The sequence below is a fragment of the Rhipicephalus sanguineus genome, chromosome 4 (assembly GCF_013339695.2).
Source record: "Rhipicephalus sanguineus isolate Rsan-2018 chromosome 4, BIME_Rsan_1.4, whole genome shotgun sequence".
Classification (NCBI taxonomy): Eukaryota; Metazoa; Arthropoda; class Arachnida; order Ixodida; family Ixodidae; genus Rhipicephalus; species Rhipicephalus sanguineus.
Window position 1 is genome coordinate 106,764,621 of NC_051179.1, and position 71,049 is coordinate 106,835,669.

The 71,049-nt window shown below is 45.6% G+C and overlaps 4 protein-coding genes and 2 long non-coding RNA genes across 6 annotated transcripts; 2 read left to right on the top strand and 4 right to left on the bottom strand.

The window, feature by feature from the left end:
- Nucleotides 1-7,857: 7,857 nt before the first annotated feature.
- LOC125758273 (uncharacterized) lies at nt 7,858-19,793 on the bottom strand. The gene is made up of 5 exons (XM_049415298.1): nt 19,353-19,793; nt 14,994-15,221; nt 10,061-10,068; nt 9,483-9,663; nt 7,858-7,982 (listed from the first exon to the last, which is right to left on the bottom strand). Exons 1-5 carry the CDS (start codon nt 19,543-19,545, stop codon nt 7,858-7,860), a joined length of 735 nt encoding a protein of 244 aa, XP_049271255.1. The 5' UTR covers nt 19,546-19,793.
- An 11,878-nt stretch (nt 19,794-31,671) lies between these two features.
- Nucleotides 31,672-33,050, bottom strand: LOC119390528 (uncharacterized). The gene is made up of 3 exons (XR_007415831.1): nt 32,964-33,050; nt 32,076-32,209; nt 31,672-31,928 (listed from the first exon to the last, which is right to left on the bottom strand). It is a non-coding gene; the product is annotated as an uncharacterized LOC119390528 (long non-coding RNA).
- Nucleotides 33,051-33,053: 3 nt separating this feature from the next.
- LOC119391484 (uncharacterized) lies at nt 33,054-34,649 on the top strand. Its single transcript, XM_049415299.1, has 4 exons — nt 33,054-33,389; nt 33,482-33,754; nt 34,112-34,398; nt 34,644-34,649. The coding sequence occupies exons 1-4, from the start codon at nt 33,161-33,163 to the stop codon at nt 34,647-34,649; spliced, it is 795 nt and encodes a 264-aa protein (XP_049271256.1). The 5' UTR covers nt 33,054-33,160.
- A 133-nt stretch (nt 34,650-34,782) lies between these two features.
- Nucleotides 34,783-39,604, bottom strand: LOC125758274 (uncharacterized). Its single transcript, XM_049415300.1, has 2 exons — nt 38,165-39,604; nt 34,783-34,912 (listed from the first exon to the last, which is right to left on the bottom strand). Exons 1-2 carry the CDS (start codon nt 39,580-39,582, stop codon nt 34,783-34,785), a joined length of 1,548 nt encoding a protein of 515 aa, XP_049271257.1. The 5' UTR covers nt 39,583-39,604.
- Nucleotides 39,605-45,128: 5,524 nt separating this feature from the next.
- Nucleotides 45,129-47,918, top strand: LOC125758090 (uncharacterized). Its single transcript, XM_049414855.1, has 3 exons — nt 45,129-46,217; nt 46,768-46,885; nt 47,271-47,918. The coding sequence occupies exons 1-3, from the start codon at nt 46,119-46,121 to the stop codon at nt 47,426-47,428; spliced, it is 375 nt and encodes a 124-aa protein (XP_049270812.1). The 5' UTR covers nt 45,129-46,118; the 3' UTR covers nt 47,429-47,918.
- A 1,693-nt stretch (nt 47,919-49,611) lies between these two features.
- Nucleotides 49,612-50,231, bottom strand: LOC125758091 (uncharacterized). Its single transcript, XR_007415832.1, has 2 exons — nt 50,194-50,231; nt 49,612-49,879 (listed from the first exon to the last, which is right to left on the bottom strand). It is a non-coding gene; the product is annotated as an uncharacterized LOC125758091 (long non-coding RNA).
- Between the last annotated feature and the right edge of the window lie 20,818 nt (nt 50,232-71,049).

Below are 71,049 nucleotides of genomic sequence, written 5' to 3' on the forward strand. Positions count from 1 at the left end.
GCAGCCTTTAGCTTCAAAGGACAAAAGACATAGCTCAGTTTTTGCAACCTAAATCTGTGGACCATCATTAAAGGTATCACATATAGCTTGATCTCCGCAAGCATTTTATAATTCAACTACTGTTCAGAAAAATAAGTTCAAGTTTTCTGACGATGATATAGTGTTGTTGGCTACACACATATAAACTTGCCTCCGATGTGTGGAATTTGTTTACCAGGGGTGCGTAATTCTGGTGAAATTTGTCATCGTACAATGGAGTGGATTGCGATAAATGGAAATAAAGGATGTCTTTAGTACAAGAAGGAACTAATGCGCGATATTTGTGTTTTTGTATGTGTACAGAAGCTGTGCATAGCAACGCGCGGACTCGTAATGCGACCGAAGAGGACATAAAAGCATGCACTATGGTGTGGATGAGGAATGCAAAGGCACGCAAGTGCGTCATTCATGTTTTTACATTTTCTTGTGTGCTGCGTTTAGTCTACCCTAAAAGGAAGATTTATTTAATTGTACAGTAATTAATAAATTGGTAAACCTCGATATGCACTTATGGTATTATAACTAGAGGTGTGTGAATACTTTCCATATTCGAAGCATATGCTATTTAAAACACGCATATTCAGATTTCCCCTAAAATTTGGCCACCTCTTAGAACGCACCTAAAGAGGGGGATATTTGGACAAGCTCAAGTATTTCAACGTGTGATGATTTACGAATGCTACGCATGCTCATTTTTCAATCAAAACATTGCTAATATGTGCCTATTAGCTTACACTGTACTCAGGCACGTAGGCAAGGGGGGGGGGATCATAGCCACCCCCCCCCCTCCTAAAAAAATTCGTCCAGCCTTCCATATTCCCGGGCAACATTTTTTTTTCTTTTTGCCATGGAAAGACTTTCTTTAGAACAATTAGGCCTTGGGCCCTCCCCGAAAAAAAAATCCTGGCTACGTGCCCAACTGTATTACACTATTGCTGCATACTACCGTTCATTGCATATTGGTGCTGTGTTCTCTGCAGTCTGCTGCATTTTATTTTAATCGCTGAGAAATACACATGATGTGGGCAAGACTGCTGTGTTTCGTTTTGTTCCGGCAACAGGGGCGGTTCCTTTTTCACCGAAATTTATTCTACATCTCACGTACAGTACTCGCGGATTGATATAGGACAATTTAGGGCTAAGTAATGCACATACTTTTGTTGCTGCAGACTTCACTTTGGGTCACATCGGCGTAATTTCGACTCCAACGCGTAGATCAGAGCCAACGTTATCTTTAGAGACCAGATTCGTCACGACATGACGTGGTTATCTTGAAAAATTGCGCATACAAGTCGTTATACGAAAAATTTTTATGTCGCGTTTGAATCCGTGACGACTGACCACAGACCATGTTCTAAGAAAGAGAAAATAGACAACCACCTGTTTATAGCACGAAGCCACAAGGAAATCCAGACGGATTTCTCAGAAAGAAAGCCTCTTGGTCACCGAAAAATTCGTCTTGGCCCGGATCATTCTATAAGAAGATGCAACAAAGTAGGTGTCAAGAATGTCTCATCAGCAATGTTGAGGTGCTTGAAAAAGAAATGGTAATATGCGAGCATTGCACTGCAACACTTATAGAGTGATCACCTTGAGAAAATGTCAAGCAGTTAATATTTTGGCATGATAATTTGTGATTACTAGTGCACTACCAAAACTACTTTCATTGTGGTGCAGCCTAATCAGCTGCAGTTTTATTGATTTGTTCAAAATAGTTAAGAAAGCTATTGTTACTTCTCATTGGCAACTTTTTAATGATGCGCGCATAGCTGAAGACTAAAGGGTGGAGTGACGGCATTAGGAATTTGAATCAAATGGAATCTGCTAGCGCAGGACAGAGTGGGTTGAAGATCATTTGGAGAGGCTTTCGTCCTGCAATTAGCATAAAAAGTCGCCCGCATCTTCCCACGGGGGGAACTCGAGTAAATGCGTCGCAGAGTGGTGGGGGTATCGCGTTAATGTTGCGTAATTGGGTATGGTTTGGGAATGCTTATTTGTTGCACGATGCGCACACCAAGTACCAGAGCTGGGCAGTATCGAAGATACATGTATCTTAGATACTATCTTAGATACTCTTCGGGTATTTGGTATCTGTATCGCGATACGTCTCGCAAAGCGAGTATCTGTATCTGTATTTCCGATACATTCAAGAATGTATCGTGTATCTTAAGATACAAGATACTGCTATCGCAACACCACCGTGCGACACAATTATCGCTGGCTAACTGCGCTTCTCAAGGTGGTACTGGCGCCACTAAGCCACCTGGATAAAACTAAGGGCAGCGACATAATTTTAGTTTCCTGCCAGAGTCCTCTAGTGAGGGCAGGCGATAAGGTCAGCGCGTCCCTGTTGGTGGAGCAAAGTCACGTGGCAGCGCTCGCGCAGTCTCGACATAAACAAACGCGCGAACGTCTACGGCCAGCTCACGTAGGTTTTGTTTTCCCGATTGTTTTTTTTTCTTTTTAGTTGTGTCAGTTCCATGACACTTGCTCTTAGCCACGGTCCTGCGCCGCTCACTCCCATGAGTGCCGCGTCTGTTACGCAAATCGTTATGCCGCTTTCGTGTCGTTATTGAAGAATCTCTTGCGTGGTGCTTCACTCAGAAATCTGAAGCATGCAAGAACAACGCTACCTTGCGTTTCATGGCTTGCACACACCAGCGATTTGAAGGACCTCGTGGACGTAAGTTTGCCTTACATGCGACGACATCGACTATTTTTATATGTAAATAAGGTTCTGAGAACTGCAGCTCCACCGATAGCGATATTCGATCTAATAGAGCAAGGCTTTACCTCACAAAATATATCTCGGTGTACCGTATCTTTTTTCTTCCTGCTGTCTATATATACAAATAGCCTTTTAAATCATAATTTTCTCGTTAACACAAATGCTTCCTAAGCTGTCCTTTTTCATTCCATACACTACCTAGGTCTCTTTATTGTTTTATCCGGTGTGGTCGCTGCAATACATCTTTTGTAACGTGCTGCCAAAATAAGCCCTCTGCTTTTTTGTTGCTTTTATTTGTCTGCGTTATTTCTGCTACCGTTTATACATTTATATTTCATTAGAGTTTACTGTTCTGCCAAGGTGATCTCGAAAACAAATATATAATAATGTGGGCGTGCCTTGGGTACTACACAGTAATAATAATATTTGAGTTTTAACGTCCCTAAACCACGTTATGATTATGAGAGACGTCGTGGAGGGCTCCGGAAATTTCGACCGCCTGGGGTTCTTTAGCGTACCACCTAAATCTAAGAACATGCACCTCAAGCATTTTCGCCTCCATCGAAAATGCGGCCTCCGCAGCCAGGATTCAATCCCCTGACTTTCGGGTCAGCAGTCGAGCACCATAACCACTAGACCACCGTGGCAGGTCTTGAGTTTACAGTACCAAACATTCTGCTTACCGCTTAATAAAACAACGAAACTGAATTGGCATTATAATAACGGAATTTATAGGGAGCCATCTTAAAGACGTTAGGTCGCAGATTCGAGAAACATTTATACCAAGTGCTCCGTTTTCCTCACGAGTGTCCCAACGAGTCGTTTCAGGCAATCTTCCATTGGCAATGAATTTTCCATTCTCTAGCCTTAAGTTAGTTCAGTAAAGAGTTTTGACTGCCGCCAATTTGACTGCCGCCATCTCAATCGTCACTATACAACGTGACAATACAATATGTCTGAGACGTTTCCGGGTTGCAGATATTCTTTCGTTTAAGAAAAATTGTTCAAAGCTTGCATGTTAGTGAGTATATCGATAACGAACGCTTTACAGCTGCAGATACGTAGAATATGAACAGCCAATGCATTTGTATGTCCCCTTCGAATACACTATGTGTCACAAAAAATGTCGCTTCCGGCACTGTTGCAGCTATACACCTGTCCCGTTATCGGCTATAGCGTAGTGGTGGTTCAAGGCGCGTTCACACTTGGCCTCGAAGGGTGCGAAAGTGGCAAAACTCACCCGAAATTCACTCCCTCCGCCGCCTAAGCGGCCTGAAAACCAGGCGGCGAGCCCGACGCGAAAAAATCGGTCCGAGACCGACTTTTCCGCCACGCGAAAGCGGATCGCCTTTCCGCTTCACGGGAAGCCGTACTTAGGTTGCATCAGCTTAAACCACGTCATGTAAACAACGGCCGGCCGCGAATTCAACATTGCGGCCAGGGCGTCGGCGGTGGCTCGCATCGGCGCAATTGCAAACTATCCGTGCAGCACGACAAAACTTACAGCCTCGACAAGAACGCGTTCCTTGAGAGCCTGGTTTAGATTAAGATTGTTGAGAAGACTGGAATTCGCCGAAGGTGATGCAGCAGCGAGTCGGCGTGCCCCGACGGATCTCGCTTTAACACAGCCGGGTGAATCCGCCGCCGCCGCTGCTGGCGTGCCCACTTATGTAGGTTCTGCTGGCGTATCTCCTGAAACAACGGTTTGAAAAGGTAAAAGCTATTTCTTTTCTGTGTTTTGCATGCATAAACTTCAATTTGGTAAGAAATTAAATGCTCAGGAAACGGACCAAATAGAATGAAATCTCGAAGTGGCCAAGGCAGCCACGGCATGCAGGAGGGGCAGAACAAATGTGAACATTCTCGACGCGCGAACACGCTTTTCCGGCCGCTGTGGCGCTTTCTCTTTGTCTTCGCTTCTCAAGTGTGAATGCGCCGTTACGGACAAGGTAACGCCGGTATTTGCACCATCGTGTGACGGCTTCTTATTGAAGCTCTTGTGATTAGATGGCAACCCGCTATAGCTGGTCGGGAAGCTGAGAAACGACTCCCATCAATTACAAAAAGACAAGCAACCGCTGTCAGCGAAGTGTATAAAGAGATGTCCTGTTAAGCAGCCCAAACAAACCCCGGTTAGTTGTTTCGGAATTGAACTAATGTACTTTAAGCAAGAAAGACGACCTTTTAGGATACTAAGAGACATTTCCTTCAAATCAAACAAAATTGGTCACAGTTAAGGAATATCAAGCAGACATTTTTGTGCATGGGCGTTTGCTGCTACATCATATGGATATATAATGACTAATTTGCGAATGTATCGAAGTATCTTAAGATACAATTGGGGAGCATCGTATCGGATGCTGTAGTATCTTGTATCTGTATCTCAAATACTTCTTGCCTGAGTATCTTGTACCGTATCGCGATACCATTTTAAAGTATCTTTGCCCAGCCCTGCCAAGTACAACTTGAACGGCTCCAGCGTGCACGAAGTCCCGGTGCGCAGCTCGCTTCAAACGCTTGCGTTCAGCGTCGTATGCTCGTCTCTTCGCAGCCTTGTCTTCTGCGTTGCTTGCTGTTGTTGACGCCGACGACGGTGAGGGTGGGGTAACGTTGCCTTCAACGAGTGGTGGGACACTGATTGAAGGTACTGTTGCTTCCATCGCATCTACTCCAGTCAAGCAAAGCGTCAAGTCAAGCGAAAGCCAAGTAAAGACGCCCTTGAATGAATTCCGAACGCGCGCTCTGCCGCTTATATACACATCGCCCGCGTTCGATCGAGAGGAGGGGGGGACGGAGAGGAGGGAGGGAGAGGCCTGCTGCCGGCACGAGACGAGCCGAGCATGCGAGGGAGGGAGAGGAGAGGCTTGCTGCCGGCACGAGACGAGCCGAGCATGCGCAGTGGGGGTGTGGACGGCGGCCGACGCCGCAGGTGCGACTAAGAAATGCTCCGCATTTAAAAATGGCTGATGATGGTGATGATGACATATTTGAATCAGAGTTCAGTGGTCCCACTCTTGAGCCAAATGCGCCAAATTGCGCCAAACGAGATTTTCTGCGCCATCCTGATAAAAAAGGCACGATATTGCGCGTAAATGCGCCTAAATGCGCCAATACGTTGCCTCCGAGAAGGTATGGACAACCCGATCTCGGAAGTCATGTTCAATATTAATGACAGCGCGTAACGCGTGCAGCGCAGTATTAGTCTGCAAATGCGCAGACTAACAACTCAGTTGTTAGTCGGCGTTTGTGGTGTCCTGACTTTTTTCTTGTGTCCGTGTTTGCACGCCCTGTCTTTAGTTGTTAGTCGGCGTTTGTGGTGTCCTGACTTCTTTCTTGTGTCCGTGTTTGCACGCCCCGTCTTTTTAGAATGAATACTTACCAACTAGCTCAGCTCTCTGTTATTCTAAGTGTTAGACGAAGCGGCATAAATTGCGATCGCCGTTATCGAAATTTGCATGAGCTATAGCTTGAGACGTCTTCAAACCGTGCTTTCCGTAGTGCGCTGGCGGTCAGTCGTGCGCACACATGAAGGAGAGAAAACGTTACGAAGGAGCGCGCCTAGCCTCCACAAGCCAGCCTCCTCCGAAACATCTCCATGCGCGCAGCGGCTGCGAGATAGCTTTTATACAAAACTTCTGCCGCCACCTACTGGCTAAGTACAAGAGCGGAACGAGGGCGCTGGCTATTGCGCGCCTTTTTTTCTTGGCACTGTGAGCGCTATGAGGTGTCGCGGCCGCATTTTTCTTGCCTGAGTGTATTGCCTTTTCTGCGTCAATTGTTTTGTGCCGCTTTTTTTGCGTGGGACAACTCTTGCTGAGTGCGGACGATTTCTAAGGAGACAGTTGGCGCCGATGCAATGAAGAAAGGTAAGCTTTCATGCAGATACTCGCGTGTCTCTTGCGCGCACGTCCGTGTTAGTATAGTGTTGGCGTCACGTAGAGCACCAATATTTCACCTTGTTAAAAACGCTGCAAAGAACCTATTGTTTTGGCGCAGTTGTCAACCTTCACTGCCAGGATTCCGTTCAAAAATGTAATTTCTATCTTCTAAACGTAATGGGCTTACTGTTGCAGGAATTCGCGGAAGCTGGCACCACCGTGTTGTATTAGCAGATCGTTATACGGGTCGATCGATTCCTCGCGTGCAATGTATTTGCGCAGTTGTTCGATACAAATGGTTAACGTTTGACAGCGCGTTTCTCTGCATGAAACGTATTTGAAGTCGCCGGTGTGGCTAATCCCACACTCTTGAAAATCATTGTCCTGCTATGATTACTTTTTACTGGGGGTGTACGAATACTCGCATAGTGATTGCACAAATCGTTCCAATCGCGAATGGTTTATGTGGTGTACGATTGGCAGGATATTCGATGCTGAGGCTTGCACAGTGTCACAGGTCGCGTGCACAGCGGATACAACAGTAAGCCCTTGTGCTTGAGGTCGCCTAGCGAGTGTTACGACTTCGTTTTTGGCGCAGAAGAAACGCTGAGCTCGACGCAGACAAGCCGTGCCGGCTGATGTAGCATTCTTTCCCTTACAAAAAATTTTATGGAGTTGCAATTAAAGTTTCATCGACCGAGCTCCATAGAACGTATTGAGTTTTAATTAACCGTCTATCGAGGTTTTCTATTGAGTAGCGCAAGAAAACTGGCCACCGAGTTTTAATTGAGAGGCTCCTTTCGTGTGTCAATTGACCGTCTATAGAGTAAGTCTATTGAATTTCAATAACAGATCGGCTGTGTAATTTCAATTGAATATTTTCAATAGACAATAAATTAAACCTGTATTGAGTCCAGTCAAAATGAGTGCATCCATGCAGGCTAGCATAAATGCGGCGTCTGTAGTTGACCTATATCGCACAGATTTGGTTGAGTCAGTGTATTGTTTCTGTCTGTTCATATGTGAACAGACAGGAAATGAAAGTTAAGAGTCATTTGATGGCAGCAAACTCATGTACAAAAAAAACGCATACGGCAGGCAGCGTACTTATACACTGATATGTTGTTTGTGGATGTTATGTAATTAGCCACATGCAAAGAGGATGCATTTTGTTGCAAATTTATAATTTATTGAGAAATATAAAAAACCTATTTAAGGCAGGTGCTCCATTTCCAGAGGTTCTTGGGATTGTGTCGGAGCAACTTCTCGTGCCAACATTGCCGACAGAGATGTCTTGACCGTGACAGGGTCGGCGTTCAAGCTGGCCACGGTGTAGCCTGCATTGCAATAAAATTGCCATTCACATGTAGCCTTGTGCTTGCTATATATAAAATGTGAAATTGAAACGTGCAAGCTGATTACGGATACCACTGAAAAGCCAACTCAACACAAGCCAACAAGAATGACATTGTGGAATTCTGAACATAAGGAAACGAGCAAGTTCCACAAGCGTGTTCAAGAAAAAGAAAATGCCACGAAACATGCGCTACAGTCATAACGAAAGGTGGAGAGCAGCTTTTCTAGAGCCTGTTGCAACATACTCACTACACCATAAATCATTGTAATTTTGGGGAAGCACTAGGGGAGCAGCCACTATGCCATTATTTATCATTCTCCAGAGGAGCAAGGTAGCTGCAACACAGCTGTAAGGCATTATATGCACTTTATTGATGCCATCGCTGATGCCCATGAATAATTATGGCTGAGCCCTTTTTAATGGTTGGGATGCTTGAAACGGCCCATTTATTATGCAATAAGCATTGTGTGGCGCCTAGCTGTTACTTTACTCTTGCGCCATGCTATTTATCATCTGTTCATGTAACTCCTTGCCTGACAGGGCCTTTTTGGGAAGGATCACCTGGGTGGCTCTGCGGTAGAATACTGGACAGCTACACCAACGGCATGCATTGAAATTCCACATATACAGCAAAATCTCGTTAGTTCGAACTCTATCGATTTGAACTTACAGAAAAGTCAAACTCATGCCCTGGTCCTGGCCGGCACAGCCGTGTATTTCTATGGGGGGAAACCTCCCGGCAATTCGAACGCACCAGTATACGCAACAGTTAATTCCAACTAGGAGCCTCTTATTTAATTGTTTCTAACAGGAGTCGGCCCCGTGTAATCACATGTTGCAAAACCAAATCAAATTAAGTTCACTAGAGATGCAAAACAATGAAATAGCTTTCCTCAGCAGATGAAAATTGGGACACAGCGCTCGAGCTTTTGGGCAAGCGGCAAATGATGCTGGCGAAGTCACGGGAGAATAAACGCAAGCTAATGCAAATTACCAATTACTTTAAATTATGATAGTGCTAACTTTGCTATGTAAATAAACGTGTTTTGGAGCAGAAATAGTGTCACATATTCGACATTAACGCTCACTGCTCACATGAATGCATGTCAGTGCTTTTCTTCTGGCATATCACTGATCAATTAATTTCTCTTTGCTAGCGTTGGATCTCAATGAACCTAATTTGCAAAATGACCTGCCACAAACGTGCAGTAGCACCGAATTCCTAATAACGAGTTTGGAGGTGTCTTCGTTGAAGTCTGCCCACACAGTGTGGCGCGACGTCAGTTCATTCTAGTGCCTGCCCACTAATTCAAACTCCGCTTAATTCAAACAATTTTATAATTCCCTTCGAGTTCGAATTAACGAGTTTTTACTGTATGGCTATACATACACATATAATTTATCTGTGAGGCAAATGCAGGTAACACGAAATAATGCACAGAGGTAGAGGAAGCTTTGCTTAACAACAGCGCACTCTTACCTATCACCGCCTTGACCCTGACTGGGTCAAGTCCCTCTTTGGCCTCTTGCTCCTTCTTAGCATTACACTTCCTTCCGAAGAGTGACTTCCCTTTCATCTCTTTGGCTGAGAAAACGATCCGCAGGAGCCCCTGGGCGAACTTCCCTGGGTTCCCCAGACAGCTTCTTCCACCATCGCGCCGCTGCCGATGTCAATCTGCACCAAGAAAAAAATTCTTCAATTACACAGGAATGCCTGCACAAGTGTAACTGTTGTGAATACAAAGCAAGAACCCCCAAAAATGGAAGAGAAACATGAAGTTATTAGGACAGCTGGAACATTGAAGCCTAGCAATAAAGGTTTAATATTTCCATGGTCCAAGAAGTTTCTATGCATAGATGTAACATGATGTTATGCAACTGAGCCTCTCACGTTACACGTCTGTTTCTTAAATATCATGCTAGATACATCCTTTCCTTTAAAAAAATGACTGAAGCAAGAGGATGAATTCATATGGAACATTTCACTCAAATTTTACCAACATGCCTGATTTGTTAGAAAGTTATGGCTCCTGTAGCTCACTGAAAACCTTGACTTACCCATATTACTGCAAGCAATTTGCAGGAAACATGTAAAAATGTTTTGACATAATTTGTGTGCACAAGTGTGCTTTCCGCCTATTTTAAAACATAAAACGCGTTCAGGCAGGCATTTGTGCTCGCTGAATGCTGAAAGTAAAGGCATCAAACCAAAGCAACCGTTGTGGCAGTTCAGAAAGCTAAAACACCCAGGCCGTCCAACACACAACCCCAGCGTTTGCATAACATTTTATGCACAGCTGCGCCTCTGGCGGCGGCCACTGGCTTCGTATGAAACTGAGGCAGCAGTTTCGTGACCATAAAGAGGATTGAATTACTCTGCTATAACTGTACATATTGCTGTACATATTGCTGTACATATTGCTGAACGTTCGCTTCAATCCGGGTGACCTCGTTCTCCTGTGGTCTCCGTCTCGGCATGTTGGCCTGGCCGAAAAACTTCTGCCCAAGTACTCCGGCCCTTACCGTGTGCTACGCCAGGTGACTGAGGTCACCTATGACATCGCCCCTCTGGACCACACGGCGCCCTCTACGTCTTCCAACGTCGTCCACGTCGCTCGCCTGAAGCCGTACCTTTCGCCCACCACCTGCTAACAAGCGCCGAGTCGGCGCTTTCGCCGCCGGAGGTCGATGTAGCGGGGTTGCAGCTATGACTGTGGGGAGGTGTGCGAAGAAGAGGCAGACGACGTGTCGGTGTTCTGAGAATACACAACCGCCATCTTGACTGCTGGACTATTCCATATTGTAAATAAGTTAAATATATTCGTAACAATATAACAGCAATCGCAGCATTGAGCACTATACCCTTTTGTGCCAGCAACAATAGCAAACAGCACTTTGATGGCAGGACCTCTCCGCAGCTAAAGGCCACGTGGACTGTGCACGATAACAGGGTGGTCATTTGATTGTGAAAGAAATATGTGATTCAGGTGACCACAATTAAAAAATTATATATAGCAAACAAGGACAATCTTGAGTCAGTCTCTCTACATGCTCCACCAGCAATCAACTCAGTGAACACATACCAGCATAAGAGTGAAGCATTGACAGCAGTGCTGTTGATATTGCGATCTTCGAAAGACACTTGTTGCTCTAATAAGAACCAAAACAAAAGTTTCTTGCTTTGATTTTGAAAATTATTGCTCTTCTGAGAGTCATTGTCTATAAGCTCCTTGTTGCCTCTTGTCAAAGCAGGTAAAGTGCCATCTGACATGATGGAAGCCCCTTGCTGTACAGCCCCCAACATGGAGTTTTATATTTATATATAGAGTACAAAGAATTGTATGTTTGCTTGAGTGACAAATTACTTTCTTGGGCAAAAGAAATGCAGTATGCTCAGCTTACCATTGTAGCTGCTGGGAATACCAACAGCTACTAAAATAACACATTAACATCCATGTAAACATTGGGTGCATTCAGTCTGGTTCATTATACGCTCATTTTATGGTCATTCAATTCATGCAATTCTCATTATTTGCACTATCGTTCAGCGCTGATAATAGCTTCCATAAAGGTGCAAACAAGTAGCCTAGGAGACATCCACTGCCTCGTGCAGCAGTGACAAAACTTCTAGAATGGCTAAGAAATCTTTTTCTTTAAAACAAAATTTACAGCATTGATCTGCTTCAGTCAAGTGTCAATAAAGAATGTCATTATTACACAGTTTCCCATGTTCTTAGCTGGACCTTTTTATTCTGCAATTTATGCATAAATGTACGCTTGTATTTTCAATTCATACATTACATGGTCTCATGATATTAAACTAGTTTGTTCTGCAAAAAACCACGACTTCAGCACAATCTATTTAAAAAAGTACTTTTCATTGCTGAAGTCTGTTTATGCTAAATTGGTTTTTTTATTTTACACTCAGAAGCTTCTAAAAAGTAATAACTTTAAAGCAACTCGCAACTGGCCAGAATGTGCGATTAGCTGCTGATGAAAATCAAAAGGAAAATATAGTGACAGATTCAAGCATCCTTTTCGAGATTATAGAATATTTTTAAATTGCATTTGAAGTTGTAAGAGATTTGGTATGACTTTATTCTGTGCTGTTTAAAAGTTAAATGTGTTGACACTAAAAAATGGCACCGCCGCTGCCTTCACAGCAACTAGCGGAACACATTGAGCCGCAGCACATGCGTGTGGAAGGCTTGCTTCCTTCCACTTTTTGCGCTCACCTTCCACTATTTGCAGCACACAAGTGAATAGTAGCCACAGATAGAAAAATTCTGATTATGAATGTTTCACGGCATTTCCCACATTACCATTCTGCAATTGGACACTTTGACCGGTAAACTTTTCGTTACACTAAAGGAAACAGGTAGCGTAAAAATTGGTCGTCAATCCCTTTAAATAAAGTGAGGCCTCGCAACTAATAAAAAAGAATTTTCCAGTTTAGAACCAACGTTCTCCCACAATGGTAGCAGTTCCAGCTTGAGACAACCCCCTTTTTTTTACATTCGTTTGATCAATTCAAGTCAGCATCTACATGCTTTAGTGCTTAATAATGATTCATCATAAATGAAATCTCAAAGAAGAATTCTGTCACATTGTCTTTGTATGAATGATACTAATTGAATCAAATGGGGTACTTACCATAGAAGGCCTCAACACGTTCCTCTCGGTGCTTTCCATTTTTCTACTATTGCCTTCAGTTTTTTTACCATGCGATATGACTGAAATATTGGTCAGAGTTGCTAATGAGGTGCAGGAAAAATATATTACAGAAAAAATTTGTGAGTCGCACATGCAAGCATACGTGAACCTGCACTAAATACTATGGCATGTAGATAGCTAAGTGAACATTTAATTCAATGCAAATGAATTCTGTGTCACTGTGTAACAAAGTTAAGATATCATCATGAGCGCTGAAACCCACTGGAGACTCTAGATTAACTTCGACAACCTGAAATTTTTAAATGTTCATCTAAATTATGTGGACATATTTTTGTAGCTGTAGCTCTTTTATTGAACTGTGTTGCAATAAATTCACCGACAAAAGCTCACCACTTAACCGCGAGTTTGATTTAAGCTCTTCATGTGAAGAGCCGGGCCTTCTCCCTCTGTTGAACTGGAATCTTACTTTATAGCAGTGCAGTGGGTCAAACACAAGACCAGTGTACAAGTGATTTGAGAGTACACTGAATTTGATTAGCCCCTTCAATATTACAACTTCCAGCTTCTTCAGCAGAACCAGCAGAAGAGTCAATCCATCCTGCTGTCCATGTCAGCACTGTATGAAAAGTTTAAGACAGTGGTTGCACAGCACATATAGTTTTTTTTTTCAGTTTTGTTTTGCACTAGCCACATATATGAGCTGGGAGTAACACAAGATCGTTGAACAAGTGATGTCGCTGGACCCAATGTTTTCACAGGAGAACATGTCTTTGCCGAGTCCTCTTTAGTCAATATGTCCACTGCAGTGAGATTCCCTGATCAATTTCTCCTCACTTCAAGCCTTCACCTCCCCCAGCCACCATAGTGGTACAGAGGTTATGGTGCTCGGCTGCTGACTATAAGGTCACAGGTTTGATTCCGGCCAGGGTAGTCTCATTTCAATGAAGGCGGAATGTAACAGGCATGTGTACTTAGGTGTACATTGAAGAACCTCAGGTGGTCAAAATTAATGAAGACTTCCCCCTCTATAGAGTACCTTCGAATCATATTGTGGTTTCCACACGTGAAACCCCAGTTACTATTATATTACCCATCTTCCCCTGAGCTTGTGTGATGTCTGATGTATGTACAAGGCAGCTCAACTCGCATGTACAGTACTCACGGAATGAAATGCAAGAAGTGGGTCTATGTAGTGCATGTGCACTTCCATAGTGACAGCAAAGTGCTTGAAGGACAAGGAGAACTGGAAGAACACAACATGAGGGGTAACTTTCAACAAGTGGGTTTAATTGACAATAGAAGCACGTGTAGATAACATACACGACACTCATTCACCACAGTAACTGCCATGTGCACAGACATTGCGCTTCATGTCTTTTCTAGCATTTGCTGATCTTAGCAGAAGTATATTCAAAGCACTGCAAACAAAGATGAATGACGGTGGCATAAATAAGGGCACTTATTTGGCATACAGAAATGATAGTTCTTTTTCTGTTAAGGCAAGGGATGAGGGCTTACACAGTGAGCCCCCGAGCTGCTATTTTGTCTGCTTCTATGATCAATCTTGTTCATTTGTCTCAGTGTGACAACAGCACAGCGGTATTTTGGAAAAAAAAAAAGGTTCACGTGTACACATGCTACAGTGCAGTGCTAACCACCTCTCATGTCCTTTGTTTACATTGTTTATTCTCGCAGTCGATCGTGCAGGCAGTGGCTTGTCTGCCTGACATATTACTTGCCACAACACAGAGAAATTTGGTAGACAACCGATGCTTCCAGTCTAACAATTACTTGTCAACCAAATTCCTACCAGCACAATGTCTGTGCTAATGGCAGCTACTGTGGCGAATGAGTGTCGTGTACATAACCTATACACGTGCTTCCATGGACCAGTAAACCCACTTGTGTTGTCCTTGTCCTTCAAGCACTTTGCAGTTATGTCACACTAAAAAGACCAAACATTAGCATTGGCTTCCTAATCATCGGTTTGCGTAACATCAACATAATGGCTCCTACTGTCATTTCAGAGCCACGAGGCGACATGACATCGTTATTTCGAGCAGTAGGGCCCACTAGTCAGTGTGCTGAAATGTTTGATATTGCGTTTCAACCAATGAGCATTGCACATTGATGTCTGTTGTTGCGAAGCTTGCATGACTTGCTTTGTCCATTTTTAACATGTCACACTGTTCATTCTTCCATAGTAATAAATAGACCATGTGCAGCACACGCGTGGCATCCAGGTTTATGATTGCCTTGAACCAAACTGAATTGTTTCTTTTAGGGGAGTTCCTAAAAACAAATTTGACTTGCTTACCACGGTGGTTCTCCGCATCCTGAAGGGCTCGCTTTAGCTGTTCATTTTCTTCTTTGAGGTCGCTGCTTTCTTTTTCGAGCTGGTTTATCTTTTTTTTTTGGCTCCCCACCTCACCAGATTGAGTGTTTTGACCAAAGAAATTTGATATGAAATAATGACAAGGCCACATCCACAGAAAGAAAAGTCCAGGAAAGCTACATACACAGCCAATTAAGCTGTTACTTGCAACTTCATGACAACTTTAGCTAACTGTTCTCTCAAGCTTGTTAAAAAATGAGCACAGCTGACAAAAGTGTTGAATTAGTAACCTGGAAATATGCACAATCAAGTGAGTAGATTAGACATGATAAGAGGTACCGGGAACAATATAAACTGCAATGCTTTAGTTAGTGTAGTGTGCACTTCAACGTAAACAAATTGCTTGCTTCAGTACATGCCATGTGGAGTACTGAAGAAAATGTTCAGCGCAAGTTTTTGAGCGTCACAGGTGTTCTTCTTAATCTTTTTTTTTTCTTACAGCATATACATCCTGCAAAAAATAAATTTCAGTTGACTGAGCAAAATGAAATATGCAGCTCATTTTCACTACATAGAACCATAAGCAGTTATGGGAACGGTTCTGAATAACTTATTTAAGGGACAGTCGCTTCTTCCATGCAACCATGCCCTACTTAATAACTTTGAACAATCAATATTAGAACTTGTCATACTCTTGGGAGAAATGTACCATAAAACCCCAAGCAAGCGCCCCCTCTACGGCGAAAGATAAACCAACAAATTTGGAGGGCTTGCACAGTCCGGATATAAATTTATTTGGCGACTGAGGAGCCACTGAGAATAAAAAATGCACACCCGTACTTCTAATGAAGTGCCCTATTGAGTACATATAATTCATTGGTTCAAAAGCAGTGAATGACACAGTGAAAATGGTGGGAGGGGAGGGTGTATAATGCACTTTCTTCATCATTGGCCAATGCCTCCCCTAAAAAAACTCTCTGGGACGTCACCAGCTGTACCAATGGACGCACGCTGCCACATGTTGCAAGCGAAAGCCACATGGCGGTGTAGAGACTGTACCAGCGAGAGCGATAGTGTCAGCAACGTTGTGTCGGCACAGCTGGCCGTTAGTTGTGTGGGCAGTTAATTGCGCATTCCTGATGTGTGCTGGAGGAGCGCCAGTCATTTTCTTGCACTAACTTCAGCTAGAGCTTAGCAACTTTTCGCGACAGGGCTATCCTTACGAATTTTCGCGACAAGAACGCTGCCACAAAATTTGAAGGAAAAACAAAAAAGCGGCCGCATAAGTTTTCTGGCAATCAGCAGCAGCAGCTCTTTGCTGTTGTTGGTGTCTACGTTTGCACAGCTCAACACAGGTAAGTCCACGAACTTACGCATAATCCTCTGAACGCGAAGTTAAAGGGGCTTCACGACTGACCTCCAATGAGGAAGCACGCAATGCACGAATCTGCAAAGGCCTACAAGCAGCTTTGCCAATTCCCGAGATCGATAAGACAGGCCATCACGGTCTTGATTAGTGATGAGCCCGTGTTCCTGAAGAACGGACTTTTCAGCAAGCACCAAAGCAGCGAGTCAATTGATGAACGCACTGCGTCTGGCCAGTCAACAGCTTTTCTAGAGGAGGTACTGGGCCAGCTGATCGAGCCGAGAGAAACACTTCTGAATGTTAAACTAGTTTTATTTGCAACTTTTCGGCGTGCTAGATATTCCCTTTTGATATTTTCGCGGACTAGGAAAACTACGTGGATAGTTAACCTTGCTAACAACAAAATCCACATATTGCCTCATGCGTTTATTTTTGTTGATGTCCGTTTCTTTGCGCAGCAACGTCTTCAACTCGCTCACAGTGTCGCGTCACTAGTGCGTTGGAGACGCGTTTCGCTGCGATATAGTTTGGTCAACTCTTCCGGTTTCAGCAACGCTGGCTTTCTTTCTGTCGACGCTCAACCGTGCATACTCTGCGCCACCGCCGAGAAATTTCACCAGAACTCTGTTTATGCTCACATGTTTGCCCACATGAAGGCTGTTGTTTTCCCAACTCACCTCATCTGAGTGCCTACTTACTAGGACCTTCATCTCAATGCTACAACATTTAGCATGAATGTCGTCTCCTCATGCAAGGACAACGACAGGGAAGGGTGAGCGGATGTCGCATTGTCCGCTCGAGTTACTGGCGATGTGCCGCTGCAAGTTGCAAGAATTCGCCGCGAGAGGCTCTAGCGACTGTACCGAGTGGCAAGGAGGACAACATAAAGATTAGGGAAGCGCTTCTGTGGCTCACATCCCAGGCATAGTTATTTTAGACGAGGCGTTGCATTGGCGCATATTTCAAATCTGGAAAAAAGGAGGGGGGTGCTTGCTCAGCATTCTACGATAAGCTTTGTTTTTGCACAGGGCAACTTATTTTAATGTACAGGCACCTGAGTTGTCAACACAGTTATCATGTAAAGAAGATTCGTTTTCTTTTCTTCACTGCACGTGCATCAGATTCCTAGTAACACGTGAACGTGAACACGTATGGGCAAGGTAAAGAATGTTTACAATCTTGAATACAAAGAAGCACATAAAAAGCAGCAGTCCTGATGCCACACTTCATAGCAGAAGGCCAATGCCAGAAATGTTCACAACAATATGTATTATGTGCATGCCATGTTAAATTATTTGTTCGAGACCTGTTCAGGGTTGCTGAGATCTGTGGCTGCGGGTGTAATGTCAGCGCCAGAATTTCTGACGAAGTCGGCCCTCATCAGCTCGAGCCGTTGCTGTTTTCCTGTAAATAAGAAAAGCTAGTCACCAATACGACATAGTAATTTCATCAGATTTCCATCAGGGAAGATTGTGGTGCGAAATTTTCTGTCGCAATAGTAAAATATTTGTAGCCCACTACAATATTAAAAGGAATATTCAACGCCTTCCCCCAAAATTTTCTAATTTTGCACATGTATATAAGCACACACACATACACAAATGCTGCACAAACATACATAAAGCATCGCTAACACTGCCCGGAAGAAATTGCTGGCTATGCTAATGTCTTGCCGATTTGTGAGGCAGGTATGTCAGCGTTTTAAACAAAATAAGCTTCAGGAGACAAACAGTTTCAAACATTGTAACTGGATGCCACAATGGCATAGAATTCAGAATTTGCACCATCAGATTAGCAGTAAAAATTCAATGTCGTTAAGCTTGGTTTTTATTTTGTTGTCATTTTGTTTTCTTGCTAAACAGTGCTTTGTGGGTTGAATTGTGATAACAAGATCCTCATGCATTGTTGTCATGTATTGGTAATATGTATATACACATATAGGCATTTCAATATTCATGTCACCCTGAAAATTCATGCAATGTTGATACATCTTGTGATATGTCACCTAGCTAGAATTTATTAAGTTGCTGGTGATGTGCCTGGATTTACCCGATAAATAATATCCGCTGATTCCTATAGTTCAAGGGCTACAATTGCACTGTAATATGCAATCATTAAGAATACTGTATTGTCTAAAAAAGCAGTGTGCGCATCTTTGAGCAGCGACGTGACATGCTGTATCTCGCAGCCCAGATTAGGCAGCAAAGCTCTCTTTGCTGCCTAATCTGGGCTGCGAGACAACAAAATTTCTCAAGTCGCAACAAATGTGCAGCTCCAATCTTGCATCTATAGTATTATGCATGCATTAATCAGCATCTCTCAAAGCACCAAGTAACTGGAGTATTTCAAATTGCAGGGTAGTTAACTTTCATCATAGTAATAATAACAAACGTGAAATCTTCAGGTACAATGGAATAATCAGCAAAGGTAGCAATTACCAATGGGCCATCAAGTTCGTTATCATGAAATATGAATTAACCCTCATCTGTCGACCAAAACTATGTGCCACGAGGTTGCACGGCATTTATGTATGTGACACGTGGAATTTTCCTAAGCGTCAACTTGTACACAAATCTCCCTTGTGCTCATCCCCTTGCAGTTTTATTTCAAGCGTATCCAAGAGAAAACAGCGCACACTTCATGGGGACAAAGAGAGGAAGCAATACGAGGCACACCAGGCACAGGCGCTGAACAGATGCAGTTTTAATGTTTAGACATCGCCGTGAATATAAACCAGACATAAAATGATGACCATTGAGCTAGCTCTAGATGTGTAATTCATATTTGCTATAGCAATCTCAAAGCTGCCAGGCGTACGAGCCCCAAATGGCCGAAGCGGCAACAATGAACGTGCGACGGCAACAGCCGAATGTCGCATGCATAAATGCAAGCGCACATAGAGAAAGCAAGTGCGCTTGATCATGATATCACCGTCGATCTAACTAACTGAAAAGGCGAAGAAACCATATACGCACCTACGTCCAGAAGTGTGGCTGGCTCCGGCTCCTTGTGCTTGTCCCAGCGCACGTTCACAACCGTCCCTCTCAGCTCACCAATGCATTTCTTATCGGTATACAACCGGTAGCCGACCGACTCATCTTCAATACAGCTGATCGGATATACATCCCATTTTCGTTCACTCACCCACTGAATCAATACGTAGGTCATCGTGGTAGAGAGTTAACGTACGGAGCGCTTTAGCAGCTACTGTCAAACGTGCTTCGAGCTCACTCAGTGCGCACGTGCGCACATGAGACGTGTTTTCACAAAACCCGCCGCACGTGCGACCTCTGCCGTCCACCGCAACGCTAGCTTGCTGGATGCAGTGGGTAACTTCAGCAGAGTAGTTTTAGAGTGACTAGTGGGGGTATTTCCGCCTAGCGCCGCTAGCTTCTCTTTTTTTCTGTGTGTGTGTGTGTCCTCCGAGAGTGCCAATCGGCAGGTAGAGAAACTTGCTGGCACCCAATCTTGGAGGCCGTGGTTTGTGTGTTTTCAATGCAAAAAAAAAACTTTGCATCAGAGATTTATGGCTGGTCTTGCTTGAGGAAGTCATAATTATTCCGTCTGTGTTGCTCCTGCATGCCACTTATTTTTAGGCAGCTTGACCATGCTTCTGTGTGCCTTTCTGGCACACAGAAACAAAAAATCACACGCACCTTGCACCCACTAAAAACGCGTTCCCAGTTAGTGCCCAGCGCTGCAGAACACTTCGTTATTCGGAGACGGTTGCGAACATAGGCGTGAGCACGAAAAGGACGGATGCGCCGCCCTAAAAAGGGGCGCAAAGTTTTTATATATGCCTTGAAGATTCTTGGAAATAAAGGTGGCTAAAGACACATGTTGCTTTCCAAGAACTGCATCAATCGATTACTTCCAATATTTATTTCAGGAAAGCCAGGGACCAAAGGCTGCCTATTGCGAGAAGCAAAATATCGCTTCATAGTTTTCATTTTCATATCTCTGTTGTCTAACAGCTAACATGTTTTTGGAATTGGCTTCATCACCAAACGACGTCTAATCGCCTGCTGCAATGGCGCATCGTGTGTCCCGAGGTCTAACTAACCGGGAGGTGCGCCCCTCGGGCCCTGTTCTCCCGGATGAGGCACTGTTTTCGTATACCGACGTCACCAATTATTACAAGAACGAACGGAGGGTTTATCCTTCGCCAGATGATGACCTCACGAGAGCGCAGGCCACACTCCTACGCCGCATACAAACGCATTCGTTAACCAGTCCTCATAGATTGGCCATTATCACTAACGGCGAATTCGACCCACATTGTCAACTGGCTACCCAAGACCACATCTTGTGGGGATGTGGGGGTTTTCCCCCGCCAAAATCGCTCCTACCAGCTCCCTCAAAATTATCATGGGATGAGCTCATTCGAACCCCCAACCGGGAGAAACAGTTGGCCATTGTTTCTTGGGCAGTCAGAGTCGCTTCCCGCGTGGAGCCACCCTGAGGCGTAAGACAGATGATTTTCAGTGAAATAAAAGTTGATACCACCACGTAAGTCCAACGGGAGGAGGGGATGGTGCTGTCATGAAACTTTGCCCCCATCCCCCGATCGGAAATTCTGCGCACGCCTGTGATTGCGAAGCTGGTTATAGGCAGTCAGCAATGATGATCCAAGCTGCCGCTAAAGAATTTGGAAAGCCGCATGAAATGTATTTCATATTCAGTCCATTTAGGAAGCTCATGGCACGCATCTAACAAGTTCTCAAAAGAATAAATGCTGAGCCTGTTGGTACATACTTGAAGAAACGAAAAGCCCAGCGTGTGTCTGTCGTCTTTTCTTGCGTGCGCGTCCAAGGAGTTGGCTTTAGCGTTACTTCGCGTTCTCAAAACATGGACAATTAAGCTATTCTAGCCGATCGCCAACCAAGTTAATTAAGCGCCCTTATTTATTATGTGCACAAAATTACGAGGAGCTTGTTCATCAATGCCCAAGCCTGCAGCGTGCATGGCCTAGAACTTACTACGTTCGAAGTAGTTCGTCAATCGGGTTCGACGAGGCAATTGAGGAACGCGTTCGAATTAAGTGGTCTGTTAGCCAGCAGTGTTCAATCTGTGAAACATTTTGCTCGTGTGCTGGGCGTGAGTAATATACATACCGCGTGCCGCCGTGAAAGCACTAGCCGCCGTGAAAGCACAACTACTCCTAGAGGAGGCAATTGAACGAGGTAGCAGAAAAGTTCAAACTGCACGAAGAAGACGGGACGGATCGAAAGAGCCTAGAGGAACACATACACGTACAAACTCAAGCACAGATGCGTACGTATGTGTTTCTCTTTCCGTCTCGTCTTCTTCACGCAGTTTGATCCTTTATGAAACCATGTACCGACTAGCCAAACAATTAGCATGCTTTTTTGCTCATGCAGAAACCCACGCTTCAGTGGCGTAGCACACGCTCGTGCCCCCCCCCCCCCTCCGCTCTTGAAAAAAAAATATTCCATGGCACACAGAGCACAAAATGACACTCAATCACATATCTGCTTGCTCGGCTCTCACTCCAGATCAAACAGAGCCCCCTTACCCCCCCCCCCCCCTTTTTCTCGCCAAGAGGAGGAGGATACAACTTTATTCAAAAGAAATTTCATGGGTTTGGAGCTGGCCGCTTGTCTGCGGCGACCTCTTCTGCCCATGCAATGACTGCTTTCTGCAGTTTTTCATCGGGGGACCGTATTAAAGTCTCCCATGTCGTTTCGGAGGGAGCTGGCAGAAGCTCTCTGGGTGGGGGAAGGCCCTCGCATTCCCAGAGGATGTGACTTTGGTTTGCTATGGCATTTTTGTCGCAATTTTTGCATGTTGAGTCAACCTGTCCGCCTGTGAATATCGCTAAGCGGTGAGGAGTGGTTAGAGTGTTCGTTTGAATTCGGCGGAGGACAGTGGCCTGTGCTCTCGTGAGAATGCTGTGCGGTATGGGGTATAATCTCCTGTCATCTTTATACATATTTGTAAGTTCGTTATAGGAGGTCACTGCCTCTCCCATCGGGGGGCCCGGTTCCAAGGACAGCGCGACCCGGTTTGCTAACCCTCGGGCCACTTTATGCGCCTCCTCGTTACCGGGGTTTCCTGAGTGAGCAGGGACCCAGACCAGATTGATTTTGATTCTGTCATTCTGACTGAAGTTTCTCAGGACCCTGGCTGTATTGAGTCCCACACTTCCCCTTACAAAGCTGAGAATAGCGCTCTTAGAGTCGCTAAGGACAGTGTGGGTAGTTGGATTCATAATGGCCAGCGCTATGGCCATTTCTTCGGCCTCCTTGATTGATGCGGCTCTAGTGGAAGCCACATTTACGATTTTAAGTTCTCCGTCCACGGCACTCAGGGTGTATGTGTTGTGTCCCTGGTTGGCGGCATCGACGAAGACCGCGGTTTGGTCTTGCTTGTGCTTTTCGTTAAGCCTATCTGCTCTGGCTTTTCTCCTGGCGTCGTGTCTGCCCGCCAGGGTGTTTTTGGGTATTGGTTTGATCTGTAGGTGATGTCTGATTGCGGGAGGTAGTGGTGCTCTGCCTCCCGTGGTGTGTATGGGCTGAATTTTCAGTTTATGCAGAATATGTAGTCCCGTCATCGTGTCTGAGAGTCGTGTTATTTGTGCCGTCTTGTGTGCTTCGATCAGCTCCTCTAGGGTGTTATGCATTCCAAGTTGGAGGAGCTTCTCGGTGCTGGTATAAACAGGCAAACCTAGGGCCCATTTGTACGCTTGTCGAATTATAGCCTCAATTTTATCTTTGTCTGATTTCCTGAGGTGATAATAGGGGAAGGAGTAGACTATGCGGCTGATTAAGAAGGCCTGAATGAGCCTACACAAGTCCATCTCCTTCATTCCTCTATGTCTGTTCGCCACTCTCCTGAGCAGTCCACCAATTTGTTTGGCGGTGTTCTGCAATTTTGTGAGGGCCATGGTATTTTGCGTGTTATGTTGAATAAGCATGCCTAGCACTCTAATGGTCAGAACCGGAGGAACCGGACCGCTTTCCAACATAATTTTTATCGGTGCTTGTTGTTGGGTGTCCGTGCCTGGCGTCTTTTTGGCTTTATTTCTAATGATTAGGAGTTCGGATTTCGAGGGGGAGCATGTTAACCCGTTGTGTCTAATATACTCTTGCACAATGTTGGCTGCCTCCTGTAACGCGTCATTTATCGCACCGTCCGAGCCGCTGTTTGTCCAAATTGTAACATCGTCCGCGTATATGGCATGTTTTATATGTGGTATCCTGTTTAGCTGTTGTGGTAAGTTCATCATGGTGATATTGAAGAGTAGGGGCGAGAGGACGGCACCTTGCGGGGTTCCTCTAGTGCCCAGCGTAAACGTTTGTCCGCGCACTTCACCCAGTTGGATGGTGGCCGTTCTTTCTCTGAGAAAGTCGGAAATGTAGGCGAACGTTCTTTCGCCCACGTTCAACTGGGAAAGAAATTTCTGCGTTGGGGCTTTGCATTAGCCGTGACTGCATTGCGGCGACGTAGAGCCTACAGATCATATGTGCCCACAGCAAATTTTATGAAAGTGCAAATTAAGACGGCCATTTTAATTGTGGCCTTGTTCCCGCAGATCGAAGTTGGTTAATTCTTGCCAACTTGCAAGTGAAAGTGCACCTATATGTCGTCGCGACACTTCCACACTGTTGTGCTAGCTAGATCTTTATGCTCCTGACAACCTGTATGATTTGTAAAAGGCAAACCACTCATTGCATTGAATGCGGAGGAGGCATCCATGTACGAGGACCTCGCAGGTGCACGTTGATCGACGTGCAATTATAAGTGCGAGATTTTGGATACTTCGCGATTGACATACACGGATAAAAAAATCACGTGAACCTGATTGGCATTGTACATTCATTAAAAAATGAAAATAAGCTGCGTTGTTTCACCACCGCAAAAGCAACAACTCTTTCACAACCTATTCGTATCCAAGGTGAGCGTAATCAGAAGCATGTAAGCTTCAAAAGCTTTCGAGTGGAGGTGAATTGAACACTTTTTGAACGGTGGAGTGGTGCTCGCGTTTCCACCAGCTACAGTAGCCACAGATGGGATTCCTTGGGAGGCTGCTTTATGCTGTGATAAATACCGGCATATATGACGATACCTTTATTTTTTAGCTATTACGCTAGCATTCAGAACAGAAGCGTAGCCAGAATTTTTTTGCGGGGGGGGGGGAGGGGTGTTCAACCACACTTTATGTATATACGTTTGGCTACGCCTCTGATTCAGAATTAATACAGCGTTCCGCCCCAGCCGAGACATCACTACGGACGTTGAAGCAGACGACAACACAACATTGCAACAGCGAGTTTTAGTATAGCGGATGACAGCAAACGCAAGGATTTAGCGTTAGCGTTAGCGTTGCGTGCTCCTAACTGCGCATGAGCAGAACGTAAACGTAGCCCGAGCTCTTACGTACGAACGCTATTTCCGGAATATAGCGTTCAACGCTAACGCACGCAAGAGATCCCGTACGTAGGGCAAGATGGCGGTGCCTGTTGAAGTGAGAGCCGTCCACTTCGAATATTTGTAGCCGTCGTCCTGCATTATGAAACTTATTCATTCCCTAACAATGTTCGTATTTGATTTAGATTTGAGTAATGAGGCTTCGCCAACCGTGTACCGCCGCTAAAATAGCTCCGTTTTTGAGATACAAAGTGGATTTGCGCTGCAGAAGGCTTAGCAAGATCTGTTTGCAAGGTTCGCTCATGTTTTCTGTAGCAGCGCAGAGATGGCGACGCTGTCTTTAGTCGCCTCTTTCCAAGATACGGCCACAAGTCAAGCAGATACATGTCAGGCGTCGTTTCCCTTCAGGCCTTTCGCGGCAGTGCATGAATGTGACGCGTGATGCATCCCAGCTTAAAAAGGCCAATAGGGGTCTTGAAGAATTCTCGAACGCGGCATGTCGACAGAAACCAATGTGCCAGAACTCAACACTTCTGCAAACGCGACATGGAGACGCAACAGTGGTGACTTTGGATCAGCTCGACTTGGTGGCGCTTTTGTGGATTCTACAGTGCATTTAGTATTTTTATGTCTAGATGGCGCCGTATGTGATTGCGTTAGCGTTAGCGGGAATGCTTTCCGCTGTACTAAGACCACCAGTTGACACGCAGCGCGTTCCATTTTAGCGTTAGCGTTGAGACGCACGCTAACGCTAACGTAAGCGTTTCCCGCTATACTAAAACTCGCTAACATTACCTAATCCGTACCTAACGGCGGATGGCGTGAATTAAAATAGGCATGTTTAGTGTGTTTAGTACATGCTTTTTTCGTTTAGTTTTATAACACTCGTTCCGCAGTTTCGGCAATGGCTGCTGTTGATTGGCTGGACGATTGTCATACCGCAGCAAATGTCGAATGAGATACGTTTTTTTGTCATCGTGCTAGCCACCCATCGTGATAGTCCGAGTCTCCTTGTGCGTGCGGATTCCGAATCCTTATTAATCTGGGCTAGGCGCTTTCAGTACGACACGAAAATATTTACTCGTTCAGCTGCGAAACCCTAGGCGCTTCTGCTTCAACAAGTTGAACCCACGGCTCTGGTTGAACCGGCTCGTCACGACACGTGTTGCTTATGAGTTGTCCGGCTGCTTTGCGAACATGCCAGGAAAAAGAAAGTACGGGAAATATTTGTGGGACGCGACGCAAGAAGTTCCGATGCGTTCTAAGCATAGATTTAGAGTGAGAGATGCGCAGTGTGACAAGAGCGGACACCACTTTGCCTCTGGACCATCTGAAACTCCAGAAAGAACGACAGGCACCCAGAATCAACCGGACATGGGTGCCTCGTCCGTGCACGCCGTGTTGACATCGGAGACAGTAGATGCAGAGCTAGCCGAGCTTTCTGCAGACGTTGCTGTGGCATGTGAGGCCGTGGTAAGCTCGAGCGACGAGTGCAGCGATTCCGATGAGAGCGTGGACGTTGACAGCAGTTCCGAGAGTGCAGCTGATGGCAACACGTCGACACCTCAAAGCGGAGACACCGATCTCGTGCGTATGCGCTTGACTTGCATTCCTGATACAGTGCGCTGACGTTACTTACGACGATTTTTTCGCAACTGCAAAGAGTTGTTTCCATTTGTACCTAAAGTCTGTGAGTTCTGTAAGCGACTTTGCAACAAAATATTATCGGTAACTGAAGTTGCGGCTAAGGTTGGTTAACGTTCTTGCATAGTTGGAAGATGGGATTATCCTTAAATGTTTGACATTTACACACGTTTCAGCGAACACCTTGATAATTAAAAAACGCAGAACCTCTATTAGTCCACCGTGATAAGTATGTTAAATACACATGCATGCTGCCAATCCCATCACTCTTTGTCATTTCAGAGATTTTTTCAATCTAGCACACAAGAATAATATCAATTGAGTCAACTTTATTGCAAGCCACAAATGGTCGCAGACGCACAAGCTTTAATAGTGTGTAATCAAGTAATCAATAGCTCAGGAATCTAAACTTTGCGGTCCAATGTGCTCTGGGATAAGATTTGTGAGTGCGCGAAATTGCTCATATAAAGGAACTCATGAGCCAAGAATATTTGCACGCTTCTGCTTTCACAAGACGTGATGAATGGTTCCATGTGGTGAGATTTTTATATGTTGCCCAGCATGTTTTTCTAAAGATTCAAAAAGGCCGAGCTTTTATTTCTCTCTCTCTCTCTCTCTTTGAAGCATCAGTATGGAAGACAAATACATGATCACATTACAATGGGCAGTCATGGAAACATGGAAAATTGGTAACAGTAGTGCAATTCTTTTTGTTCTGAATTTGTTGCGATTTACACAGTGCGCTTTTAGTCCATGAAATCTTGCGAGTTTATTCAACCTTGGTTGTTTCAATTCACAGTAACCACCACTAGAATTGCAATCAAACTATAGGTGTCTCTAACTAGCAATGTGCATACTATTTTTTTTTTAGGACGACCCCATCTACCCAGGTGCAAAGCTCACAAGAGGCCAAAGTATGATGATGGTGATGGCACACAGCCTGCGGCATGACTCGTCGAAAGAAGCAACTGAGAGTATGCTGAGGGTGATTCAAGCACATATACCAGACGGAGCAACATTACCGACGACAAAGTACTCCTTCTTCAAACACTTTTCAGGTGCCGAAAGTGCCTGTCAAAGACATTTTTATTGCATGGCTTGTTCCTGTTACATTGGTGAGATTCATAGCCTCAGTGTCAATGAATGTTGTAAAGAATGTGGCAAAGTCCTTGTGCTTGATGAGCTTCTCCGTAGCTCTTGTTTTTTTTACACTGTTGATTTAGCAGCCCAAATTAAGGATCTTCTGGAAGACCTTGGTTGTGTTCCGCCTAAGCCGAAACAGTCGTATACTGTTCATGACATTTCAGAGAGCGCAGCGTACCATGCGTTGCCCTTACAGGCAGACGATCTCACATTAACTTTTAACACAGATGGAGTGCCACTTTTTGAGAGTTCGTCTTATTCATTCTGGCCCCTGCTAGCCCAGGTGAATGAATTGCCATTTAAAGAAAGAGTCCAGAAAGTGCTTTTGGCAGGCTTGTGGTTTGGACCCAAGAAGCCACGCATGAACACATTTCTCTTGCCATTTGTCCAGACAGTGAACAAGCTTTCAGCCGAGGGTATTCATTGGATGGACAGCTCCGGCCAGGCAAAGGTGTCAAAGGTTTTTCCTGGGCCTTGCTGTGTGGACAGCGTAGCCAGGGCTGACATAATGTGCATGACACAATTTAATGGGAAGTACGGTTGCGCCTGGTGCGAGGAGCCCGGAGAAGTTGTTGAGAAAGGCAGAGGTCACTCCAGAGTGTACCCTGCACCTGCCACTATTCCCAAACGACGAACGAATGAATCTTTCATTTCGCATGCCAACAAAGCCAGAACTGAACCTAAGAAAGTGAGCAGTGGTATTAAACCCATCAGTGTCCTTACTATGCTCACTTTCTTCACTTTCAGTTCGGGTTTTGTTGTGGACTATATGCATGCAGTTTGTTCGGGATTTGTGAAAGCCACAACATTAATCTGGCTGGAGTCCAAGAAGTGTAGAAATTTCAAACATAGGAAGTAACTCAATGAAGTCAATGCTAAGATGCTTGCAATGCAGCCACCGTGGGAACTTTCGCGACTTTCTAGGTCACTATCTGATGTAAGGCACTGGAAGGCGTCAGAGTGGAGGAACTGGCTGCTTTTCTACTCTCCAGTGATCCTTAAAAGCTATGTTCCATCATGTTATTACTCTAATTGGCTCGAATTTGTGGACATTATGCACTACTTGCTTAGTGCATCAGTTTCTGTGCAGGCCCTCGTTAAGATAAAGAGACAAATGCTGGCCTTTTACATGAGTATCAGAACCTGTATGGTAAAAGTTATATGACATACAATGCACATCTTTTGTTGCACCTTGTTGACAGTGTGTGTGACTGGGGACCATTGTGGGGATATTCACTGTATCCATTTGGATCGGTCAACGGGCAACTTGGAAAGTTTGTGAATGGCACGAGGTATGCGGAACTGCAGATTATTGAAAAATTCACTGTTCTGCAGACTCTGCCTAAACTCTGGATGCATGTCACTGGTGAGCACAGCTTCACACATGGCCTATTTCAAGATCTCTTGAAAGGATACCACATGAAACATCACATAACACAGGTTAAGGATGTAATGATGTATGGGAGGGGTATCAAAATGGGGACTGTCGTATGCTTCAAGAAGATTAAGATAGGCTCTTTTCGTCTTTGTGTGTCAAGCCTAGATAAAGCTAGGCGGTGCAACTCATTTGTTTTATGTGGCAATGTGTTTGGCAGGATTTGTGATATTATTGTTGGTTGTCGTGAAAATCATGCCATTTGTAGCTGCATTGTGCGTGCCACTGTTAAGCTTGAAGTCTTCAATGAGAGGCAGAGTATCCTTGGTACATTTAGCAGGGATAGTAGTGTTCAGTTCGTCGAAGTTGAGCCATCAGGGAACTTTGTCATAGTGCCTGCAGAGACGGTGTCAAAGTGCCTTGCTGTCAGAAATGACACAAGTACTTTCCTTTTTGTTCTAACTGAACAGCTTGCATTGGAGTCAACGTGATCGTAAAGCTGCTGCCTCTGTAGAGTCATGCCGGTTGCTGATTATCAATCTTAAAGGGGCCATGCACTGAAATTTCACCCACTGGGTTTTTCATTGCAACTTGTTCCTTGTGGCTTCCTGGGATAAGTTTTGAAAGAATTTTGAAGAGCAGTGTGAGCAATAGTATTAAACTTACAATTGCAGCATAAAAATGGACAGAAATCAACAAGCCCTTTCGCATTTCGATTTCCAGTGATGTAGCATGCTGCTTCCAATCAAAGCACAATATTGCCATATGTGCTGGTATGAACCGGCTATCTTCGCCAGATGTTGCTCGTATGCAAAACTCAAGACAGCCTCCAACGACGACGCCAACACTCCCACTAGAACCAAAAACGATGTGCTGCAAGACATGACAACGCAGTGCGAGACGTCGGCGATTGTTCAACTTAACTATGCACCACCGCCCTTCCCTGCAGCTTACACCAGACGTAGCTGTGATTGAACGAAACAGCACACCACGCAGTCGATGGCCGAACAGCGCCGAAGCAGGACAACAAGCGCCAACTTGCACAGGATCATGGATCGACACCTGATTACCGCCCTCGAGACGTTGGAGCTCATTGTGCAGTAATGAGCACACAATTTGTGGTGCATCTTAGGAAGGTGACAACATAGAATGGCCTGCACATTCATGCAGACGGAGGTGTACAGCGCGGGTGACTATCCGTGGTTACATTTACCCAGCTATCTTCGTGATCCTGCAACAGTGCTTTCGAAACGTTTTTCTTGGTATGGACTTCATCAGCGAAAACGATGCGGTAATTAACTTGCAGTCCTGGTCTGTATGTCTACGCAGCAGTCAGTGTCAGCGGAGAGAGACCAACCTCGTGCCACACTTGCCATCATTGACGAGCAAGTCAGCATTCCACCCCATGCCAGCATCTTGGTCTCCATGAATGTGGACGCAAGCTCAAGGAGTGAAGCTCGATTTGAAACAAACGCGCAGTTCTTGCTGAACCATCAAGTAGGCATCAAACGCGGGGTGGTAAACCTGTGTCATCTCCAACTTCAGCTCCGAAAGCAAGTATCTTAGCAAGGGCATGGCAGTCACTTTCTCGGAAGATAGCTGTTTCGTACCAGCACACGTGGCAATATGATTTTGAGTCATGCCATAACAGGAGACTCTGAATTAATTTGGCCTCCTTGGGTTATTTAACACGCACTTAGAGTTATGCATTTTGTTTATAACTATTTGTGATAAGTCATTATTAGAGACCGGATTTTAGGCAAATGCCTATTTTGTTCCTTGTGTTCCTATCGTGCCATTTTGACATACGAGCATGTGAATTAGAGGTTAAGAACATGCCTATTTTAAAAATTGGCACCTATTTGAGCACTATTTAACGTCAAATTTCACTTGAGTGTGCAGCTTGAGACCGTTATTTGTGTTATCGGGCAACATTGACCTTCAAGAACTATATGGGGCTCAACCTTGCCCCCCAGTTCACCGCCGTGCTAACGTGGTGCGAGCGGCTGGGGAGGAGGAGAGGTTGAGAAGGGGAAAAGAAGCTATTTCTGGAACCCTAAGTGGGAGAACGTCTCAGCGTATGCAGAAGAATGAGAAGAAATAAAAAATGGGAAGAGGAAGAGAGTGGCGTCCATTGCCGAGGACGTGGCGGATGGACGGCCGTTTGTCCAGTCTAATGTCCCCAAGGAATTGAATAACCGCATTGAAGACCTCTGTAGTGGAGGGAACGAAACAGGATGTCAGTCTGTGTAGCCGTGGGAAAGTCGAGAATGAATTCAAAACCATGGAATGCAGTTAGGGGAAAGGAGAATGTAGACCAAAAGAAAGAGGAAGGTGATGTGCACGCGGCTTTTGTTTTGTTTGTAATTTACTTCTTAAAGGGGTCTTTAATTGCTGAAGAACGCAGAGTTTTCTTACATCTCGGGGAAATGGGGGATGGTGGTGCTATTGCGTTATTTACTGTACGATTATGTTGTAAATTTGTAGAATGTGCCTTCTTGATGGCTGTATGTTTCAACTGTTATTGTTCTATTATGATAAAATGTAGGCTTGTCTTTCTGTGACAGTGGCATTGTGCACATGTATTGTGTAGGAGTTCATTGCACATGTAAGCGTTTCATCGATTGCGATCTGTGTAATGCATATGATGTTACCACCTGGCTTTCACTGTAATAAGATTTAGTGCACATGGTTATAGTTCAGTTGTGCTCTGCTTTATACTCAGCAGGCAATACTTTCTCAACTCCACATGGTTGGCATGGCTCTGCTTGTGCTGCAGCAAACAGGCAAACAACTACACTGGTAATGACAGCATCATACAACTTGCCACCAAAGTATTAGCTTACATCTTATGCAAACTTACACGTTGTCGATTAACCCTTCCAACCTTCTTGGTCCAACACTGGGACTTTTCGACGCTTGCATGGGCGCCGCGAAGCGCATTTCCCAATATTTTATTATAGTTATTGTCTCTAGCAGTGTCCCTGTTCTGTTTCTGCTTCTGTAATGTACATGTAAAGAAAGTGAAAACAACAGTGACATTAAACTAAGATTCACAATTTTGTTGTAACATTTGCACATTACTGGAATGATGTTGATAATCTGAAATTGGTTTTGCTGTACTGCAGATCTGTAAACCATACACAAACCTTTTTTTCTGCTTTCTTTTTTTTCCCGCTGGCTCCCCTTCATCTGAGCTGTCACTTTTATCATCCCGGTGGATTTTCGGGACAGGAACCCTCTTGCTCTGCAAGCGCTCTTGCGCTTCAGCTTCGCTTTCTCATGAACCCAGAGAGAGTAATAGTAAAGCACAATGCATTTACAGGCGAGTTAGTGCATATCTAAAACATGTGGCGCAAAAGACACATCAAAGGAAATTTGTGTGAGTATATGCTAACAGCCTCGTTTACAGAAAAGCAGACAAGAAATGCATACGCCAACAACCATCATAGCATACTAATCGCGAGAACAATTCATTTAGAAGATATTACTCTAAAGCAGCCAGGGCTTGTTGGCTCGTGGCGATAGCGGAATAGCGCACTCTTACACAGGGACGAAGCAAGAAAAGCGCTAGTGCCGTCCTGCTTACTCCATCCCTGTCTATGTGTGAGATACTTTCAGGATTTGATTTCTCCTAGTGGTAGTCCCATCCGATTGATTCTCGGAAGTGGCGCGGCACATCACCAGGAAAGGTGCCATAACTATGGCAGCACGCCGCCTTTGCAATCACGTACCATCATGTTACGCAAGGCACGCCATTGCGATATTCAGTTTGCAAAAACACCTCGGGAAAGCAGCATCAGAGCTGGAACCAGGGCGGCACGCAACAGTCTGACACAATTTCTAAGCCATCCAGGATGTTGGCTTTAGCTGTGTAAGGGATAATCTTGTTTGATGACCTCGTGGGCGCCGGACATTATATTGACACGCGGTGCTGCCCCATAGTTTCCTTGCTTTAGCGCTAGAATGTTAAATCCTCAAGTACTCAGACAATAAAACACGCACTATTATGGAATCCAAAGCACGTACATACCTGCCAACATTAGGACTTGGGCGTCATAATAGGCTGTGCCCTCATCGCCGATGGGGTCACGCCAGAAAGCAGTATACATAGCTTGCACTGACGTCAGTGATGGGAATGCTGGGATATGTGTCCGCCATGCATATGAACCATATGAACCGCTCATCCCACGGTCGTTGCAAGCAATCCGTGTAGTTGGTGTTGTCACCATGGTCATGTGCGCGATATTTGGTTGTTCCAACCGCAGTGACAACCGCGGGAGAAAACGATCAACTAACGGCCACTTCTTTTCGATACCGAAGACCGTGGAGAACCAGTGCGAGCGCTCGAAAGCGTTGAGCACGAAGCGGCGCAGTTTATGGCTGGCGCGCATTAAACGTGCTGACTTAGACATCGAGAACCCCAACCTGCGAGTCTGCGGCGTGCACTTCATTACAGGTAAAGAATTGCTTTCGACTTACACAGCGCGATAAAGGCGGTATGTAACGAAAAATGTTAGTTTTGTAACTTTTTTCATTTTGCATTCGTAGGAAAGCCAGCTAAACTGTTCGACGAGACGGACCCTGACTGGGCTCCGTCGCTTCTCCTCGGCTACAGTGCCAAGAACACGGACCCCTCACGACACAGACGCCTCGAAAAACGACGCGCCGTAAAGCGGCAGGCGGACGCCAAAAAGCGGGAAGCCGAAGCACAGAAACGGCGTGCCGAGGCCGACGCGGCAGCGTTAGGGATCCAGCAGTGTGCCGATCGGCCACTCTCGCCGCACCCGACTGGAGAAACCGACGCCGACGAAAGTGATACAGGTAAGTTAACACTTTTGTTTCGCCTAGTGAAGTTCGAGGCCGTTTCCGGCCTGTAGGCGAATGCCTTGCAAGCGCTTTGTGAAGCATTTCTGTGGAGAGCCAAAATTATCGCGTCACTTTCAAATCTCGACCTGGAGGTCGCGGGATCGAATCCCGGCCGCGGCGGCTGCATTTTCGATGGAGGCGAAAATGTTGAAGCCCGTGCACTTAGATTTAGGTGCACGTTAAAGAACCCCAGGTGGTCGAAATTTCCGGAGCCGTCCACCACGGCATCTCTCATAATCATATCGTGGTTTTGGGTCGTTAAACCCCAGATGTTATTATTACTTTAAAATCTCCGGCATTTTTTCATTACAGGTGTTACAGTGCAGACAGAGATGACCATGGAGGACATTCAGCTACTGGAGAAACAGTGCATTTCACTGAATGAACACCTCTATGCCGCCCGTGTCGAGAAAGAGGAGCTTGAGATGTCGGAAAAGTCACTAAGGAGTTGTGACAGAAAAGTCATGTTCTACACAGGGATGGCAAACTTCACTGTTCTCTCAGCTGTCTTTAAAGTTGTGGAGAGTGATGTATCCCACAACATCAACAACAGCCTGTCAAAATTCCAGGAATTCATCCTCTTCATGACGAAAATCAAGGTGAACCTTCACAACACCGACCTTGCATTTCGCTTCAACATTTCTGAAGCAACAGTATCGAGGATTTTTGACAAATGGCTGCACGGTGCATATTGTCGGCTTAAATCGCAGATAGCTTGGCCAGGGCGTGAGGCACTGCAGCGTACTATGCCACAAGCTTTTTTTGATTCATTTGGGTCTAAAGTTTCCGTCATTATTGATTGCTTCGAAATTAAAATTGAAAGGCCGTCATCTCTGCTTTCTAGATGTGAAACGTGGTCTACGTATAAAGGAAGCCACACTGCAAAGTTTCTCATTGCAATTGCGCCACAGGGTGTAGTAACATACATTTCAGAAGGTTGGGGAGGCCGCGTCAGTGATAAGCACATTACAGAACACTGTGGCTTATTGGACAACTTGGTTCCTGGTGATGTTGTCCTCGCAGATAGGGGGTTCAACATAGAGGACAGTGTTGGATTTTATTGTGCGCGTCTCCATGTCCCAGCATACACAAAAGGGAAAAAGCAGCTGTCTCCTGAAGACGTGGAAAAAACAAGGAAGCTTGCAAATGTTAGGATTCACGTGGAGCGTGTTATTGGCCTGATCAGAAATAAGTTTGTGTTTTTGAAGTCTACCGTGCCGATTAACTATGTTTCTTGTCGTGAGGGGGATGAACTGACACCGCTTGACAAGACTGTGACAGTGTGCTGCGCCCTCTGCAACTTGTGTCCCTCAATAGTTGCAACAGTGAAGAATGGTAGTGAGGAAAATGTAGCAACAGTTGAGGATGACTGACACCAAGAACCATCTGCTGCAAGTACCTTTGGGGTGTATCCAGTGTTACCACGGTTGGACACAATGTATGATACTTTTGTCAGTTTGTCTTAGCATATGTATACCTGGAATAAGTGACACAAGTAGGGAAAGCATCTTGGCAATCCATACATTTAATACAAAATGGCAAGTTATGTTTTTTTCTTTTGTTCGTTTTCTCCTTGATGTGGATTGAAGTCCCGTCAAGGAGATGATCGACGTCGATGAAGCAGGAGGCAGGTTGGAGGTAATAAAAACTTGAAGGTATATTGCAGCGAAATATTTACAGTCATATGTACATTTTGCCGAAGCACACTGATGATAACATAGACATCAACAGCATCTTACTCTTCTACTTAACTTTTCTTAAGTTAGAGCCTAGAACACTGTTACTACATACGAAGAACCGAGTCTCACTGTTCGACCACCAAGTGGTTACGGCCCAGACGAAAGTTGCATCGTACGGAGTCTTACTGATCGATCAGTTTAGTGATTACAGCCTAGACTGAAGGGAAACGAATTCCGTCCAGTCTTAAGTACCTTGCGGTAACAAAGAAAAGGGGAGGTGGCCACTGGTGGTCCGCCTCGACATTCCCTTATCCAATCCGTTCATTCTCAGATTAAGCCACTCCCTACCGGGCTGTCCTTAATCTCGACAGCAGTGTCTTTACAGCGCAGACAGGCGTTTTGGCACTCTTTCCCATCATGGCTCTCCCTCTCCTTCCCACGCTCTCAGGGATTCTCACGGTCGAAATACATCTGTATTTTAGCCCTGGTGCATTCACGCCATTTTCCCATACACATCGAGTTGAACTCGCGGAGCCAGTCGTTAAACCGTTCCGGGAAAGAAAAGGCGTCTGCGTGACCCTGCCTCCCACGCATTCGACCTTGCATTGTTGCAAAAGCACATCTTGGTCCGTGTTGGGGTCACGCATACTGTCGCCTCGAGCGACTGCTTAGAGCGGGGGATGTCCTCCTCATTTTCCCACACATTCAGGCCGCCGACCTCTGAGAACGGTCGCCTGACCGCAACCCATGCTGGCCATCGGGGCAGACAAGCTTGCTCAAAGGAAGCCGTTTGCTTTCTCTTGATAATTGCCCAGCGAAAAGACCAGGCAGGGGGAGAGCCGAGAAAGAAGCTTTGTACGACGTACCGTGCCGCGCCGTCCTGTCTGCAGGATCGACTTATGAGCGGCAAACATAACACGTCCCCCCTAAAGAGTACGCTGGGCTGTTCTACGCTCAGTGGTACGATAAATCACTGCCGCGATTAGGTCACTGGACTTTCTAACCATACAACAGTCTACACAAACATCAAACACAATTGCGAGACAACACGACAGGAGAATACAAGAAACGTAAACAAGTACATGCTAAACAATCAAGCACACCATTGCTGCTTCAAGCAGTATGATCACTAGTGTCTGTTTCTTGAATTCACAATCACACAGTCCACAATATACAGCAGCAAGTGGGCAGGAACATTCACGTCCCCCCCCCCCAGTTGGCATGGCACTGTTATTCTGGTGGCTTCCATAAACTATTCTGGAGCATTGATAATGCATCCGCATTACCGTGACATACGCCCTTCCGATGTTGTACTGACACATGATATCGCTGCAACGCCAGCGCCCATCTTGTCAATTTCGCCCCGTGCGGAGTCGAAGTTGTAAGGTACGACAGCGGATTGTGGTCGGAAACGACGTTTACTATGGCACCAAAAAGCCAGTAGTCAAACTTCTTTAAGGCCCATATTATTGCGAACGCTTCCCTCTCAATGGTCGACCAGCGCATCTGGGTCGGTGAGAAACGGTGGCTTGCAAAGGCGATAGGCTTCTCTTGCCCCTCGGCTGACATTTGCGCCAAACATGCTCCCGCCGCCGTAGCTGATGCGTCTGTGAAAAGCCAGTAGGGCTGAGATGGCTCTGGAGTGTTAAGCGCCACGGCCTCGCACAAAGATTGTTTGAGAATCTCAAATGCCGTCTGGGCTTCCTCCGGCCAGGGTATCTTATTAGGTACCGCTTTCTTTGTTAACAGCGTGAGCGGGCTCGTCACCTCTGCGTATCCTCGGACGTACTCGCGATAGTAGCCACAAAGTCCTAACAGGCTGCGTAGTTCCTTTTTGGTGCGCGGTGGTACCAGGTTCTTAATCGCTGCTATTTTTTCAGGGTCTGGTGCATGTGTCCCTGAACCGACAATATGCCCCAGGTAATGTATGTGGGATTGCGCAACCTGACACTTCTCCGGACTGGCTTTCAGTCCCGCCTTATCTAAGACCTTAAGAATAATGTCGAGATGCTTTAGGTGCTCCTCCCAAGTACTAGAAAAAATAGCAATATCATCAAGGTATGCCGTGGCATACATTTGATGTTGCGCCAAGAGTTTATTCACCATTCTTTGAAAGGTTGCCGCGGAATTTTTTAGCCCGAAAGGCATCACTTTCCATGCGTACTGACCCTCGTGCGTTACAAACGCGGTGAATTTCTGACTCTTCTCTTCCATCGGTACCTGCCAGTACCCGCGCCTAAGGTCCACTACCGTGATGAACTGCGCTCTGCCTACTCGGAAAATCAATTCCTGAGGATTCATCATAGGGAACGCATCCACTTTGGTGACAGCATTTAACGCCCTATAGCCCACACACATGCGGATAGTCCCATCTTTCTTTCCGACGCATACTACCGGGTGTGCGAACTCACTCTCCGTGGGGTAGATCAACTTCGAAGCCAACAGTTCGTCAACTTGCCGGCTGACTTCCTTCTTTAATAGTTCCGGCACCCGATAAGGAAACACCTTTTTTGGCTGGTGGCCCGGTTCTATTTCTATCTTATGTTCGTCTACCTTCGCTATACCCGGGGTGCCGTCAAAGAGTGTGCAATGTCTTTGGAACACCGCCTGTACTTCCGCCTGTGCGTCCGCATCAAGGTGAGCAACCTTCTCGCTCGTTAGCACTAGCTCTTCCCGCTTTATAGTGGTTGGTTGTGGAGCATATTCCACCATTTGCTCATCCTCCCCGGAAACGTCTTTTTCCTCCAAGGTAAGATTGCAGGCCACTACTTTTGGTTTCTCTACTGCTTGTTCTGCCTCATGAGCAGGCTCGGCCGGTGCTCGACAGGGTGCCAGAGGGCTGCTGGCCTTCAACAAAAGTTTCCAATCTTCCTCAGTCAACAAACAATCTGTGCCCTCGACGAGCTCATCAGTTAACGCGCAGAGTAGGTCGACGCTCTGAGGCTGCGTCACCACTCGCGGGCTATTTAATTTTACCGGCAACGTAGCTAGCCTTGCCTCGATCGTTTTACCAAAAGCAGACACCAATCTTACCGTGCCACACGGCTCTATTAGACTACGCGGAAGCAGACTCTCCCGAATGACAGTTACTTCACTCCCTGTATCCAAAATCGCATCTGCGGCTGTACCTGCACATGATACAGGAATTAACTGCACTTTATTTGTGCCTTCGCCCTCGTGTTTCAGAGACTTCACCTTTGCGCTAAGGACTCCATTGGGTATTTCAATTTCCGTCTCGTGGGTTAAAATTACCTTCTGGACCTTCCGCTTTGGCTCGGTAGCCTTCTTCGGGTCGTTCTCCTTATCACTAGCCTTCGGGCACTCCTTAGCGAAATGGCCTGAGCCGTGACATAGGTGGCATTTCAGAGCCCCTTTCTCAACTCGTGTCGCCGGCTTCTGCCCCATTTCTACAGTTGGTTGCTTTGAAGCACGCCCTTTCCCTTTCGCTTGCTCGAAAGTTTGGAGCACTTTAGCGATCTCGGTTGGCCTAAGCCATCCCTCGCCTTCCCTTAATCTCACATACTCAAGACCCTCCATACTTAGTCCCGATTTTATACGGTCAGCAACCATGAGTTCGGCCATCACTTCTACCGTGTCGGCCTCTCTCACTTGAAGGTAGTATGAGAAATAAGTTCTCACACGCGACGCGAACTGCGCCCACGTCTCTTCCTTCCGCTTTACTGCTCGTTCAAGCCTCTGCAGATACTCTGCCGGAGAAAGCTTCAGTTCCGTCAGCACTGCTGCTTTAACTGCCTCGTAATCTGCACTCTCTTCAGGGTTGAGGTTACGCAGTAAGTAACGAACTCGTTCCGTTAGTGCTGGTATAACCAAATGCACGCGACTCTCATTCGGTACTCGGTAAGTAGCAAAAAGTTTCTCTACCTCCTCAAACCATAATGGCACATCCGCGTCACTCGGCAGGCGAAACCCTTTCAGCACTTTTGCACATTGCTGGACAGAATCGAAACACCATCGCCTCTGATCACCCGTCTCCGACCCAGAGTTAGACAACGTGCCACTGAGACGTTCCGCGTTCATTCTAGTTTGCAATAGCTTTTCGTACTCAATCTGGAGATTGAGCCTTTGAATTTCAAGTTCGAGCATTCTCGTTTCACTTGAATTCGGCAAAACCTGAGATGCCTGCTGCATCGATTCTTGCGTCTGAGTAGGCACTCTCGCCTCATTTGATTTGTCAGAATTTAGGCTACCATTATTTGATGGCTCTCGATTCCGATCCATATCCGCCACACTCGCACCTTCATCTCCATTAAACTCCATTGTTTCAGCACCCCCGCGTGTTCTCACCATGTGCTCTACACATAAACTGCCATGCCAACTTGAGAAAGACGCAAGAAATCCTGCTCACCCTTTGCTGAATGCTTTGTCGTTCCTGGATCTCCTCCACGGCGCCGGAGTTGACTGCTGTGGGATCGTCTCGACGTTGCCGCTGGTGGCTGTTGGATGCCTTGCTCCTCGGTCTTCTCAGGGCTGGTCCAGTGTATGGTGCTGTAGAGCTCGCCGATCCCTGTCAGACTGCGCCAGTTATGTTTTTTTCTTTTGTTCGTTTTCTCCTTGATGTGGATTGAAGTCCCGTCAAGGAGATGATCGACGTCGATGAAGCAGGAGGCAGGTTGGAGGTAATAAAAACTTGAAGGTATATTGCAGCGAAATATTTACAGTCATATGTACATTTTGCCGAAGCACACTGATGATAACATAGACATCAACAGCATCTTACTCTTCTACTTAACTTTTCTTAACCCTTTCGGCCCTGGTGTCGTCAATTGAAGACACCGCACAAAAGTTGCCTTAGCACCTCGGAAATGAAACCGAAAGAGCTCATTCTTGGGGTAATACTTCTTCAATGATCCTCACTGTAATTGACACCAAAGTTGCGACATATTTGCGGAGCTGGGAGCCACAAAGAACAAGAAGCTTGACCTAAGTCACGGGTGACGCCGAGGCGGGTCAGGTGAGGCGGCTAAGCGCCGTTTTTTGGACGTCGTACAGAAGCTGTTCCAAGGAGTATCACACTGAAAATTGAGACGTGGTTCACATTTTGCGTACTCTAGTGAGTAGCAAAAATAAAGAAGCCATTTTCCTAATTTCACAACCACTGAGCCCTGATGACCTAATTTGATTCCATGCTAATTAATCCATAAATACTTGCACCACTGGCTCATTGTTCCGTTTTTGGTCTTCTGAGGTCCTAGCTATTAGGAAAACACGCACAAAAAATGTCTCCGGCCAAAATAAAAAATCCAGGGCTGAAAGGGTTAAGTTAGAGCCTAGAACACTGTTACTACATACGAAGAACCGAGTCTCACTGTTCGACCACCAAGTGGTTACGGCCCAGACGAAAGTTGCATCGTACGGAGTCTTACTGATCGATCAGTTTAGTGATTACAGCCTAGACTGAAGGGAAAGGAATTCCGTCCAGTCTTAAGTACCTTGCGGTAACAAAGAAAAGGGGAGGTGGCCACTGGTGGTCCGCCTCGACATTCCCTTATCCAATCCGTTCATTCTCAGATTAAGCCACTCCCTACCGGGCTGTCCTTAATCTCGACAGCAGTGTCTTTACAGCGCAGACAGGCGTTTTGGCACTCTTTCCCATCATGGCTCTCCCTCTCCTTCCCACGCTCTCAGGGATTCTCACGGTCGAAATACATCTGTATTTTAGCCCTGGTGCATTCACGCCATTTTCCCATACACATCGAGTTGAACTCGCGGAGCCAGTCGTTAAACCGTTCCGGGAAAGAAAAGGCGTCTGCGTGACCCTGCCTCCCACGCATTCGACCTTGCATTGTTGCAAAAGCACATCTTGGTCCGTGTTGGGGTCACGCATACTGTCGCCTCGAGCGACTGCTTAGAGCGGGGGATGTCCTCCTCATTTTCCCACACATTCAGGCCGCCGACCTCTGAGAACGGTCGCCTGACCGCAACCCATGCTGGCCATCGGGGCAGACAAGCTTGCTCAAAGGAAGCCGTTTGCTTTCTCTTGATAATTGCCCAGCGAAAAGACCAGGCAGGGGGAGAGCCGAGAAAGAAGCTTTGTACGACGTACCGTGCCGCGCCGTCCTGTCTGCAGGATCGACTTATGAGCGGCAAACATAACAGCAAGCTTCATTAATGAAAGAAGTTTTGTATTTTGACCGTCACTTATGCATGTAGCGAGGAGGAGACCAATGGTTTCAGTGCTTTGCACCCCCTGAATGCTTTGCAGCACGGGAAACTTGCACTGACATGCTTGCAACTGAGTGGTTCAGAGTTGCGATTGACTTTTGGTGAAATTTTTGTTTTGCTGACACTCTAATTCTTTTCCAATAAAAGATATGAAAACAACTCTTTTGTTAGTTCAATTCCCACGACACTGATGCAACTTCTGTGATGTTTGCATTTTGTGTCACACCTGTATAAACTGTACGACATTGAAGAAGCGTTGGGCCAAGTGTACTATTGTGGGGACTACTAGAGGCTTTGAATTGTGAACCAAGGTCTGATGACGTGGCAGCTTTGACGTATAAAAAGAACTTATAAGTCGTAAAATTCAGAACTGGCAAAGCTATTTGTTCCACCTCCTGTCAAAGCCAGCAAGGTATTTATCATTCACAGTACAGCAGCTCTTCATGCTTTGAGAATCGCTAAGCATGCAACTCTTTAATAATACTGAAGTTTTTGCATAAAACCACTAGAAATGAGAATGAAACAGCATGTACTTTCAAAACACTTTATTTTGGACACTGTCTTGTCGGTATCCCTTCAAGCATTCTCCTTAGCGCCTTTACATTCAGGGCAAAACCAATGCTTAGATTTTGGCGCTTTTTTCAGAGCAACGCATGAAAAATGAAACCACTTGTACTGACAGGAGCTGCTGTCACAGGCGATCATTTTGCCAGTCTCTGGCCCTCGGCAGAAGCAGTACGCATCCTCACTGGCCGTCTGATCTGGATATTTGAGTTGCCTAGTAAAATAGTGGCTCAACAGCTCGGGTAAGATAGCTTTCACAAAGAATTCTTTGGCAGTAGCCATCATGCTGGTGCAAAACTCGTCATCTTTCAAGATTTTTTCTACGAATAAAACATTAGGAGTCCAAACAACAAAGTAGCAGAAGTCAACTTGGCACACTGCCATTTGAGTTTGAATCTGAAAATAATAAGCATGCTGCCTTCGCAGCTGCATGACGCCATTGACGGTGCAGAGGCACGAGTTGGGAGCCGAGAGCTCTGTTAGTTCTTCAGCATTCCGTAGCAAGTATGGGCATTTAAATTCAACTACGCCCTTGCCACAGCAACTGCAGCAGACGAGAGCATCTGGTGTGGCGCCAACAAAAGGATAATCAGCACTCAAGTGCAGACCAGCCTTCACGCAACGGAAGCCTTGGTGCTTGTCTTGCTGGCTGTCTTGAAATGCTTTAAAGCATCTTGCTCATGTGTCAGTCCCCATGTAACAGCAGGTGTCTTCACCGAGCGCTTTTCAGGGTAGCATATCCCTTTCAAAAGTGATATGCTGGGCTTGAGAACACTTGTGCAACATACATTTTTCATCACAGAAGCAGTCACACGACCAGCCCGGTGTAAAAACCAATCCCTTGACCTGCTTTGGTCTTTTGTGCGAGCTTCCACAGACTTGACGGTTTCTTCACTGACGATGAATGTTGACATAAAAGTGTCAGCTTTTGCGACAAGAGTTTCCAGATCATCTGCTGCATGAGTATCTGAATAGAGGTCTCTCAGGTGAGCAACTGTTCTTTGAACGGGTTCTTGAACGCGTTCACAATAGTCGGGCAGCAGGGAAAATATAGCAGGTACAACACCTGTAGTGTTGAATGCCGCATAAAGCTCCTTGAGCTCAGTCGGTGATGGGGCTGAAATGCCTTTTCGTTGCTTTGGCACTTTGGTTTCTTTTGATCCACTGCTTGTTGCATCGAGGCGACGCTTCTTTTCTTTCGAGGAACTGAAGTCTATGTCTTTAAGTCTTTTGTACTTCACCTTCTCAACATAAGCCGGCAGCCAGGCATTCTCCTTCTGAGTGCAGGTAGTCGACTGGTTGAGCCGGGCACCTGTTTCAATGGCGAACAGGCAGGCACCAACATGTGAGCATGTCTCCCCAGTCCCTGCCATGCGGGTACAGTGTCCAGTCACTACGGCGCCGCTCTGCTTGCACAGCACCCACACCTTTAGAGGGCACTCTCCCAACCTTTGAAAGTGGTTCACCTGCAAAATGAGCATAAAAAGAATTACACATTTCTATCACTACTCATAAAGAAGGTTTTCACTATTACCTGACTCACTAGTGCTTGGTTTCCAAATTTAATGTGTCCATTTTCTCATGCAGTATGCACACTTTTCTCATAAACAGCAGTCCTTTTTCACAGCACCACTAAACTACCTCGCTGTTTTGCAAACTGTTTTGTAGCAACCAGAAAGCTTTAAAAAACACCTAGTGATTGTCGTAAAACACTAGCAAATTCAAACTAATAGTGCGATCTGGTGTTCAACAAGCAACACATGGGCTACGTAGTAAAGGGCTCGATACCACCGCGGTTCTAACGTGCACTGATATCGCATAGGCGCTTTCCCGAGTTTCGTCTACAAAATTGATCCCGTGCCCTCGGGCTCAGCAGCCGAGCGTCATAACCAGCGAGACACCGCGGCGGATGCTTTGAAACTATGTAAAACCAGTTGAGAGACACGTGAAAATAACAAAAAATCTCTGCGCTTACCTCTCCAAGTAGGAGCACTTTGTCTTCTCCGAGCCTCTTCGCTGACAAACTCTTGACCCAACCACTCGTGAAATAATTGTGGGACTCCAGCGCTTTGTAGGCCTTCATCTGGTCCAGAGTCACTAAGCTGGTGGAGAATACCAAGTAGGTGACGATGTCACCGTGAGCGACACTCGGCAACAGGCTGGCGTCGGCACTTGTGTCCGTTCCCAGATGGAGTGTGTAGGGATCGACGTTCTCGCACAGTTCAATCTTTTCTTTGTACCGTACACGCGCAGATCCAATCAACTGCGAGAAGTAGCCCCCGCAAAAGGGCTGTGCAGTCGGAAATGCTGGCATGTGCGAGTAAAAAGCCTGTCACGACAGAGAAAACCACTGTTCGACGGATCCTCGCAGCGCGCGCGCGTCAGACAAGCGACAAGCGGTTCGCAAAGATGGCGGCCGCGGCAGCAAGCGCGCGGATGTGACGTCACGTGAAAGCTATGTATATGTTGCATGCTTATCAAAGTCCGAGACATTTGCGGGCTTGAAAATTTTTATGTCGGTGACTGGAATGACAAGAAGTTTCTCTCCGAAATCATCTAGAAATCTCACCACCGCAAACATCTCTACGTCCGAACGAAAAAGCAATTCAAGCACGAACAACGACGTTTGGCACACGCATGGGCGCACAAAGCTTATCTAAGTTATCTGGATTGGATTGGATCAAGTTGGAGTGATGAACAACCCAAGTTCTTTAACGCATCTGTTAAGCAAATGTAACAGCTAGATGTAAAATATTTACCTGCCAATAAAATCATTAAAAAGTATGTTTTAGCATAGATATCTACTTTTGCCAAAGGTGAGCAGGTCTGTTGCGACAGTAACAATCCAACAAGATCCAGCCATATCCAATGAACGTGCCAACAGTGTAATTGTCAGTCGTGCGCTCGGAGAAAGTGGTCGTGTCTGTGCTCCGCGAGTATGGGTCCCCGAAAGCAATATTTGGGGCCCATAAACAGTGGTCCTCGCCTTCCGAAATCAACGAGAACTTACCTGCAAAGATGTGCGTATGCGCGAGGCACCAATGACAACTAAAGCGGCATCGACGCTGTACCGGCCGCAACGCCAGATGTGCCTTGTGGAGACGGCGGCTATGTGGACAATGTGGACAACGTGGACGCTGAGGAAATGCCGGAAGATGACAACTGTGGACCCGAAACTAACGCGGCTATCTCTGAAGAACCTGTGCAAAGTGGCAGTGAACAATCGGCTCAGGACGTGCTGTTGATGGTACTGAACTTTGCGCTGGAGTGTCTTGGAAGGCAGTTGAAGCTCTGCAGAGACTCATTGTACGTATCCTCGACAGGCACGACGTTCCGACGTCAAAATATATGTTCAAAAAGAAAGTTGGAGTCAGTAACCGGGACGCCCGGTTCCATTTCTACTGTGCGCCTTGCATAAGTTCACTCGCAGAGAAGTCGGGCGATCTGCAGCAACGAAATAACTTTCAGGCCAGCTGCTCAACTTGTCACAAGAGTTACAGTGGACGGACGTTGGTGCTAGGCGGCAACTTTTTCATCACCTTGCCGAATGTCCAGCAGCTTTCTTCCTTGCTCTGCGATCAAGGTGTCGCGAATGCTTTAGTTAAAAAGCTGCAATCTATCAACGCTCAAGATCGGGCTAAAGACAGGTTAGCTGACGTGAGCGAAGTCGGCGACATAACTGATGGCTCTATGTACCAAGAATTGAGACAAGAATTGGAGGAGGGTGACCTCACGATAACCTTCAACGCTGATGGCAGTCCGGTTTTCAAATCCTCCAAACTTTCTATTTGGCCGATCCAGATTTCTCTGAACGAGCTACCACCACAGTTGAGGTGCAAAAACATTATAATCAGTGCGTTGTGGTATGGCCAATATGATTCTACTATCCCGATATGATTCTACTTCTCGAAAGATTTGTGCAGCAATTCAGAGATATCACTGCCAACCTAGGTGTGACTTGGATGGCTGGCACCAGAACAATGCATTCGAAGGTGAGCAAAAGCCCCATTTCATTAATGGTACTCCACACCTGCACTTAGCTAGCGTCAGGCCCACATGTCATTATGAGTACTATTTTAAGCATACTTGATCCCATATACTTAAATGAGGAAAATATGACATCTAAACTGCGATAAATTGTAACATAAATGTTCTACTGACTGGGCTTTATGTTCTACTGACGAGGCAGCTTGGGCAACTTGGTAGGTTCCTATAAATATGAAAGAGTGTTAAACACATGAGACAAAGGTAAGGGTGACACACACAGCGTTGAACTTGCTACAGGCATGAATGTGTCGTTTTGACTATGGTGATGCACGCTCGCTATAAGCCTTTCGCTTAAAAAGCAAATTGTCATTTTTCAATAAGCCCAGTTGCAAGTTCAGCATTTTGTGTGTCACTTCGTCATTTGGGCCATGTGCTTATGTACTGTTTTATATTTATCATAAAAATATGATGTTCATTTTGAAATGAAAATAATATAACTTGAGTAAAGTGCATTGAAGGCACTGCATGGTAGAATAACATATGTGCTTGTTACAGGTGTACTGCCTCAGCTGTTGTGCTGATGCTCCGGCCCGAGCACTGCTGCAAAATTTCACGCAGTATAATGGCTATTATGGCTGTGGGTGGTGCCTCCAAGAAGGAAAAACCGTGGATGGTGAGCAGAGCTTGTGGCAAATTTTGCTGTTCTATGGGCACTTGAACATTCCAGCACAGTTTTTGGTTTTTTATGGCCACATTGAGCTAGCTGCGATATTGTGCTGCCAAGCAAGAGGTGGCAGAATAAATTGTACATAGCAGTGCCCGCATTCTGATGAGAACAAAAAGCGGAAATGCTTATGCTTTTTGTGAATTTTTTTAATACGTTTTCTGAATCAGTCTGAGGCATTCATTATAAAAACTATTAAATATGTTTTCAGAATCAATCTGAGGCATGCGTTACAGAAACTCACTTTTAAACTTTAGATATCAGTATATATATTAAACAGGACTGGTAGCTTTATCAAGTTTTTTTTGTATTTTTGTCTTGCTTTGCCAAGCAGGGACTATCAAGTACCCAATGGATCTGACTGTCAAGCGTGAAAGAAATGCAGAAAAGACGGAACAACACATGAAGAAGGCATCTCGTCTACGCCAAGTATACAAATGCGTGAAAGGCCCGACACCTCTCATTAACCTGCCACACTTCGATGTTATTTAGGGTTTCACCCCAGATTACATGCATTGTGTACTTTTGGGTGTGGCGGCATTTCACAGAGCTGTGGCTGTCCGCTGTGAATGAGCCATATTAATTTGGCTCGCCTCAAGTTTTTGCTGTCATTGATAGCGCCTTTGTGCAACTAAACCCCATCAATCAGTGTCACGCCTACCTCGCTCTCTTTCAGTGCGAAAATATTGGAAAGCTAGTGAATGGCAGCAGTGGCTGTTGTACTGTTCGCTACCATGTCTTGAGGGGCTCTTGCCAGCACGGTTCTTGAAGCATTTTTCACTTCTTGTACAAGGCATTGCACTGTTACTGCAAGACACAGTGAGCACAGATGAGATTACTGCCAGCACGAATTGCCTTGCACGGTTTGTAGTAGATGTGCAGTTTCTATACGGCGTTAAGCACATGACCTACAACGTCCATCAGTTACTGCACATTTCAAAAAGTGTGGTCCTGCAAGGTCCCCTCTGGGCACATTCCTGCTTCAGCTTCGAGTCCATTGGTCCATTCAGCTTCGAGAGCATTGGTCACCTGAAAGAACTGGTACAGTCAACGAAGGGTGTGCCAATTCAGATAGTCGAACGAATCTTGATGGGAAGCAAATACAAAAGTTTGTGTGCGCAGGAAAGTCCACGCACCCTGCGTTTTTTGGCAAAGCCTGGCCGTTCGAGTACCGAAGCTAGTACCCTTATCAGCAAGCCACGAGAGGTACCTCAGCCACTGCTCGGCTTTGTCAAAGATCAGCTTCATGACATCATCAGTGGACCCGTTGCTAAACATGACAGAGTAATCGTAGCCGGGAACATATTCCACAGTGAACAGTACACAAGGCCGAGTAAAAGAGATAGCACTGCCCTTGTGGCTGGACAAGGAGATTGCCTAAGATCAAGCACATTGTTTCTTTCAAAGATGTCACAAACTTCACAAGAATATTCATTGTGTCACATATATTTTACTTGGAGTGTGCTTATGATACACACCATGTATTGGAATGTCAAAGGGCAGACCAGCTAATTTTAGCTGAATTGTCAAAAAATGTTGCTCTTTGCACCTACATGGAATGTGGCAGAAAAGTAGTTTTCGTGAGGCTGGCACAGAAAACAATGTTGGCTAGCTAATTCGGGAGCCATTCATGGACCACTTTTAAAGCTAAATAATAGGGAGGTTTTAAAGAGTGAGTGCAGTTTGTACACAAGTTTTCTTTAAAAAATCAATGTAACAATACTAATTCATGGGGTTTAATGTCCCGAAACCACGAAATGAAGACACGGTAGTGGAAGGCTCTGGAAATTTCGACCACCTGGGGTTCTGCAACGTGCACTTGAATCCAAGTACACATGCCTCGAGCATTTATGCCATCTGTTTCAGAATTTGTGGATAAATTTTCTGAAATGCAATGTAATTGTAAAATTTGGTAACATTGTTTCTTCGATGACTTATGATATCATTTGTTCATTGTGATATGAAGCGCAGTGTGTACTTTCCCTCTTTATTTTGTAACTGTGTAAATAGTACCATTGCATTATATATTTGTCTTTATATAGAATCTATGTTATACAGGGTGCCCCAGCTATCTTTAGCCAGAGTTTAAAAATATGCCGACGGACACTATCACGACGGGACCAAGTGCACATTGCTGACCATTGCCTGTAGTGAGTTGGACAATTTTTTGTGTTCTGCTCAATTGCCTAATTAGGCATGTTTAAGTAACTAACTTAAATTAACGATGCTACCTAAAGCATTCCACAGAATTATTGCAGATCGGATCGCAAGACATCCTATCTCTTAATTATTAGTGTCTTCCTGCTTATTACAGAAGTCCGCAAAATACAAAAAATTACCGCATGAAATGCCCGCTCGCGCCTTGATTGCAGTGCTCGCTTACGTTCCGCGTGCATGCGATGGACTTCCGTCGCGACACTTATGACAACGATAACCAGACACAATGATTATCGCTTGTTTTGACGCTAGCCAAACGTGCATCATCTCATAGCCACCACCAACGCTGTGGCCTTGTCAAAGCAGCACACCCGGCCAAGCACTATGACCGTGAAAGACAACCGTGTCCTCTTATGCATGTTCTTCTGCTGAACTTCTTTCACGTGTCTAGTGTTGCTGATATAGTGCATAGAATAATAAAACATGATGACCCATTCCCACTAAGCTCCTTTACAATACTTGCACACTGTACAAGAGCAGCTGACAAACTGCTTTAATTTACCAGACGCCAGAAATGCCTATGTTCGAAGGCTGATTGAACTTCACGATGTTCTCATTTGGAATGCCATACTGACTGATGTGAAAGAGACGAATATATTTTCTGTGGCCATGATGCGCTTCACGTTCAACCTTTAAGTCTTACATATGTATAAGTGGTTATTTCGTCTGCTGTTATTCCCTGTATACTTAAATCATGTATCTTTTTAAATATGTGTATCCAATCCTCTTGTCTTTTGCCACTGTTGTAACCGCTTGCGCATTATGTAGGCATGTCACACAATTGGTCCGGTAGCTAGCCAGGTACACTGTGGGAACAAGCAAGTGTTTGCGAAGTTTTTTGTTATGTGTATTTCAAAGTTACAATAAAACGATGCACCTCAACAGTCTTTCTCCAATGGAATCTCAGTGTCTTTTAACAATAAGTGTGTCTACTTTATTATGTATGCTATGGGTATCTTGAATGCACACATGCACTGTGGTTTGCATACAAACAAAACACAAAACAACACATATCCTATTATATACCACTTTCAAAAAACGTTTGCAGTGGTGAGTGATAGTCGTCATTTAGCTAAAATCTAATATAAATAAATGGTTACTTCATACTTTATCTCTTGAATGTACCGTCCTCGGAATCTGTGCAATCCCTCTTATAAAGGCAGTAGTTTGGAATATATCAAGGTAGTATAATACCATTTTTTTAACATGCATGGTTTTCTTTTGTATTGGGACAGTATCAGCCTTCACAAGAGCTCATTAAGAATGATTATGTATGTGTGTGACTTCTACATAATTGGAGCAATTTGCAATGCTGAATGAGCATAGGGCTGACGCGCTGGAGTTTTGAGTACTGTGGCGGAGCCTGGTGGCGTGCGCCGAAGTTGCTTGGGTAGTCAAAAATGGACGCCGACCGGTGAGTTACGCAGTTCTCAGTTGCTTTAAGCGTTTTACTTAATTTTGCGCCTAGTTTTCAGGCTCAAAAAGTGCTTAACACGTACGCAGGAACTTGTCCGCTATGCCTGCAAGGGACTTTATGCCTGCAGAGTCTGACATGTTTGACGAGCGATCCCTGCTTCAACAAACCGTGCCGAAAGCAGGTGGTCTGGGCGACGGCTCTGAGCAGCGCGCGGTCCCGAAGCGCGGTCGCCGCCGTTATTGTTGCGTGGTTCATTGCCTCGAACATGGGAGTAAGGATCCTAATGTGCGGTTTTACTGGTTCCCCTGAAAGCCGTACGAAGTGGAGCGACAGAACCGCTGGATACGTGCCGTCCGACGCGTGAAGTGAGTACGCGAGCAAAACGTGGTTTGCAACGTAACGTGCTGATTACTTTTCGTACGCGCGTGCACGCGTTTATATATGTATATATTCCCTGTGTGCAGTCCAGACGGCACGCCGTGGCTGCCGACGGCGATCACGAGGATATGCAGCCGGCATTTCGTGCGCAACGAGAAAAACGATGCCATGAGTCACCCTGCGCATGTGCCTACGATTTTTCCGGCAACTTACAGCCGGCCGCTGAAGTGGCCGGCTGTACACATTGCGCGCCGTCGCTTCTCGACCGCCACCGCACGCTGACAGAATTTGACGAATTCCCTAGAAGTTGAAAATTACGACCGTGCATGGGGGAAAAAGTGTGTTTGCGACTGCATGCGGCAGAAAACGGCACACGACGCGAATGCTCTCATTCGGGCCGCCGACGGCTAGCCTTCGTCACTGCACCTTTCTTGATTCCGTTTCGTCGTGTAATGCAATTCATGTCGGCTTTCTTAACAGCAATCTTTTCGTTTATGCACTGTCGTTAATCGCGCGAGCATGCCTCGTAAAACTTAACTCGAGTTCAACGTCGTATGAGATTCGCTGCACTTGCGAGTTGCAGCGCGCCGAAATGGTTCCTTCAATCTCCTGCACGTCGTAAACATACTTGACGTTGACGAGCTTCTTGCGTTTACGCAGATTGCTTGGCCTGAAGAACTCAGCCACGCCAGAAACTGGCCGAGATCCAAAGCGCAGCACAACCGACAGCGGCGGCTCCATTGCGCATCTGAGCTTAGTGCTGCATGCGGCCACCAGTCTGACTACTCGAAACCAAAGAACTTGTCCTAGGGGGCGCTTTTTAGCACCGTTTTCGCAGCGCCGCCTGGGCAGCCAGTCAGGCCTATATCATTTGTGTTTCTAAAGTTTAGCTTCCAGATTTCATTTGTTAAATGTGCCGAAGTTAGAATGCAAACATGCATGAAAATCACTCAGTGCTGCAAATTCACATGAAGCACTCTCGCAATCGAGTTTCGAACCAGCAGCTTTCTATTGCAACCATTTCAATACCTCCAACTTGAGTAGTATTAAATGAACCGACAGTGATCCCAGTTCAAAACCAGCAGTGTTCTACTGAGTCCACCAAAACAACACCTGCAAGACCAGTAGCTTTCTGCTGGGAAGACTAATGGGGTTAAAACAACGCGAAGAGGAGGATGGCGTCTAAACAAGAAAAGATAATTAATTCGCAAACCATGAGACCTATTTTCTTATTCTCTCATCGTCCTATCATCTGTATTCATAACGGCCCCTTACAATACTAGGCCCTTCTGAGAGTATGACACAGAAAACTCTTACATAAACCCATTCGCTCTAGTCCAGCAATGCTACGTCTTATACATTCGAGCTTTATTTTTTTTTAGTTCACTGTGAAGAATCGGTACAACCAGAATAACTGGTCGCACTTCGAGTTAGCGCACAATTGGGACCATTTGCCTCCAATATAACTGGATATGGTTTTCAACTGGGACCAGCTGCTTCCAGTTCAACTGGTCATGGTTCCCGTTGGTGGGCAGTTGAGTTGTAACTGGGACCAGCTGCTAACTGAAACCAGTTGCAACTGGAATCAACTGGGACCAGTTGGTTCCCAACTGGGACCAGTTGGCCTGCAACTGGGACCATTTGATCCCAGTTAATACCAGTTGAATTCCCAGTTACACATTTTCACCTGGGTAGCGTCACATCTTTTAAGGTTCCTGCCATCAGACATTTCACAATGCCATGTACACCCACTGTCGCAGCATTGAAATGGTCCTACTTTTGTGCTGTTGTGGAAGGCACAGTACCGTAAAGTTCGCTTTGGGACCACGGTATTGCGTACAGAGAGCCCGGACAGATTTGTACTCTTGAAGGGTGGTCGTGTGCTGTGCATCAACAACTTCCTACTTTGCGACAACGACCTTTTTGTTGTGGGGCAGGAACTGGAACAAACTGAAAACCTATACTCTCATCCATGTCATTCATCACTTGTTGCTGTGTTTCGTGCTCATGGTGCTAAGCGCCAGTTGTCCAGTTTCAGTGCTTCCCACATTGTGTTCAACACTGAAAAGCATGCCTTTGCAAGCAAAGTTCCTTCCTCTTTTCCACGTGTGTTGTTTAGTGGTGTAAAGACACATATAGCTACATTTTATAAGTTCTGATAGTAAAAGTAAACATATGACCTCTTCGTGTTATTAATGTAGTGCAAAGAGAATGTGTATTTGGCTAACATTTTGTTAAAAGGAAGCTGTTTTTGTGAAAGCAACAGCCGCTTGTAATCACGTCAACACTCCATTTTGCTGTGATTCTCCCGTTTTAAATATTTACTGTGAGGTAAAAACAGCACTTAAAGCATACCTTTGTATAACTTTGAGCTCATATCTTATTTAGTTCTACCACGACGTTTGCCACCGTCTCATTGATATGGTAAAATTCATCGCTATACTCCGTTCTAAGGCCCGCGCTCTGGAGCGAATGATGTGCTCATTAGTTAACAGTGTGTTCTTCCCCTGTTTTTCTAATCTCACTGACGCTAATGATATCCCAGTTTCTGCCTCAAGCAGGCCGGGCATTCCAGCTTTAATTTGAGAGTTAGTGCATGAAATGTCGCCTGGTTCAGTTTCCAATGACAGCCTGTTCGTTTGCAATTATTGTAAGCATCCTCTGCTGCTTTACGAACTTGACAGCCACTGTGGTCAGATGCTCTACAGCTTTCGGAGGTTAAGGGCCAGGGTTTGATGTTGAATGTCATCTTCATTTTTTAGGTATTTAATTGTTGAGTTTTTCAGCGAAAAGACTCGGTATTTCGTGCCATCAACATGGATTATTGAAGAAGACAGCAGAACTAACGCCTTCTGGCCTCCAGCGTCCGCAAAGTTGGACATTGTGAATGACCTAAAAAAAAGCTGTTGATGCTTCATGGACCCTTCAGGAGGTGAAGATTATTGGGCATCGAGGCATGAAGCAGTGTTTCATGGTGCGGTTCATGCACTAACACTTCACTATTTCATCATGTCAAAATATGCATTTACATTATGTCTTACTTTGAAGATACCTTAAAGGAAGCTTTTGATAAGCTGAATGAATCGGCAGACACGTCAGACATACAGAAATCTGATCTAGAAGAACAACGAAGAACGAGGAAGTATAGAAAGCGCAAATTAAAATGCGACATCTCAGATTCTGACGAAGTTGACGAGCCAACAACTAAGGACTCACGGTCATCGCGTCGCGCCAAAGGTACATTTTTTTCTATTTAGCGTTTGACAAATTATGCGACTCATCTTTTGAATTATTAAAGCCCATCATATTGCTTATGTAATGCACCTGTTTTTTTAATCACATCTACAGTGCCTATAACATACCCACTGAATAGGGAATATCTGTATGTTTTGGTCAGGCATTTATGCCAACTTTTTTTATTGACCCAGGTTTGTCGACAGCTTCCAAGCTGCCACCTGCACCAGAAACCCCATAAGTCATCTGCAGCTCAAGTGGAGTGGTGCCACCCAGTCCATTTGACAGTTCAGCTGGCACAGAGCCAGTGACCAGTGGACAACTACAGCTGTCTGCCTCCTCTGCTATTGAATTGCACCTAGGTATAGCAGAATGCAGTTATTTACAATGCGTCTGCAAGTTTAGTGTTTCACCCTTTTTCACCCAGTGTAATTTAAGCGATTCTGCTGAGAGAATAATTTTGACTGTATTGCTGTTAATAACTTGACCAACACAGATCATACAAAACGAAGATAATTATGATAGGGAGAAAATTAGCTTTATTAAATGCTTGCATTCAATTTATTGATGTTGGATGGTTGGTAACATTTAACCAGTCATTCACATGGTATTGGTCTGTATTTGCCCTTTTCACTCCTGTACTGCGCGTTTGTGCTTACTGCACCAGTTTGTGCTAGAAACGTATTGAAGTATTATTTAATTGCCAGCTGAGCTGTTGCACTGAAATGCACTGGCCAGCATAAAACTAGTGGACGAGCAACAAGGGACGGACTTTTTATTTTAAACTACACACTAAATCACTCAGCTCGACTCGCAATTCTGCTCAACCTGCATGACTGCCAGTCTTGTGCAACATCGCTGTCTTTTGCAATTTCCAGGTTTTAAATGCAAGGATGTTTCTGTAACCACCTCTTCAACACTTTCAGTCTTCGTCTTCCAGCATTATGCCACTGAGCCCAAGACACACTGAGCACTGCGTGCGGACACCATGCCAAAGTTCTCTTGCTGGACCCTCACAGGAGCAAACACGTTCTGGTGCGTGGCCACCTAGCATCATGGATCCTCCAAGCCCCACACGAGGTTATACAACACCTCTATGCCAAACTCCCAGTGCAAGTCCCTATCAGCAGGAAACAAGTACTTCCAACAAGATTAGTTATCTGATTATCTAACTTTCTTGGTATGGCGCAGTATGTCTGTCACCTGTTTGGTTGCTTGAAATCGGGTGATTCTCCAACGGCACGGAGGACTTGACTCTAACCTTCTCAAAAAACAGTGCCATGGTCGTATATTTTTTTTTTCCCACGCCGCAAACGTTTGTTCACGAAAGTACACGGCTACTACTGTAAGCATGCCATATCAGAACAACAATCATATGATTCGTAGTCCGCACCGCAGAACATGGATAGCGTGTACGGCTTCATTTCGGAGTGCATGTGGACCATTATTCATCTTTAACATGACAGAATGAGACTTACCTTAGGTATACGTCCTACCATAAGTCGGCGAACTCACTCACGAGTCGACTCACTCAGACTCAGATCGAGCCGTGAGTCTGAATGACTCCGGTTGAGCAATATTTTGGTGAGTTTGAGTCCGAGTGAGTTCGTTTGAGACAAATTTATGCGAGTCTGAGTCCGAGTGAGTCCGGTTGAGGAAACTTTTGGTAAGTGTGAGTCCGAGTGAGCCTTAAGCACGAAATATATTCATGGAGTGAGTCTTGAGTAAGCTCCACATTTTTTGCCCACCTATGGTGACAACTACTCCACTTGAGCATTACTATTAACCTTATGACGGCTCACGTTGACAGTCACTTCTACTCACAGATACTTCAACACACTAGCGTTCATACGCTATCTCAGTATTTATTCCCTGAAGCGTGCCTTGATTGCCCCCCCCCCCCTCCCGCAAAATTTTTCGAAGGAAGTTCTTAGTTCTTGAGAAAAATATCTCGTGTGGGTCATATCTTTCAACACCAATGTCCTTACTGGATTGCAATCACTTATAACTCAATTCGTGTTCGAGCGGTTGTCTTCCCTTTATCGCACTAATTATTGAGTGGCAGAAGTGTAGAATCGCATCAGGCATCAAAACACGTGAATTCTGCAATGTATTGTAGGTTTAAAGGCCCACCAATTACAAAGTGCATGGGCATAATTAAATATCGTTATCAATAACGGCATTGACCAAGTATGGAGCATCATGGGTGCGTGTGTTGTTGTACGGACAGGTAATGGGTACTTTACCAATTGGCAAAAGGAAGAGTTATGGCGTAGTGGGCTCTTTCCAGCTGCACTGGCAGCAGTCATTGTAGGATAGTTTAAAATGGCCAATTTTATGTGCACAGATGTTCCTTTCCTTGCGGCACAATGTCCACTGAGAAGCAAGACTAGGCTAGAGATTGATTAGGTGATGCGAATGGGGGCCCATTTACACAATCCCGTTCTCCTTTTGTAGGTGAAGCTCAAGTGATCATGTTTTTTGTGCATTTCTCTAGACAGTTTATTTTTTTGTTTTTCCTATCATTTTTTCTTGCCACCAAAGCTCCGAGAGTGTCTCAGTTGTATTAGTTTCCAGTAACCCATCTGTCGCGGACAGTTTTTTCCTTCGGAGATCCGAGCACTGGGAAAAGCCACATGTGTGGCATACGGCCCCCGGGTCCGTGGCAATGGAACACTGAAAGGGCGTCTCACTGAATGGGCCGTAAAACGGGGGGACAATTCCACACGTGTCGGTGGTTGTTGTGTGTGTGTGTGTGTGTGTGTGTGTGTGTGTGTGTGTGTGTGTGTGTGTGTGTGTGTGTGGTGCGAGGAGGAGAGCCCAGCGGAGTCGGCACGGAGCATCAGTCGCCAGCGAACCACTTGAGCTGTGTGGACGTTTCTTTCTTGGTGTAGCAAATAAATCAGTTCGTTTTGTTTTTAAACACCGGCTCTGTACGTTTCACCTTTAGATGTCTCACGACTTGATCTAACGATTTGTAGAGACACTACACTCTTGGTGCCGAAACCCGGGACTTTCTCGCCGTGGACTTTGTGTTTATTCAACCGTCAACGACTCCACGCCTTGAACGCCTCGGCAACGACGGACGTTAATCTACTCCGGTGAGCGAACTGTTTAACGAATTTGCTTAACGATGGAACGTCTCGTAAAGAAGAGGAAAGTTATACGGGCTCAAATTACGCGACTCATCAACGACTACGAGAATCGGCCACAGCCGCTCGATGAGAATGAAGCCGCAATCCTGCACACCAGACTTACCAGTTGGCATAACGAACTGAACACTGTCAACGACGAAATCGAACCCCTGGTGACAGATGAAGACGCGGAGAACGAGTTCCAACAGACGTGTGAATACAAAGACCGCGTCGTAGCCTGCCTCGCTCGCCTGCAGCGGCGAATGACTGTTACGAGTCGCCCAATGAACGCCGAATCAGCGGGTAATGGCGGCGCTTCACAGACGACGGCGGAATTCAGGACAAGGGTGAAGCTCCCGAAATTTGAGCTTGTGAAGTTCAGCGGGCGGCGCTCGGACTGGCAACCATTTTGGGAAGTGTTTGAGCAGGTGGTTGACAAGAACGAAGAACTGTCACTTATTGACAAATTCCACTACCTGAGGTCGTCAGTCACGGGTGATGCTGCTGCTGCTCTTGCGGGTGTACCATCTACGTCTCGATGCTATCGCGACGCCGTAGAGCTTCTCAAAGGGCGTTTCGGGAACAACGAGATGTTGATGCAAGAGCACATGAGGAGTCTGCTAGACATCAAACCGGTGCGCTCTTCGGATGACGTACGCAGCCTTCGCCGCCTCTACGACACGCTGGCAGCACACATCTGCGGACTTGAGTCGCTGGGAAGGAAACTCCACACCTACGGTGCAATGCTGCTACCTGTGGTTCAGAGGGCCATGCCTCGGGACATTCTTCTCGACTTTGGAAGGAAGTGCGCCACGGACGCCAACTCTACCTTCGACGATCAGAGGAGTTCATCTACCGAGGGCCCGGAGCCAATAACACCGGAGGGAGACAAAGGTACAGTGAAGACCTTCAACAAACTCCTGTCTTTCCTAAAAGTCGAAGTCGAGAGCCGAGAAAATCTTGCTGCACTTCAGAGTTTGGACTTAAAGCAGCCCTCGAGGGAGATTCCTAGTCAGAAGCAAAAATCGAACTCAAGAATGCATGGCACAACTGCCCAATCGTCGGCAATGTTGCATCAGAACGTGACACCGCAGGACTGCTTCTTTTGTGGAACGAGCGAGCATGCAACGACGAACTGCGATGCCGCAAAAGCACTTGAAGAGAAAAGACAGCTTCTGCGCTCGTCCGGGCGATGTTTCAGGTGCACGAGGCGAGGGCACTTATCGAGTGCATGCCGTGTGAATGTGCGATGCGCTAAATGTCAGCGAAAGCATGCAACAACCATGTGTGACCCATCGTACCCAACCAGACCTCCAGATACTAACGATGCCGTTGCTAGCACTCAAATAAGTCTCGAGGCTGTCACCAATGATGGGACCGCTCCTAAAGAAGCCGTTTTAATGCAAACAGCAACGGCTCAGTGTAGCGGAGAGTCCTCAAACGTTCACGTTCGAGTTATGTTTCATGGGGGTAGTCAGCGCTCCTACATCACCACACAGACCGCGCAGAAGCTTGGGTGTGAGCTAGTAGGACAGGAAAGACTGAGTGTTGGCTTCTTTGGAGGACACCAGGAAGAACGGCCATTTCGAAAAGTAAAGGTGTTTCTGGAAACGAAAAGGGGTGAGAAGCGGGAACTTGAAGTGCTCGAAACGGATGTCATATGCGACCAAACGATTCCCAAACCACCAAAAGAAACATTGGAGAAATTGGAAGCTTTGGGCTATGAATGTGCTGATTCCAATGACCGTGGTCCCAAAGACATTGGTTTGCTGATTGGAGCCGATTACCTATGGGACCTGACCACTGGCCGAACGGTCAAATTAGGGAAACGGCTCAGAGCAGTGGAAACGGCAGCAGGATGGACGGTGCAAGGTCCCGTTGAGGGAAGCAATAACGACGGTCACTGCACCCAGACCGTGATGCTGCGCACTTCGGTTATCGAGATGACAAGCGACACGCCCAGCAAGCACTGGGCGCTAGAATCGATTGACGTCATTGGGGGTAATGAAACAACAAGTACCGCGCTAGAATTCTTTGAGAGCACTCTCTCAATGGCGACACGGAAAGACTTTGAATCTCGACAACTGAATTGAATCGAGCTGGGTTGTGTTGGGTCCGTCACGAACAGAATAAGGGGCTACTAAGGGAGTTTAAGAGTGTTCAAGAAGAACGGCAGCTTCCTGCAGATTCACCACTGAGAAACACATCACTCATGATTGACGAAATGGGAGTACTGAGAATCAGCGGAAGACTGCAACATAGCAACATGAGCCATGTGGCCAAACACCCACGCGTACTACCCAAGGAAAGCAGCGTAGCAAAGCTCCTAATTAGACATTGTCATCACTAGGTACTTCATGGAGGAATTCGCGACACTCTGACGCAACTTAGAGAGAAGTACTGGGTGGTTGGAGCTCGACAGCTCGTCAAGAAGTCCCTGAGAGAATGCGTAACGTGTCAGCGCTTTCATGCACTGCCTGCCAACGACGTACTCGCTCCTCTACCGAAGGACCGAATAACGGAGGCTCATCCTTTCGAAGCAACTGGTCTAGATTTCGTCGGACCGCCTCTCATTAAGGGGGCATCTGCTGTGAAATGCTACATCACGTTGTTCACTTGCGGAGTAACCTGGGCGGTTCATTTGGAGCTAGTAAACGACATGTCAACAACCTCATTTCTTCTTGCCTTCAGGAGATTCGTAGCACTGACGAAGCAAGCACTGAAGACACCGGGAACTAACGACTTAACGAAGGAAATGACCTTGTCATTGCGGCGGGGAATGTGTCGCGGACAGTTTTTTCCTTCGGAGCTCCGAGCACTGGGAAAAGCCACATGTGTGGCATACGGCCCCCGGGTCCGTGGCCTTGGAACACTGAAAGGGCGTCTCACTGAATGGGCCGTAAAACGGGGGGACAATTCCACACGTGTCGGTGGTTGTCTTGTGTGTGTGTGTGTGTGTTTGTGGTGCGAGGAGGAGAGCCCAGCGGAGTCGGCACGGAGCATCAGTCGCCAGCGAACCACTTGAGCTGTGTGGACGTTTCTTTCTTGGTGTAGCAAATAAATCAGTTCGTTTTGTTTTTAAACACCGGCTCTGTACGTTTCACCTTTAGATGTCTCACGACTTGATCTAACGATTCGTAGAGACACTATACCATCTTTCTTCACGGCATGCAGTGGTGTTGTCGAACTAATGTGAACTGTGTGTTGTTGAAACTGAATGCAGAGTCTCCTGGCAGTGAAGCAAGACGAAGCTGCATTGGCAGTGAAAGAGCTGTTTCTGCGCCACAACACGGGACCAGCCATGTGGCAAACACAGAGTTTATTGTAGGCGCAGCGAGCCTTGCAGAGTTTACAGCTGCGGAGCCTCCAGAATACATTAACGCTTCAGCTGGCAATGTCATTGCAGAGTTTGTTTCAGACTCTTCTATGGATGAAGGTATTGTCATTCATGTGTGCCCATATGCGTAGTTTGCAATGACATATTTGTTACTTTTTGCAGCGTTGGGCCTTCCACAGAAGCTCCTTTACCATACATCGCACGTGCATAGTATGCAACTTTCATTTCATATGTTTACGCGAAGGACCTTACAGGCGTTTTAGAGAGGAGGGGAAATGAGTGAGGCACATAATCGCAGGCAGCAGACTTGTATGTGTCTTGCTGACAGAGATGCCGACAATAGAATGGGGATCATGATTATAGTCTTGAATGCTGGGAATTCTGCTGGAAACATTAAAAAAAACTGGAACATATGGTAGCTAAACATGTATTAGCTGGCTCCTAGAGCTCTGTAACTGGTCGCAGCACAGTCGTCAATGTTTAATTATTGCATACTAGGTTCCATACTGTTATGGAGCAAAAACATACCAGTCAAACCAGTAAAGACATAACTCTTTATGGAGGAAGTCTGTGCCAAACAAAAAACCTTAACAGCCCAGTGACAGTGGCAAGCTCACAGTTGTCACTAGTTGAGAATCTGATCTTTGGTGAAATGTGCCGGCTTTTGTACACGTGTGATCATACATTCCGGTGTTTGCAGTGATGCTCATGTACATTTCGCTATGTACCCAAGTAAATGCATTGTGCAAGCAATCCGAGTAGAAAATTCAGAAATATTCTAGAATGGGCTGATACATTCAGGCGCTGTCTATTAAATATTAGGGGGGCGGAGCCCCCCCACTATCGATAGTGGTCATTGTCGGCTGTAGACGGGGAAACATACAAGTCGGGCAAAATTTTACTTGAACGCAGCAATAACGTAAATATGTTATAAAAAGTGTCATCGGATTCAGATGTGACGACTGTCCTCCGTGTGTCATGACCACGCGCTGTAGGCTCTCTGGTTGGGGGCTGCCTATTCCACGCTTTCGCGTCTTGCGTTCGAGCATTGCAGAGGAGGCTATCGCTCAGCTGTGGCTTATAACATTACAGCAATCTGTCATAATTTTATTTTGTTTTGCCTGGCCTGAAATTACGAGTATTCCGCGACGCAAATATGGGCTGGAACCAGTAAACGTTTTATAGCCCGATCAAACGCTCTCCTTTTTCAGGAAATTCAGTTTTTTCTTTCAAAATGAATAGCAACGCCACTGCTCCATATTCAAGCTGCTGTGATTTGATGAGTGTGCAGAAGTGTCGAGTATTTTAGTTGCGCCTAGCCAGGAGAGCTAAAAAAGATTGTCATTTTATAGTCTCCGATTAGCCTGCTTCACCTTGCCTATCATATGGTAGCCTGCAGCGGTCGCGGCGTCTTTTGACAATCGAGCACATTGAGAAGCCCAGCTTTGAAGTTTGCCCTGTAACTTGATCTTTCTCTCCAGGGAGATGATCAGCGTCCATGGTTTTCTGGACTAAGAAGGCTGCCCACCTGCAAAGGATTATGTCTGTTCCTAATAATGTTTATTTCTCTCTTTACCTCTCTGTCAGCAACTATGAGTTTTCAGAAAGTGGTATACGCGCAAGAGCTGCTCAACAACGTTATACTACTACTGAAAGTATCTATCATACATATATGAATCCATCTCGCCTGCTGCTATAAGTAGCCGCTGCCAATGTGATTGGCAGGCAGCCTTCTTGAATTACGTTCAGAAAGAGACACTGTGTGGCTATTCCGAAAAAAAAAATATTGTTCAGCACAGTAATGCGCTGCCTATTGCGCAGACTTCATTTTAATGCCGCGAGTTTTCGCATACTCGTGACGTCGCCTGACAAGGAGGCGATTTTATGGCACACCGAAATTTTTGACGAATAGCAAAGAACCAATGACCAATAACACACCGTATTGAAAATAGTTTTTTTTTCTTTACGCAGTCATGCGTAAGTGATAATTACGCGGTGGATCACTTGCGCGGTATTTGTTGCGTCGTGTTACGAGCAGGTGCTGTAGGCGTGACCCAAAAAATTTCGATCAATCATTAACATCTAACGACCTATACGGAAGGAGACAATGCGGGGTAGTTTAACGTTACAATAATAATAATAATAATAATAATAATAATAATAATAATAATAATAATAATAATAATAATAATAATATCTGGGGTTTAACGTGCCAAAACCACGATATGATTATGAGAGACGCCGTAGTGGAGGGCTCCAGAAATTTCGACCACCTGTGGTTTTAACGTTATAATCACCCACATTTTTTCAAAGAAAATTTGAGCTTAGACAGTTTTCGTGGGCTATCTAATTGGTAGGGCTGGAGGGGAGGAGTAAAGGGGCCACTTCACCGCTTTCTCGTCCACCCCCCTCCCAAGCTGGGAAAAATAGGAGGGCAAGGGAGGACACCTAGTATATAAATTCGCAGTCATTTAAAATCTTATAACTATGGTTAACCAGCTCAATGTGGTTTCCATAAATATTAATCGACTGAACTTGCTCTTCAAGGTACTAGAGTCATAGCGGGTTCTTCATACTCATCGTATCTACAACGCCAAACTAAGACTGGGAAGTTTGCAGATGGAATGCTCAGATGAAGTACATGTTAAATGTAGCTGCACTTTTTAAACTTTCCGGTAATATTTCCAAAATGTTATTAAACAGCGCTGTGTTGTCGCAATATAGGACGGCCCAGCCTGCACAATCTGTTTGTGCAGATTCTTCCTTGATTGAAAACAAAGTTTTGAAAAGCAAGTCATCTAATCACCTCTGTGAATTGTGAATATAAAAAATCACGTCAAATTCAGAGATGTAGTTCCCTCTCTCTCTCTCTCTCTATATATATATATATATATATATATATATATATATACACACACACATATACGGCGGACAGAGTGAGAGACGCCGCCCCCCCCCCCCCCCCACTCGCGAACGAGTTGGTACGCCACTGTATGGCACATATCTGTGACACCTGTCACAGATATAGTTGATAAAGCACAGTGACTAGAAAAAAGATTAAATAAGTATGTCTACTAGCCGCTCCCTTACCTTGCTTCAGAAAGATTTGGTGATGCTCTAGAAAATTACTTCGTTTTGAAGAAACCAGCAGTGTGCAATACAGATGGAGCAGCTGCAGGATATATATGCATGTTCGCTGAAGGAAAACAGTTTAGAAGACATGTCTTGATGCAGTGTGCTAGCAATTAACATCACTATAGTTTTAAAATGGGGACCCCAGAAGTTAGCGTCCCCAAGGTGCTTTGCGCGTGTTGATCTTGGGTCACAACGTATGAGTTGAATAAGGCCTTACGCTCATATTCTGCTTGCACTGCCACGGTGGCCGGAAAGCTACATGAATAATCAGGTACACTTGTCTGCTGCATGATGTTGGCCTAATTTTCGCTTGATCTACGCATTGACAGGTCGTGGAACTACAGCCAGGATCCTCTGTGTTTGTGGAGCAGCGGGCGCTGCAAGCTATTCGCCGCGAGATCGACCTATAGGCGGCAGCAGCGTCGCCGCGTTAGTGTGGAGAGGCGGTCGGAGGCGCGTATACAAATGCACACAGCGACGCTTCGTTGTGAGCAGTCTGGGCCTATTTTCTGCGAATAAAATGCGTTGATTGCTGCTTACTGGTAATATATACACTCCTCATTGTTGAATTGATGCACGAAGATCATCCAACGTTCCTATTACTAGTGAGAGAAGCGCAATCTGCAGATAAAACGGATGCTGGCCCTGGATGACAGTCTGCGCTTACGCACTATATATATATATATATATATATATATATTGTTGTTTTCTCTGTACGTGTTTTAGCTTGTGTTCTGTGTACTACGCACTGCTGTAGCACGATTGAACTACTCAAGTGTTTACTTTTTGTTCAAATGTATACCAGCCCATATTCCTGGGCAGTGAGTTCAATATCACTGTTCACACGAATACGCATACGCAGGTAAGAGATTTAGCACAGAGCTTTCATCGATTGATTACGTGCGCGACAGTGATGCAACAAAGGTCCGGTTATTTTCTGGAATAAGTGTCTTTTTTTTTCAAAATAATAATCTCCGCTGCCTTGCATCAATTTATAACAACTCCACACAAACGCTCAAGATAATGCGAAAAAAAAAGGATGAGGTTTTGCGTGAAATTATACCACATATATGTAAGGCACGCCGTCGGGCTAAGAACACGGGTGGCTCCGCATAAATTTCGCCCCAAGTTCAAATTGCGCGCGGCAACACCGTTTTATCACTGCCGTGTCAATCCATTGTCTTTTTAAAGGAAAGTTTGAGTACCGAAGTCTCAGACTTCACTCGATAGAAATATTTCGCCGTAGCGGGACCACGACCGCAAAATAAAAGGACATCTTAAGCGCAACTAAAGCTCATCATGAACTATATACAGTGCCGCAGTTATACACCTAACAACAACGCGAAAGTGCATGAGCCTCGTTTTTGTTTACCATGGAGTCGCTAAAACGCTGCATTCACACACAATTTAATGCTCCTCATGTTTGGGACTATGCCAAGCGCACCTTACGATGTGCTTGAACCAGAAAGTGGCACCAACACTGAAATGATTCTGGCGAACGAAGGGTACGACACCAATACACAGCCCCCTCGAAAGTCACACTCACTGATCTTATTACAATGCGCATGCAGCCGAGCAAGCCCATTTGCTTCTGCACACAATGTTAGGTATACGTACGAGCAGTTAAAATCACGCTAAGATAACAGAACAAACCGCCCTTTGAGAATTTGCAGGACGCACGCGCACATGCAAACACGACGTGGCTAGCAGACGACGCAGGGAGTAATCCACACTAGGCGCGCTTCAGCCAGTAGCCGCCAGGCGACGACTCCGCTCGATCTAACGGCCAATACGGAACTCGGCGAAAACACCCACTGCCATGGCAAGGGGGCTCCTGGCTGCAGTGTTCAGCAGGTACGCTCGGCTGACCTGCTCTATAAAGGGCCAAAAGGCCAAAGGCATCTACAAACCAGCGGCCACCTCTGCACCCTGCGGGCATCGATGCCATATTGGGTAAATATATTTTTCTGCAAATGAGGAATCTCTGTTAGTTGAACTCATTATGTGACCTAAGGTGCAGTTTACATTTCAATGAAGTATTAGCTTTTGCATTATCTACTCCAGCTAGGTGAGAATTATGCAAACCTGAAGTATGGCAAGAAGCAATTATTAATCTGTTTTTATTCAAGCCCTGTATTCATTATTAGAGGGCATGAGAGTAAATGTACTAATGGAATTCATTAGCAGTGCTAGTCTAATGAAATAGTGCAAACGTCCATGTATGTTGATTTGATTTATATTGCTTTGTTGCTTTTACAGCATATACAAAAGCCGCAGCTGCAGCCAAGGGCTGGGAATACGCCGAAAAGCTTGTGGTGCCCTCAATGTACACCAAGCTCGCCGAGCTGAGATCGGGAGGGAAAAAAACTGCGCCAGGTCTGTAATAAACAAAATATGTGTGCTGAAATAATTGAGTTTTGTGTAAATTAAGAGGAATGCCTGGTGCTGTATTCACGTACACCGCCAGCCCTCGATCAGCACTAGCTTGAACTTGGCCTCGCCAATTCTGCCTGCTGCGCTGTCCAGTTCTTGCAGCTGCTGTTCAAAGGCTATGGCCATTGTCTAACTTCACTCACCTTACATTTTAGCAGGCTGTTGTGGTTTTCGTCCAGGTGGCGCAGGAATTAAGAGACGCAGCTCATCGAATCACCACCCAGGCAATGTGCTTTGTGTATAAACTGAATAATTTTGCTGTTGCCCTGTACCCCAACTTCCAGTACTTCAAAGCTCAAGCAGATAGTCCGGCCAGACGTCGACCGTCATATATTCACAAAAAAATGTAAGTCATCTAATCCTGCCAGCTGATGTCGGATACATTAATTCCCATGCATATATATTATATATGTCACCAAAATATAAGGCGAGAAAATGACTAGACAACGACTGCAGACCATTGGCGCATGCATCATTATAATGACCAGGCCGCATTAATTATAGCCGTAGAATATTTGCACAGCTACGATTTTTTATATGCCATCCACAAAAGCTCAATTCATATATAGCAAAATAATTCTATATGGCTATATATGGAACTATCCATATAAAGTTATATATGGCTTGCATCCACATATAGGCCTTCCCATATATGGGCATATCAGGCCATATTTGGCCGTATATGGCACATAGCAGGAATTGGGCATATCAAGCCACATATGGCTATATATGGCACATATTCATATATGGGCCTTAGATGCCCGATTCCTGATGTGGCCATATATGGGAATTTTTATATATGTCCATATATGGGATTTTTGTGATGGTTACCACGGAGCACATATTTCCCACGAACATAGAAAAAAATGGGAGTGAGGACAGCCGTCCAAGTGCCCTCGCCCCCTGCCACAGCCGCATTGCGCTACATGAACGATCAAGCAGGTCATACTTGTGATCTAAAGTTCGCAAATATAGGTCCAACGGCGGAATTTATGTCGAATATGTACAGGTGGTTTGTGCTGATGGATGTCAGGAATTTCCAACAGCAGATTCACCAAAACAATCCTGATAGAAAAGAAATTTCTGACCCCCGAAGACTTGAAGGAGGTCAGCTCACACGAGAACTCTTTAAGCAAGGAAACATACCATGCACTAGTGTTTACAACCGTCTCAAATGTGCAGTGCATAAGATTTCTTTTGAACAAGTGCAACTTTCGGTTTGTTCTCACGTGAAGGTTTTCCAGTGATCCAATAAAATCCTTTTTGGGATTTTTGAGACGAATGGCAGGCTGCAATGACATCAGGGACGTGCGAAGTGCCCTTTGTGGGTTTGGGAAGATGCTGAAGATCGAAATTCGCGCAGCATCACAGAAAAACAACGTGAGCAGCTTTGCATCATTCTGCTCTTAACGAGGAGTAACTGTCGTTCAAGTGGATGGCAGCACAGCCACTGTACCTATGAATGTCAAGATCGCTCAGCAAGCACTTCGAGAACTGTCTATGTCAACAAGCAGCTTCTTACCAACTCCAGACATGGCTGTCATTGCACTTGTCGCTGGCTACATATCTCGTGTTGTGAGCTAAAAACTGTGTGTGACAATTGCGTATCTTTTGTCCAAAAGCCTAAAGAGAACGTTGGTATGGATGAGCTGATCGCACACCAAGGCAGGGGTAGTCTATTCTATCCAACAAAGCAGCTCATCAGTTTTGCATGCTCTTAAGCGGTACGTAGACATTATGCTGTCTAACCGCAAATCTTTGCGAAAGCCTCTTGAGGAGTGCATGAAGCACAGCGTCACTATTGTCACAAATTTACCTGTCTTTCAATGCAATCAATGTGACGAAAGTCGCAGAAGAAATTTTAAGGAATTGATCTGCACGAAATTCATGAAGCCATTGATTTTGAACCATGCACTGGTCATCACTGACCGAAATGCAGTGACCGAATTCTACCAAAGAAAGCGACTGTCGCGTAAAGTGCTTAAACGTTGAATTATTTGTATGAAATTGATGCGTCTTAGTTTTCTCTGCTTTTTTTTATGAATGCAGATGCGCTCAGTCAACGGTGCCTTCCCTACAAGTCGATATGTTTGTTTTGTGTTCACTGCTCATGTGTATGAAAGTGATGCTCCTGCTTTTTTTATTCTTTTTATGAATGGTGTTTAAAGGAGTGGTGACAGAAAATTTGTGAACCTGTTTTTTGCTCTTAATCAATGTCTACTGACCCGATAATAGCGGCAACGAAGCTCATTTGCCCCTGCGCGAGACGAATGTTTAATTTATATGCTCGTATGTTACGACCGGAGGCAGTTTCGATTTTGAAGAGCACTCGATGGCCCCGTGACGTAGCCGGCCTACTAGATCAGGTGACCGCGAGAGCCAGTGACGTCACTGGCCAGCTTCTGCCATATTGTCAGCGCTGCAGTTTCGTCTGCTGTGTTAACCCCTTAACTGCTCTGGACGAGCAGAGCTCGTCCTGCCCAAACTGTCCCCAAAGTGCTTTGGACGAGCAGAGCTCGTCCTGGCGGAATAGGTACTTCCCTCTAGCGTTGTGCACAAGAGGCGCTCTTCTACAGCTTAGATTGCGTGTAATCCACCAGATGGCAGCATTTACTTGACAATTTATTTTTCTCCTCCGGAAAGAGCGTGGTTTTTGTATGAAAAGATGGCTTGCGGTAGCGGCCACCCATGCATAGCTGGCTCGTCAACACGAAAAAGAAACTTTTCATTTTCGTCATCTTCTTGGAGTGATGATGGTTCGGATACAGATGTTAATCTTGTGTCCGGAAGTGAAGACAGCGATGGCGGTGAATTGAGCATCTCCTCCGGTGATGATGAAAACACCTCGGAAGCGAACATCGCGAGTGCTCGCCAGTGGATCCCGCTTGATGCGGACAATCCTCCTGTGAAGCCTCCTCGCTTTCCATACTTGGCCATTCCATACAAGACTTTCAACTTGTCATCGCCAGATGACCTTATGGAATATATTCAGCAGTTTCTTCAAACGTGCTTCATTTGCTCTCGGAAGCGAGGAGAAAATGGGAAAAAGTTGAGAAAGGAAACTCGCTTTTCGTGCAGGAGCTGCAACAGGCCCCCTTGCGTTATTCCGCGTTATAATTTGACTAAGTATGTGGTACAAATATTTGTTCAACATCGACTAGCTACTTTTTAGTACAATCAGATTCGAAATCAGCAATAAAAAGTAGGCACTTTTGATTGGGAAATTTTCAAAAAGAAAAATAAAGCACTTAAAGGGGTACTGACACAAAATTTCGCGGCCGAGATAGCCTGCTGGATCGATTCCCGTGTACGTGCGTGTACCATCTGCAAAATATCGACAGCGAATAAAGCTTGGAAGGTATTTTATATGAATTTTGAAGTTCGCGAGCGCGATCCAGCATCATAGGCCGCACCTGGTGCATTGACACCCTCGGAGGTGACCCGAGGTGACCCCCCTACTTCCCCTACGTAACCGTTGCAGCCGGTACAAGTTATGATGACGTCGTAGCCGCCCTCGGGCCGTAGTTTCTCTGGACCATAATAGTTCTTGCCATGCATATATGCCATGCCTGCCAGAATACAGCGACAGATTTGTGACCTCCACATACCTGCCAAGTTGTACGATTTTATCGTAAAGTGCCCGATTTTCAGCACGTTTTTACGAGTATCGTAATGACAGCTATATTTTTACGATTTTTCATGTTTCGGGTCGAAAAGTTCGCAAACTGAACGCGCTGCTTCAGACAGTCGACTGCACCAGCTGAATCTGGCCTTTTTTTTTTTTGCGGGGCTATGCAGGCAACACTGTATTGGCTTATATCCAGAGTCAAAGCCAAAGCTGAAGTGCATTGACTTCGCGGATAGCGGAAATGTGCTCGTCTTTCTTTGTTACCGTGCGCGCTGCGGGAGGTGCGTTGCACATGTTTTTGCGGAGCTGTAGCGTATAGTTGAGTCCTAGCAGCTCACGAGATGTCTGAGAAGAAATACTTTCAAGTGTTTATTCCCAGCTATTCGACTGACTTTCCATTTATTGAGAGGTCGCGTAAAGGTGAGCGGAACGCGTTTTGTAGTTTGTACTGCTGTGATGTGAACATTTCGCACGCTGGTCGCCGGGATATTCTGCTACATGTGAACACGAAGAAACACAAAGACTCGGCGAAACTTGTGGACTCTAACGGGAAACTTGGAGGGTACTTCAGCAGAGCGGATCTCGATACTACAACTCGAGCGGAGTGCCTTTTTTACTGCGTTCCTGATTGAACACAACGTGCCGTTCACGGCTGCTGATCACGCTGGAGACCTCTTTCGAAAAATGTTTCCGGACTCGAAGGAAGCTAAGAACTACGCCTGCGCCCGTACGAAGACTACGGCGATAGTGAAGGAAATGGCCAACAAAGCTATCGACGAAGTGATAAGTCACTTGCAGCACGCTCCGTTCTCGGTCGCCACAGACGGGAGCAATGACGCCGGCAACGATGCAAAACTGTATCCAATCGTGGTGACATTCTGTGATAGTACTGTTCGCACTGCCTTGCTCGCGATGCCTGCCCTCCAAGGTAACTCCACGGGACGAAACATCGGTGCGCTTGTTGTGGACACGCTAACGAGCAAAAAGATACCGCTCCAGAACTGCATCGGCATGGCGTGCGATAACGCGCCAGTCATGATTGGATTGAAAAACGGAGTGGCTGCTGTGCTGAAAGAAAGCCATGAGAACATTGCCATCATGGGCTGCTGTTGCCATTTGATCAATCTGGCGGCAGAGAAAGGCTCAGCATGCCTTCCACTGAATGTGGATGAGGTGCTAGTCGACATTTTCTACTACCTC

Coding starts and splice junctions, on each gene's coding strand:
- LOC125758273 (XM_049415298.1), bottom strand. CDS start 19,545: ATGACCTACGTATTGATTCAGTGGGTGAGTGAACGAAAATGGGATGTA. Junction 15,222..19,352: donor AGCCACACTTCTGGACGTAG/GTGCGTATATGG, acceptor GTTGTCATGAAG/TTGCAAGTAACAGCTTAATT. Junction 7,983..9,482: donor CAGGGTCAAGGCGGTGATAG/GTAAGAGTGCGC, acceptor ATTGCAATGCAG/GCTACACCGTGGCCAGCTTG.
- LOC125758274 (XM_049415300.1), bottom strand. CDS start 39,582: ATGCTCGAACTTGAAATTCAAAGGCTCAATCTCCAGATTGAGTACGAA. Junction 34,913..38,164: donor GAATATGCTCCACAACCAAC/CACTATAAAGCG, acceptor CCACGTCTTCAG/GAGACAGCTGCTTTTTCCCT.
- LOC125758090 (XM_049414855.1), top strand. CDS start 46,119: ATGATTCTACTTCTCGAAAGATTTGTGCAGCAATTCAGAGATATCACT. Junction 46,218..46,767: donor CCAGAACAATGCATTCGAAG/GTGAGCAAAAGC, acceptor TGCTTGTTACAG/GTGTACTGCCTCAGCTGTTG. Junction 46,886..47,270: donor AGAAGGAAAAACCGTGGATG/GTGAGCAGAGCT, acceptor TTTGCCAAGCAG/GGACTATCAAGTACCCAATG.
- LOC119391484 (XM_049415299.1), top strand. CDS start 33,161: ATGGTCATGTGCGCGATATTTGGTTGTTCCAACCGCAGTGACAACCGC. Junction 33,390..33,481: donor CGGCGTGCACTTCATTACAG/GTAAAGAATTGC, acceptor TTGCATTCGTAG/GAAAGCCAGCTAAACTGTTC. Junction 33,755..34,111: donor CGCCGACGAAAGTGATACAG/GTAAGTTAACAC, acceptor TTTTCATTACAG/GTGTTACAGTGCAGACAGAG.